General features: G+C 39.2%; 6 protein-coding genes across 6 annotated transcripts; 2 read left to right on the top strand and 4 right to left on the bottom strand.

Annotated features, from left to right (window-relative positions):
* Positions 1 to 9,220: 9,220 nt before the first annotated feature.
* On the top strand, positions 9,221 to 13,606 carry crhbp (corticotropin releasing hormone binding protein). Its single transcript, XM_034096296.1, has 7 exons — positions 9,221 to 9,332; positions 9,434 to 9,527; positions 9,876 to 10,033; positions 11,194 to 11,404; positions 11,865 to 12,010; positions 12,778 to 12,895; positions 12,975 to 13,606. The coding sequence occupies exons 1-7, from the start codon at positions 9,243 to 9,245 to the stop codon at positions 13,127 to 13,129; spliced, it is 972 nt and encodes a 323-aa protein (XP_033952187.1). The 5' UTR covers positions 9,221 to 9,242; the 3' UTR covers positions 13,130 to 13,606.
* Positions 13,607 to 20,298: 6,692 nt separating this feature from the next.
* On the bottom strand, positions 20,299 to 27,297 carry s100z (S100 calcium binding protein Z). Its single transcript, XM_034096274.2, has 6 exons — positions 27,213 to 27,297; positions 26,461 to 26,536; positions 25,911 to 26,016; positions 24,438 to 24,597; positions 24,193 to 24,342; positions 20,299 to 20,773 (listed from the first exon to the last, which is right to left on the bottom strand). The coding sequence occupies exons 5-6, from the start codon at positions 24,331 to 24,333 to the stop codon at positions 20,618 to 20,620; spliced, it is 297 nt and encodes a 98-aa protein (XP_033952165.1). The 5' UTR covers positions 24,334 to 24,342; positions 24,438 to 24,597; positions 25,911 to 26,016; positions 26,461 to 26,536; positions 27,213 to 27,297; the 3' UTR covers positions 20,299 to 20,617.
* A 4,153-nt stretch (positions 27,298 to 31,450) lies between these two features.
* Positions 31,451 to 32,353, top strand: ch25hl2 (cholesterol 25-hydroxylase like 2). Its single transcript, XM_034096521.1, has one exon. It carries the CDS (start codon positions 31,451 to 31,453, stop codon positions 32,351 to 32,353), a length of 903 nt encoding a protein of 300 aa, XP_033952412.1.
* Positions 32,354 to 38,160: 5,807 nt separating this feature from the next.
* On the bottom strand, positions 38,161 to 40,910 carry f2rl1.2 (coagulation factor II (thrombin) receptor-like 1, tandem duplicate 2). Its single transcript, XM_034096134.1, has 2 exons — positions 40,759 to 40,910; positions 38,161 to 40,013 (listed from the first exon to the last, which is right to left on the bottom strand). The coding sequence occupies exons 1-2, from the start codon at positions 40,823 to 40,825 to the stop codon at positions 38,923 to 38,925; spliced, it is 1,158 nt and encodes a 385-aa protein (XP_033952025.1). The 5' UTR covers positions 40,826 to 40,910; the 3' UTR covers positions 38,161 to 38,922.
* Positions 40,911 to 42,380: 1,470 nt separating this feature from the next.
* On the bottom strand, positions 42,381 to 49,462 carry f2rl1.1 (coagulation factor II (thrombin) receptor-like 1, tandem duplicate 1). The gene is made up of 2 exons (XM_034096237.1): positions 49,251 to 49,462; positions 42,381 to 44,280 (listed from the first exon to the last, which is right to left on the bottom strand). Exons 1-2 carry the CDS (start codon positions 49,333 to 49,335, stop codon positions 43,217 to 43,219), a joined length of 1,149 nt encoding a protein of 382 aa, XP_033952128.1. The 5' UTR covers positions 49,336 to 49,462; the 3' UTR covers positions 42,381 to 43,216.
* A 960-nt stretch (positions 49,463 to 50,422) lies between these two features.
* LOC117456307 (proteinase-activated receptor 1-like) lies at positions 50,423 to 53,958 on the bottom strand. Its single transcript, XM_034096140.2, has 2 exons — positions 53,756 to 53,958; positions 50,423 to 52,537 (listed from the first exon to the last, which is right to left on the bottom strand). Exons 1-2 carry the CDS (start codon positions 53,829 to 53,831, stop codon positions 51,279 to 51,281), a joined length of 1,335 nt encoding a protein of 444 aa, XP_033952031.1. The 5' UTR covers positions 53,832 to 53,958; the 3' UTR covers positions 50,423 to 51,278.
* Positions 53,959 to 57,982: the final 4,024 nt, after the last annotated feature.

Raw genomic sequence — 57,982 nt, 5'->3', positions numbered from 1 at the left:
TGGAACTGGGGCAGAAGCATGGGTTGACTTCAGACGGAACCCACCGAGGCGTATGGTACCAGGTTGGGAATTGGGAGACAGGGAGCTAGCATGCCTGGGGCTAGCAGGCCGGGAATCACACACCGGGAGGATCTTTGAAATCCAGCCAGGTAAGAACTTCACCAAACCTGGTTTCTCTCTAGCCATCTGGCGCGCCTCCGACAACACAGCCTCTCGCTGCTGAACTCCAGGTGCTCTCTTCCATCGATCCGAGCAGTTAGCCAAAAAAAAGGAAAAATTCAATAATTCCAGCTCGAACAGATCTGCTGGGCCCATTTCTTGGTTGGTGCTTTCTGAGTGAAGCAGGTAGAACCCAAACGCAGATAACACTTGATAATACCTTTATTGCAAGGGCTCTTATCTAATATATAACTTGAACAAACAAAACACTCTACGGTGAACTAGGTCACAAACAAAAGAAGCACCAACACTGAACATAGGAGTAGACAAGACTAAATACAGGGAGGGGTAATCACAAGACGAGAAATAGCCGGGCAGGGGAGGAGAAACACAAGGGCCACAGGTGAACACAATCAGACAACTAGACACACCAGGGAAACTAACGACGGGAGGAAAACACAGGGAGAAGGACCAGACAATAACCCAGGAGGAAAACATGATAGCAAACACCCAAACATACAAAACTACAAGCGTGACATAAACCTAGGAGTGTGACAATATTGAGGCTTATATTTGTATTTAGTGCGTCTATACGTCTCCATGCGTTAATGTTTAAAAAGCTCTTTATTTTTCTCATACTGCCTGTGCTGCAGCAGCTCTTTTCACCCTCTGTCTGAAACTAGAGCCCAGTCTGCTCTGATTGGTTAGCTGGCCGGCTCTGTTGTGATTGGTCCACCGCTTGGAGATGTCCTGCCCCTCAGCCTATCATGTGGAATGCGTTGGAGGGCTAGGCAAAAGAAGGACAAGTGTTACATGTCACTATGTTACGGAACGGGGGGAATTGTGTTGGAGAGAAACTCAGGGATTTTAGCCTTTGCAGACCATTTACATGCACACAATCCTATATAACACACTACAGGAAAGGTCAATATGGAGTCAACAACAAGGACATTTAAAATAGAGAAGTTGATGCAATTATTTCATAAATGCATGTTCAAATGTTTCAAAAAAGATGGCTCTGGGCATATGTGAGTAAAACCTGACTTAATTTACCCAATTACAGCTCAATTTACATGTCCTTGAATGTAGCACTGCTTTGTCAAAAGAGGTGTACGCTGTCTTACCAGACGATATTTGATTTAGTATTCTTCCTGTTTTTATGTGACGTAGGACATGAAAAACTAACTTTGTGACTTTGGTCCTGAACAAATATCCAATAACCTTTTCTAATCCACTGGAGCAGCTGGATGTCAGGTGAAAGACATTTCGTGTAGGCCTCTGACGTCTTGCACGTCAGCACTGATGTTAGGTGACGGCACCAGAGTTTAGCAGTAAACTCAAAATTATATGATCAAACCCACCTTTATATTAGTGTTAGCATCAAAAAGTATCAACAAGAGACAATCAACATGTGTGACAGTTAATCCTGTCATAATAAAGGCAGTTTTCTTATTGCATATAGGCAGCATAGGAGATGTATACTTTCATTAGCATGCTCTGCTGAAAGTGAGGGCTGTTTATTACATTACATTACATTACATTACATTTAGCTGACGCTTTTATCCAAAGCGACTTACAATAAGTACGTTCGACCAACAAAATACAAACTTGAAGAAAACAGAATCATATAAGTACATCAGGTTTCATAGAGCAAAAACATTTCAAGTGCTACTCAACTGGCTTTAGGTAAGCCAGTCCTTTATTAGTATATAAGTGCTTTGTTAATAGTTCTATCGCTCGAAGTGGAGTCGAAAGAGATGAGTTTTCAATCTGCGCCGGAAGGTGTGTAAGCTATCTGCTGTCCTGATGTCAATGGGGAGCTCATTCCACCATTTTGGAGCCAGGATAGCAAACCCACGTGTTTTTGCTGATGGGAACTTGGGTCCCCTTCGCAGCGAGGGTGCAGCGAGTCGTTTGGCTGATGCAGAGCGGAGTGCACGTGCTGGGGTGTACGGTTTAACCATGTCCTGGATGTAGGAAGGGCCAGATCCATTCGCAGCATGGTACGCAAGTACCAGTGTCTTGAAGTGGATTCTAGCAGTTACAGGAAGCCAGTGAAGGGAGCGGCGTGGTGTGGGAGAATTTAGGAAGGTTGAAGACCAGATGAGCCGCTGCATTCTGGATGAGCTGCAGAGGTCGGATGGCACATGCAGTTAGACCAGCCAGGAGGGAGTTGTAGTAGTCTAGGCGTGAGATGACGAGAGCCTGGACCAGAACCTGCGTGGCTTTCTGGGTCAGCTGGGGACGCATCCTCCTGATGTTGTAAAGTGTGTATCTGCAGCAGCGGGTTGTAGCGGCGATGTTTGCAATGAAGGACAGGTTGTTATCCAGGATCACACCCAGATTCCTTGCAGTCTGAGTCGGGGAAACAACAGAGGTGCCGATGTTGATTGTTAGGTCAAGAGTGGGACAATCTTTTCCCGGAAGGAAAAGCAGTTCAGTCTTGTCAAGGTTGAGCTTGAGGTGATGAGCAGACATCCACTGAGAGATGTCAGCTAGACAAGCAGAGATGCGTGCGACGACCTGGGTCTCTAAGCGGGGAAAGGACAGGATTAATTGGGTGTCGTCAGCGTAGCAGTGGTATGAAAAACCATGCGGGCTAATGACAGATCCGAGCGAGTTTGTGTACAGGGAGAAGAGGAGGGGACCAAGAACAGAGCCCTGAGGGACCCCTGTAGTTAATTGACAAGGGTCGGACTCCAACCCTCTCCAAGTTACCCTGTAGGTGCGGTCTTTGAGGTATGAGGTGAGGAGGGAAAGTACAGAGCCTGAAACTCCAAGTTCTTGGAGAGTGTGAAGGAGGATCTGATGGTTCACCGTGTCGAATGCAGCAGACAGGTCCAACAGGATGAGGACAGAGGAGAGGGAGGCTGCTTTAGCCATGCGCAGTTCCTCAATGACAGCAAGGAGGGCAGTTTCTGTGGAGTGACCTGCCTTGAAACCAGACTGGTGCGGATCCAGAAGGTTGTTCTGATGGAGATAACAGGAGAGTTGTTTAAAGATAGCACGTTCAAGTGTTTTAGACAGGAACGGAAGGAGAGAGACAGGCCTGTAGTTTATCAAATCTGACAGGTTGAGAGTGGGTTCCTTTAGGAGAGGGTTTACTCTTGCCTCCTTGAGACTGTTTGGAAAGTGACCAGAAGTTAGAGAAGTGTTGATGAAATGGGTGAGAAACGGTAGAATATCAGGAGCGATAGTCTGAAGGAAGTTTGAAGGGATAGGGTCCAGAGGACAGGTGGTAGGACGGGCAGAGGTAATGAGGGTAAGAACCTCACTTGGAGAGAGAGGGGAAAAGGAGGTCAGTGTGTGGGTGAAAGGAGGGTCTGGTGACCCAGTGGTGAGTAGAGGTGAGTCAGAAAAAGAAGAGCGAATATCATCAACCTTTTTTTCAAAGTGGTTAACAAAGTCGCTTGACAGAAGGGAGGAGGTGGGAGGGGCTTTGGGGGGGGCCCAGGAGGGAGGAGAAGATGGAAAATAGTTTTTTAGGATTGGAATAGGAAGATTGGATCTTATCTTGAAAGAAAGTGCTTTTTGCCTGAGAGATCGAAGCAGAGAAAGAGGAGAGGAGAGGAGAGCCTGATAGGTTAGGAGGTCGTCATGGTGTTTATCAGTGTCAGAGGGAAGCAGATACAAGTGCAGCTCTCAGTGGAGTCACAGCATCTCACTCACTGTGTTTGGCTCACGCTCTGCGAGGAAGGATGAGTGTATATCAGCATGTGTGGGTCTGCTGTCTGCTTTTATCAGTTTCAATTTTTAATAAAAAACTCTTGGCAAATAAAGCCTTATCGTCTGAAAAGTTACATTTTGTCTTATAGATACATTTATTCGGTTTTAGTCTCAGTCAGCGGCACAAAGATTACATCAATCTTTGTGCCGCTGACCTTTAATTAAAGATGTATGGGTTAGATATAATGACAACAGGTGGAGGCTGATCAAGGAGTGAGACTTTGATTTGCTTTAACTGATGAATCAATATTACCCCAATGTTTTTCTTTTCTTTTTCTCACACATTGTACGTGATAGGCTAAGGGGGTTGACCCATCACAACGGAGCAGACTGGGCTCTGGTTTCAGACAGAGGGTGAAAAGAGGTGCTGCAGCACAGGCAGTATGAGAAAACAAAGATCTTTTTGAACATTAAAGCATCGAGACATGTCAAGAAAGGCACAAAATACAAAGATGAACCTGGAAATGAGCATAACAATATTATAACAATAATCTGAAGCCACATCATTGATGAAACAACTGAGCATTAGGGGCACTCGTGCTGTTTGGAGACAGACATTATTGTTAAATGCTGAAACTCGTGCAGATGTGAGTCCTTCCTCCAGCATATTTGAAAGGACTAATTTGCTATTCATGTCCGAATCCACTCCACTAAAAGATATTGTACATAACTTCCAGAGAGGATACAATGGGGAGCAACAGATTGGATGGAGCCATAATGAAACTTCACAGTACTCAATTGCTTCTTCTGTTCAACCAGACCTGTCAAGGCTAAATAAAAAGCTTATATTCCTCAAGTGGACAGCATCTCTGCAAATTCACCCACAAACCAAATGCAACTCCCTGTGTACATCACTTCTAAGGGTCAGCATTTGTTTTAATGAGTGTGTGAATGGGAAAGTCCGAATGCAAATGTTCTATATTTGCTGTAATGAAAAACGCTTTGGCTTTGTAAGATAAGAAGTTCATGCTAAAGTCATCAGGTTGAAAGGGCATATGGAATATGACATGTTTATCAAAATAATCAAAAAACGATTAAAGCATGCACAGAGCAATAGTAGGGTTACTGTATCTATCTAACGCCTGTAACACCCCTAATCTGGTGATACAATTGATGGATGTATACAGTGTAAGTGCACGCATATAAAGGATGCACCAATGATTGAATGAAATGGAACCTGGGGGACGTAATATGGTTAATTTTTTAAGAATATATGTAATTATGAAGGTCACAGACTACTACAAACAGTTAGAGCGCAACTGTGTGTCTCTCTGAGAGGGCTGCTAACAAGTCATCACTTCCATTACTGATCCTTCAATTTAAGAGCTACTTCTGTAATAAGTTTCATTTATTCATTGAATTCTAATCATCTTAAAAAAATTCAATCCAATGCAGTTATAGATGACCCTTTAATCAATGGCCCAGCAGGACAGAAAACCTTAGTACCGTGTTTCAAAGCCAGACAAATAATCCACTATCAGGACGATAAAATAGTGGCTTTATGCCAAAAAACATTGACTTTATTTTAATTGAATATCTTATTTTATTAAAACTGAAATCGTTAATGATACACTGATTTACTTCAATTATTCAGCATCAATATCAGGAAGAAACTTCAAAAGTAGATATACATTTTTACTTGATACTTTGAGTGACAAAAGAGTGAAAAGTCAAAGTAAAAGTTTCTCTGGAGATCCCAAACTTTGTTCATCCATTATTCATCTCGGGACACAAACATGTTGTTTCCTAAAAACTGAACACTAAGAGGTCGGATTACACCGAGGCCCAATTTCTGCATTTGGAGGGGGACAGGACAGATGGAGGACCAGCACTCTGTGTCCTCCACACTCAAGTCTGTGAAGGCAACCAATAACTTTTCAACAACCAGAATAACAATACTTTGATTGTAAGTTACTTTACTTCACAATGTATGTGTTTTCAGGCTCATAATTAGTAACATATGCCTTACAGCTGTCCAATATTTGAGCCAGATGTGTAGAAAACACAATACTATTTCCGTTCATGCATAATGACAACAATTCTTGTGAATGTTTTCCAGTTCATAATCAAGGACTGGGATACAAAATGATAGGATTATGTTTCAGAAACAGCATGTTTTATCACTCTCCTCGAAATGAGCCAGACTACAGCGCTGATGGCTCTCGGGTGTGTGAGGACCGCGTCACACACAGCAGGCGTGAAAGCAGCTTAGTGAATGTGAAGTGAGTGCTGCAGAAAGCACAGCAGGTGGTCACATGGACAAGATGTTGCTGTCAAATTGTACAATCAGTCAGTAAACGATATCAATTAATCTCACATAATTTCTACCCTCCTCTATTTCACTTTAATATATATTCTGTTTCGATGCAGTCATGTTTCTCTATAAAGACTGAAGACACATTGGAAACTCTACAACCTGTAGTTGTGAGTGTGTTTGTTTCAGCTCCATGCAGGGCTGGACTCAAGTCCAACTTAATCGAGTTCAAGGCAAGGTCCAGTCCTGTCCTAGATAAGACCAAGTCTAAATAAAGTAAATGTAGACCAAATAATATAAATATAAGTAATAAAAAAAAACACTCCACAATAGCCGTATTGTTACTTCAGGCACTTTATCTGCTCTTTGCACTTTCTGGTTGGATGAAAACTGCATTTCGTTGTACTCTGTCCAATGTGTCTAATCTGAATTATATCATACTTCATTTGCATCACACCTGTCCTACGGGTGAATGCAAGTCAATGTGTGACTTATTAAAAGTCAGTACGAATGTAACCATTGCATGTACTGATAGAGACATGACACATGTACAATAGCAGATATACAATATGATGCAATGTAGATATTGTGCATGATAAGAAAGCAATCGACCAATCTTTCAACTGAAGATGTGTTGCTCCACTGGATTCAACACATACTATGTTCAGTTTTACCTGCAAGGCAGACAAGTGTCAGGTTATAATCCGAATAAAGTGAGGTGACATTTACATAATTTGGCCTCATTGTAGTTTTATAATCAGCACTGTAGACGGATTTGAGCTACCTGATTTATGTTGGTTTAAACTCCCCCCTCACTCAATTCTTCAACTGAAATAGCTTTATTAGCATGAACAAAAACAGGTTGCCAAAGAGGATTACAGGAGAATCTAATCTCAAATACATGTGTCACTTTAAAAAAAAAAAAATATTATACTGATGCAGTCTTTTCTACACAATACAATTTGATATAGTCCCTACAATTAAATGCAGCACTTAATATTATAGAAATCCCTTGTTTCAAATTGCTGCTTTTACATTAATTTAACACAGGGGTCTCCAACACGTCGATCGCGAGCTACCGGTAGCTCGCGGGCAGCTTTTCAGTAGCTCGCCGCTCGATTATCGATTATAGCGTAGTAAGGTTGCTTCTTGATTTTTCGGCCGTGGCCGGACAATAAAGTTTTTTTATTTTAGAATTGTTTCTGTCACACGAATATAAAATTTGTCCGTGACGCAGAGATCAAGGAGCAGATGTGACAGCGGCACAGCGACACCACACATGGACCAGTCTGCTTTCTCCAGCAGCACCAGTCAGAACCAACCAGAATGACCCGCTCTGAATCAGGCCGCGTCGCTGCGGCTCAGAGACACAGAGGGAGGGATTTGTGTTTTTGAAAAACACTCGTTATCGTCATGTCAGGTTTTTGGTGGATTTAATCAAGTCTTGGATTGCAGAGTATGAATGTCCTCATTGCTATTTTCAGTTAAATACGCGTGTAAAGTTTGTGAAGGCAGGAGGAAAGCTTCCGCGATCACCGTCTCCTCTCTGTTCCTCCAAGCCCCGCCCCCTCCTGAAAATAACTACTAATAAGAGTGACAGGCTGATAGTGACCTGATAGAAACTTTATTATTCACTTAATCACTGAGATATAATGAAGATAACTTAATCTCATACATTCATGGGATTCATGTAACGGTAAAACAGAGAATGTAAGTGTGCACCCACATGCACTATTTTTGTTTTTATAATGCTGTTGTAAATACTCCTGTTGTCTGCTTTGTTCAGACTCAGGTCATGTGTGTGTGATGCCTCATTCAAGACATTCAGTGTCCTTTTTTTAACAGAAGACCGTTGCTTGAAGCTGCAGCTAGACTGCAGAAGTATTTGTTTTTGAGGATGGAAAAATGTCACACACAGATATAGGGAGGCTAGACCTATACAATTGATTTATTATGGCTTATAATTTCATGTCAACACGAAGAAGAAGAAAAGATGGCTGCACTGTTCAGTGTCAATCCTGTGGAGATGGAGATGAAGGTTATAAATCTCCAAAATCATGTTCAGCTTAAGTCTCAGCAAAACTCACAACATTTCTGGAGCCTTGTACGCCCAGAAAACTATAAGAACATCACCAAGCAGCACTGAACCTGTCTGCTTTATGTGGCTCTAATTGCCTTTGTGAAGCAGCCTTTTCTGGCATGAATGAAATGTAAATACAGAACAAGACCGACTGATGAACATGTAAATGACTCTATTAGAGTGAACCTAAGTGGGTCCAGCATACACCTGTATGGTGACTCCATGCAGCGCCAGTCATCTCACTAACTGTAAAAAAGAGTGAATGCACTTATTTTACACACGTGCCATAAGATGCTTGCAAGGTGGTGATTAAGGCGATGTATTTACTATGTGGGCCATAAGAAGAAGTGAAAACATTGTAATTTGCTCTTGGACATTTATGTGAATCTTCAGTGAAGTACTTACTATGTTGTCCATATTAATACGTGAGAAATTGTCGTTTTCTTGCACCTTGATGTGAAGTTAAGATTTTAGATAAGCTTTAGGTATTGATTTCACACAAAAGTAGCTTAATTCAACTGATGAGTGCTATGTGAATAAATGTAAGCGATGCGATGCAAGTAGCTCTTGGCCACTTTCATTTTTTCAAAGTAGCTCTCAGGTGGAGAAAGGTTGGAGACCCCTGATTTAATATAATGGTACTTCCAAAGCACTGTGCAATTACAACAGACATCTATAGTATAGATTATATACATACTATAGATATATTATTCTAAAAATGTTAAAAAAAACTTCAACCAAACAACTAATGTGAGTTTTCTTTAAGTTACTTGGCAAGTCAATGTAACACCTCGTAATATGACAGTGCTTGAAATCCTTAATTGCATACTCTCTCTCTTTGGCTCAACACATGCTTGTCCATCCCTGTCACGACCACGCATCTGGTTGTGCGGTGGGGGGGGGGGGGGGGGGGGGTGCACGGTGTCTGTGAGTCGGTGGCAGCCTCGCCTGACCTATAAAAGCCTCTCCGGTCGCAGAGCGGCTCAGATCCTCCGCTCAGGTGCGCCTTGCAGACAGACAGAGATGCGGGTTATGGAGCGCACCTTCCGAGAGCAGCTCTTCTTCCTGGTGTTGAGCCTGTCTGTCCTCAAGGGAGACACCAGATACATCGAGGTAAGCACTTTAAACTTGTGGGTAATTTCACTTCTGTACAGATTCACATTGAGGATATCGTTTCACTTTGTGTGAACACTTTCCCCCCTCCCCCTATGCAGAACAACGAGATTTCAAAAGATGAATTATTTTCATTTTTCAACTCGGAGCTCAAGAGAGAAACACCTGAGGAATTCATTTACCGTCGACCCTTAAGTAAGTCAATTTAAATCTATGTTTTTTGTTGTGCCTATATCTGAGGGTTATAGACTTAATGTGTGCAGTATGAGCAAGATATAATCACATGCTTGCATTTTTCATATCTTAAATGTAATGTCTTTATAATTGTTTTAATTGACAGTTTTGAACAGAACAGACTACTCCCTTTTCTTTCAAGTTTAGTTTTCAGTTTGTTTTATAGGTAGGAAGGACATAAATAAATAATTAAAATTAAATGCAATCTCTTGATATACTTAAAAACATTTTCTACCTGCTGTTTTCTAGTGGTTCTGTCAGTGACATGCACATGTATTTTAATATTGCAAACTGATGTCTCCGTGTCAGGGTGTCTGGACATGGTGGCAGTGGAGGGTCAGTTCACCTTCACAGCAGAGCGTCCTCAGCTCAGCTGCGCTGTTTTCTTCATGGCTGAGCCCAACGAAGTGATCAGTGTGGATTATGACAATGTTGACATCGACTGCAGGGCAGGGGACTTCATCACGGTAAACCAACAACTTCGCACAAATAATCCAATTACCCAAATCCTCTTATTTGTTAAAAAACAATCCAATCATGTGTAAAACAGCATAGTTCTTGGAAATGGAGCTAAAATAGCAAATTAAATCCAAAAAGATATGCAACATTTCCTTACATCTATCTATAATGATGTTTATATTCAGTCATCACTGGTAAGGTTAGCTTTTTTTATACGGCACATCAGGCGAAATAGGGAATATAACAAATGCAACAAAAACAAGGATAGCTAGTTAAAAATCAACACTTGAAATAAGATTCTGCCAGAAATGCAGAGCTATAATATTATTGTATCTTTAAATGACCTTGGGAATATCAGTGATAAACATGAATGTTAATGTTAGTTGTCATGCTTCCAGACGGGGGTCAGTGAACCTGCTTGACTAAGCTTAGAAACACTTCCAAAGACCTTTAGCATAAGGCAATTGTACATAACCTGCTTACTCACAAAGCACGCTGATACTCTCTGCATGCCAAAGTTGTCATGATAGTCCAGTGAGTGAAAACAATGATTGCATTAGAATGTGACTCGGGGTGTCCGCGGGGTCTTAAAAAGTATTAAAAGTTGATAAATCAATTTAGCGAAAATTAAGGCTATTAAAAAATATTAAACGGCGTTTTCCAAGGTATTACATTTTGTAGCTTGTTTTCAATAAGTACATAAATGGTCCAAAGAGGTTGTATTCTACAGTCTGCCTGAATGTAATCATGGCGTAGGTGTGTAGTGTGATTCTGTGTAGTTTATTTATGGCATCCCGTTGGATTTGACGTCATCTGAACAGGACGCTCACTGCTCGATAGCGCGAAGGTCCGTTTACGCCGGTTGCTAAGCAACATCGTTATGGGGAAATGCAAGTCTGCGTTCAAATGGTTGGAAGATAAGGAGGAAGGACAATCAATACTGTATATAGTCAATGTGAGGTCAAGTGTGTCGCCAAGGTAACCGGTTAAAACTCCAAGTGGCGATGAGGTCTTAAAATGTATGGAAAGGGTCTTAAAAAAGGTCTTGAAAGGTTTTACATTTGACTTCAGGATTCCTGCAGATACCCTGATAAATGATACAAAACCCTGCTGACACCACCTGTGACTGTATCTGAATACTCTCCTCTTGTTCATGTGTCCCATGAAGGTGTTTGACGGCTGGGTGATGAAGGGAGAGAAGTTCCCCAGCTCCCAGGATCACCCTCTGCCTCTGTACGAGCGCTATGTGGATTACTGTGACTCTGGATCTCTGAGGAAAAGCGTGCGCTCCTCACAGAACGTGGCCATGGTCTTCTTCCGCATTCACAACGCCGGCAGCAGCTTCACCCTAACAGTCAGGAAACACATCAATCCTTTCCGTAAGTAGTCGCATGCATAAGCAAAATGCATAGAAAAGACATACAAAAGTGCTTTCAGTCATCAATTGAACCAACACGGGATAGTTTGCCATCAATACCTTTCTGGATTAGGAACACGATCACATGGCAAATACAGGGACATATGTACCTCCAAATGTGTTGATTTCTCTATCAAACTAAAAGCACTTACCCATGCTTTCATGATAGATATATCTTGAAGCTGCAGCTTTATATTTAGTGTTACCAACCAATGTCAATACTTAGAAATACAGTTTGTAAATATGAGTTTTTTCTTCTACCAGAAAGGTTGCTCATTACCAAAACCTTTCCCTTTTGCCAATATTGCCATTTATTTGAAATGAACTGTGTGCATTTCTTTGTATGTTGTACCCGCTTCACATCGGGAATCAGGACATCCTTGTAACGCCCTTCCCTTTGCCACTTCTTCTTCTCCCTGCAGCGTGTAATGTCATCTCCCAGTCACCAGAGGGCAGTTACACTATGGTGATCCCGCAGCAGCACAGGAACTGCAGCTTCTCCATCATTTATCCTGTGGCCATCGACGTCTCCGAGTTCAGCCTGGGGCACTACAACAACTTTCCTAAGGTAAAAAAACACATCAAACATTGATTTATGAACAACATCCACTTTAAGATTTATTTTGATTATTTTCCTTTACCTTATTTTTCCCAACGTGTTGGCACTCCTCCAGCACCTTCAAAAGAGCTGACTTAAAATGTGTTCAGGATGTTCAAAGCAGCCACAACAGCACTCTGTCCGTCCCGAAACAAAGCCTCTCTTGCTTAGTATTACTCATTTTCAGTAGAAGGTTTAAGTCATTCATTGGCATACAGTAAGAGGACACAAACAGTTGTTTCCAGTTGCAAATGCACATGCTTTGTAAACCCAGCCATCAATCTGCTCTCTTACACTTCTTACGAAGGACATTCACCTTCTTTTTATTTTTCTCCTAAATATAAAACACGTGTTTTCAAGTCTTTTGACGAAGTTACTGTTCATGTTGTTGAGAAAGTACAAATATTGGATCGAGGAGGGATTTAATAAGTAAAAACAACACCATATCTTACATCATAAAAACATAAACACTGCTCAGCTGCAGGAAAGTTGCAACTGAGACGAGACACACCGACTCAAGTACGCCGAGAAATACAAAGAGCGTTAAATTGCTGCAATCACCTTAATAGAAATTGTTGAAACTCTTCTCACAAGAGCTCGACCTTGTTCCTTTATGGATACAAGTGCTCCAGCTGTATCTCATTGGAATATGGCTTTAAAGCAGTCTTATACATGTTATTAATTGAATGGGAATGGTGTTGGCCACTTACATTAAAACCCTGTATTGGTTTCCACAGAGGGCCTTGCCTGGGTGTGCAGAATCAGGGGATTTCGTGCAGCTGCTGGGAGGAAGTGGCATCGACACATCGAAGCTGCTGCCCATCACGGACCTCTGCATCTCCTTCACTGGACCCAGTGAGTACACCCTGATCTCCTCTCATGATACCAAACTGGTTGAACTGAGGCTAAAGTAATCTGTTGCTGTGCCCTGCAGCCCACATGAAGATCGGCTGTGATAACACCGTGGTGAGGATGGTGTCCAGCGGGAACTACGTCAGCAGAGTGTCCTTCAGCTACAGAGTACTGGGCAGCCAGGAGCTGCAGACCATCAAACTCAACAACGTGGAGGATTTCTGTTTCAACAACTGATCCCAGCAGGACCACAAAGTGACAAATGTATCATTTGACCGCAAACATTTTATCCCAATTATTTGATCAATAAAACAAGACATCCACCTCAGTCAGTCCCTCTGATTGGACTACATTGCCTGAATCCAGAGATATAACCAGAAAAGTGAATAATAATATAAACAGACACAGTAATATAGACTACCACATTTACTGGACTTCAGTTTTTGTTTTTTTGCTTTCATTGTTGCTTTTTGTACAATTGTGTGTATTTATCATGTTTTATTGTTATGTATTGTTGTAATGTTACACATGGTCAACATTCTTGTAAAGGAGTGATTCTGAAATGAATGTCACATTTGTTCATTTTTCTGTATCATTTTGTCACATCCTGCCACTGATGATGCAGAGGGCGTTTCAATGTTCACTATAATAAATACAAGTGTCCATTGCCATTGTAAAGTTACATTTGTATAAAATCTTTTTGTAATAAAATTATACTGCATGACAAAGCAATCAAATATGTTTCCTGTCCTAAAGTGTGCCGCAGTGAAAAACAAAGCAATGCACAACTTACAACATCTAAAGTATTACGACATAGAGCAAGAACGGAATTTATATTAATATATTGTTAAAAAAGTATAATTCTCCTTTATGTTTGTGTAATTGAGATGGGTTTCATAATATAATTTCTAAAGACGGAACAGACAGCAAATACAACTTCAAAATCATTTTACGATCGCATCCATTTACCACATTTTTGGATATATATTATATTCACTTATATTTAGATACAGGACAATCACCCTCTTCTGGCTGGTGGTGTTCTATTTTTTCTGATAATTGCGCAATGAAATTACTTTCAATAAAGTAGTTTTTAGTGGAGAACCCTCGGTGTTCATTTCTCCACCTGTCAAGTTAGGACTGCTTCTGTTCTGTTCAGGATTGCACCAAAAATTACATGAACTTTAAAGGCACCTTTTTTGGTATTTTTGAAACATCTAAGTTAAAAAGACAAGGTTTTAACAAAGATGTCAGTTTGGGTTATAAGTCCATCTGGGCCTTCTAACCATTTCTGCTACTGACAACCAAAACATGGCTGTGAATTGGAGCTCTATGCACTCATTACAACATTGATGGTAATGGTGTGGCTTTAGGAAACACATTGTTGGTTGGTTGGTCCATCATTGTGGTCCACACCCACATATCTTATCTATTGGATGGATTGTCATAAAGTTTTGTACAGATATTCATGGTTCCCAGAGGATGAATCCTAGTGACTTTGGTGATTCTTCGACTTCTTTTCTATTATCACCTGCAGTTTAAACTTGCGCAATATTTATTTTCTCTACCAAATACAAGCAAAACTATTGACATTCCAACCAGCCCTGGCTCTACTTTGTGTAAACGTGCTAATTAACAAATGTTGGCATGCTAAAAAGCTAAAGAGAGAATGGAAACATGGTAACCATTACAAATACAAAGAAATACAACAATTTCCCAAATTGGGATCAATAAAGTTATATCTTATCTCTTATCTTAAAACCGCTAAATAGCATTGTGTGCTGTTGTAGCATTTAGCTCAAAGCACTGATATGCAAAAATGACTGTGAACTCTTTTACTTGTGAGTTAGGGGGAGGATGTAAAGATGTAAAAAATAGTCAATGACCAGCTGTCTTAATACTCACTCAGTTATTTGCAATAATATACAAATAAACATCCATTCACTATTAATGCACATTCCATATATTTCACAATTTTCTCATGTCTCAAACAACCAAGATACCTTTCAGGTTATCATGGAGCACGTGCCACCCCCCCCCTCCCCCCTCCCTCCTCCCTCCTTCACGTCTTTTATGACTATTTATGGTATAAGCGCCCCTCAATGTCACCACAGAGAAAGCAGCAGGCGATATCTCTGAAATGATGGCTTGAATGGAACAAACCAATGGGGCAAGCAGTGATTAAAGGCCTGCAGGTGTATTATCATTGACACACACCTGCAGCCACAGCTGGTGATGAACGGGTGTGTGATGACGTCCGACTGCGGAAATCCACGTGTGTATCCACATACGGTAAGGATAAGCACCTCGAGTGAGCTTTCACTCATCATAGTTGAGCTTTTCATTACATCCCATAAAAAGCAACAACAATGTGTTTGTCCGTCTCTCTCATTATGTCCAAGCCCATTCACTACCACCAAGAAATTGAACAGCAGCATGTCCTACAAATAAAAAGACAAAATAACATTTTCTGAATTGATTTTCAGCAGGACATCATCATTTGTCTGTTCACATGTTCAGTTTTTTTATGTGAAAATGCTTTGGTAAAGGCCAAGGAAAATACAAAATGGAAGATATACCAGGCTTTGGATATACTTCAATAACTGTTAGTAGGATCATTTCAGTGGTGTTTTTAGTCTTTCACTTTGATTTTTTTGACAATTAGAAACATATAATATCACAATCCTTATCCTCTAAAATATTCTTCATGTTTATATAGTTCTATATTTCATACATTTCAATCTTTGTACATTTTATTTATTTGAATGTACATTAAAATAATGGGCTAATATAGTGGAATATCTGTTGTTCCACGTCACTCAGGCAGCTCCACGACGAACAAGCCTGCTGAATACACCAATGAATAAGTTAAAAAAACATGATCTCTAGGATATAATTCATTTTAAAAAATATTTTATATAGATAATTAATATGTTTTTCTTTACATTATAAGTAGAGGCCGGTTCCCACGCTGTACATCAGTCACTTTTATGTCATATACTACAAAACTGTTGAAATGTATCCGCATGTTTTCGACTGACAGGCTTACTGTGATGATGACGGTTTGATTGAAAACCTTTCCTGCTCCACAGATTGAGAAAATCAAGCGTGACATTTGAGTCTGACCTTTCAAAAAGGCTTAATTATCAATACTTTGTCAATCGCTCAGCAGGGGCTTAAAGCGGATGCAGACACTCGATATTTTGAGAGCCGTGCCTGTCATAACATCATACCTTCATACTAATGACTCATAAATTCTTCAGCAGAACTTAAATCGGTGCATATTTAAGAAAAGTTATTCTAATAATGTTTGTCTAGGGTTTTTTTGTTTTGTTTAGAATGTTTCTTTTCCATTATTAACTTACTGATTAGTGGCTGGCATTGCTGATTTTTTAAAGAACCTTTATTTTTGGTGATTCTTGTTCTTCTTGTTTCTATTTAATGGATTACAATGGATCTTGTTTGTGTTGCCTATGGGATCAACGTTATTGGCTTTTCCTCTTGCGTCACCATGACGTTCACACTTTTTTGGCTGTCCCCCACAAGATGAAATGTAATATCTTCGGTGATCCCTGATAAGATAAGATAAGATGGTACTTTATTGATCCCAATTTGGGAAATTGTTTTTGTTGCAGCAGCATAAAAGACAAGGCATTTTACAATAAAACAAAACTAGAAATAAACAAGAATAGAAAGAAAAGAAAATAGAAAATATACATGTTGAAATAGAAAATATACATGTAGATATTATACAAATATATATATATATATATACATAATATGACATATGGAATATAAAATGTAAAATATTGAACAGATTATATATGTGTAAAATCTACAAAATGGTTTTATTACAAGAGAAACTATGGAGCAGAGTTCTCTTCCAGCCAGAGGTGATTTATTGTACAGTGTTATTGCAGTGGGCAGGAATATGTTCCTGTATCGGCCCTTGTGACAGCGGAGCTACTTTCATCGGGTGAAAAATAATCAATTTGTCTTTGGTTCAAGTACATAACTCATGAGTGATCATGGAAGTATACTCTGTGAAAGTATACTCTGTAGTATAGAAAGCTTGTGTCTCACATTATGCTCACTAAATGTCAATAAATTATGCACACCATGTCAACATGGTGTGCAGCTGTGTAACTCTTGTTCTGATAAAATGCTTTAATCCACAAGGACCATACCACATTCGATATCATCACACGCACGCCCGCACGCACACACGCACCTGCACGCACCTGCACGCACGCACACACGCACCTGCGTGCACGCATGCGCGCGCACACACACACACACACACACACACACACACACACACACACAGGTCAGTCTTAATGAGGGCGATGACGCACAAAGTGACGAACAGTATGGACAGAATGTGGGAGATGATAGCTTGAGGCATATTTTTGAAGACAGCAGCCTGATTTGGATGATTGACACTTGGATAGGGAAACAACTGTGCTATGCCTGACAGACATTATACATGTTGATATATATACTGAAATTAATTAAGGAAATCTCCATATTTCTTCATCGTGTCCCTGCTTTCTACTCGACATTTCCTTTTTATTCACTTCATGAAGTTATAAAACTAAATAGTGCTCTTACAGGCATTATGCTTTATGTTTGTCGCATGTTTAACAGACACAATTATTTATTTATTTATTTTGCCTTTTTCTGTCCTTTCCAGTTGATCCTTTGTCTAATTGTGCGTTTCCCATCATCCTCCTTCTTTCTGAGGGGTCAATGAAACTTTCCTTATTTGTTTTTTTTAGTTGAAGTATTTATCTTCCCTTTTCTGTATGGCTACTCAACGTTGATTTCTTGGAGTCATGAAGCAGACACTGGGAATACACATTTCTCAGTAAATAACAGACCAGTTAATGTATTTATTGTCTGATATAAAAATCCGCCAAATGTTTGCATGAAACACAAATTATCCCTATTTATTCCAAATGACGTTGATCTGTAGATATTTCAAATGACTCATGCTGGAAACAGTTGTATGTGGACTCAGGTGTTAGCTCTTTTGTCTTAAGCCTTTTTTAAATGCCAGTAATTCCCCCCTCCCACACTTAGCAGACGTCATGATTATACTGATTTCAATTACCACCAGAGATGCTCACGACATATGACTCAAACTATACGATGGGTGGGAAAGGTCTCCTCTGCTGGAGACCAGTTCCTGAACATGACGTTTGGTAATAGGAAATGAGGAGACAGTTATTTTTGAAGAGTCTGTGTGAAAGTAGAGGGTGAGATTATAAATAATCACATTTTAAAATAATCAAATGACACTTGTAATTGATTGCAACCTTTTAAAAATGGAACAAAAAATACATAATTACTGCATGGCATCTTCCCAAGGGAGATATGCTGATTATCCTGCTCGATTACAGCCAATCAAAGACACATGGCATTGTAACAGTGAGGGTGCACCATCTGCGCACATGAAAGCATCACACTTGCCACTGCACATGCTTTCAGTAATCCCCCCCCCCCCCCCATGTCACAGCTAAGAATGTCATCGTCGCAAACTGCCTGCTTGGGTATTCTGGGAAAAGGCACGTACAGAGGAAACTCCTCAGTAACAGCAGCTTGAGCGAACACTTGTGTCCACCCCGAGGTGACAATATCAGCATTACTGCCGGAGGGTAAGACATGTCCGAGTGATTGGCAGACGCTCCTGGACCCAGGTGGTCCGAGCGTACAGGGACCGCCATGTGTCATTAAAACTGTTAAATGTCCAGTGAGTGAAAGCCTAATAGCAGCACACGCCCTCGCACACTCTCATAATGCACTCCAGTGGAGTACTGCATGTTATACTGGTTTACTTCCACTCTATCACATTTCAGAGACTTGATGTACGGTTTCTCTACTTTAGTTAATATTCGTACTTTAGGAATACGATTTTAACATGAAAACGATGAGCATAAAAATAAAAAAATTCTTGTTTTTGGCTACAAACCCCTTGCAAGAAAGACACAATACCCCACCCAAATCAGATGCTTTTATCAGTTTTGTTTTACCAGAACATCCTGTTTTAGGAGATGTCCCATCAGTTGATCTTGAGTCTTATGAAAGTACATTTATTCAAGTACTGAGCTTGAATACACATTTGAGAAACTTGTACTCTACCCAAGTATTCATTTTATACTACTTTGTGCATGTGCATGTGTGAATATATAACTGTGTGTATTTGTATCTGTATGTGCATGTGTGCACACAAAACACAACTGTGTGTGCATGTACCATATTATAAGAAGCATGTGCATGTATACAAAACAACTTAGTGGAAAACTGAATTTCCCCTCGGGGGATCAATAAAGGTCCATCTTTACTTTAAACTAGTTTAGACAATTTTGTACTTTTACTGCACTTTTAAAGATGTATTTACTAGTTGCTTTATAAACTCAGATTTTGACACACAATGCTTTGGAAAAACGTATAAAATATGACTATTTTTTATCTTGATCAAACCATCCAACATTATATCAAAGTAACTAAAACCACGAGTCGGTTAACTAATAATTTATTGGCAGCAAGAAGTTTTTTGTTGAAACATATTTCACATTTCTATCTTCTTAAATGTGAAGACATGCTGCTTTAGAATATTTTAAAAGTTTTTTCTGCAATTGGTATTTTTACACACGTTCATTTTCCTAATCGTACTTAAATACTTTTACCATTCTCGATGCAGTACTTTTAATTGAAATTGAGTATTTTTACAGTGTGGTATTAGCACTTCTACTCAAGTAAAGATTTTATTATAATACATTATTTTGTCACACACTGTAAGTTGTTATTTGGAAAGACTGACTCAGAACTTTAAAGTTTTCCAAAGAAATCTTCTAAAATATCAGTATATCTAAGGAAAGAACTAACAAAACACCATTTTGAAGCTATAAACATTACAGACTGAACATCTGAAAACGTAAACACAACAGTTGGCCTATCCACCGAGATGCTGTGCATGTTTTAATGACCTAACATGAGGGAAAGCGTGTCCCTCCTCAGGGAACTCAGACTGACAGCAAGACGGACAAGGGACACAAATATCTCCTCTTAAATGCACCATCTGGCTGTGAAAACGCCTCCAAGGACAAGTGTGGAGTATTTAACTTTTGACATTTATATTAGAACAGGGACGAATAAAAAATGATGACAAAGGTTTAAAGACACATTTTATAGATGACAAAGATGACTTTTAAAGGTTAATGCCATTCAATGAATCGTCAGTAATGACCTGGACGTTCTTTTACCGTCAAGACAAAACTAGGAGAGACGACAATTATTTTAAAAATACAATGACACCATATTCATTTTCCTTTTTTATTTCCAAGTAACAAAGATAACGCTAATATAAACACTACTTTAATTTTGATCAGAAGAAGCTCTGCATTGAGACCAGTGATTCTTGAGACATGGGATAATACACATCCTGCATTTATTGCAGCTTTTAGGTTTTAAAATGCACATATTTCCCATCTAAGATCTATACATCTATCCCATCTAAGTCGTTATTTAACAGCTCCAGGCTGAATTTGGTACCAACATTGTGACTTTGGGGTAGAGTGTCTATTTCCTAAGCATTACATTCACAATGCTACATGCTTGGGGTATCCTAATAGAACTTATTCAACTGACGGGACATTTACTGTTCTGTTTTTAATTGCACGACATTGACAAGATTTACAGGTAGCGGATTCTTTCTGTAGACGTCTACTTCTTTTTCTTCTGCTGCTCTTGGAAGAAGTCGTTGCAGGCAACAGTCAGAGCGGCCACCAACACCACAAACTCATTGAAATCCACCTCGTTGTCTTTGTTAGAGTCCAGGTCATTCATGATTTTCTCCACCAGCATCGGATCCTTCTGAGACTGGAGAATAGAAAATTAAAAGAAAATATTAGCCCAACCAAAGAATCGGTTTTGTGGCTCGTAGTGTTTCTATTATTCCCCTGTAAAATAGGACTTGTCACTAATCGTATTAACACTTCAGATCACTGTTCTAGCCATTTTGGGTCATAATATAGGAAGTATCAGTATTTCCATGTTAAGTTACACCCCTGTAGTTATTGGATAGTTATTGGAGCGTCATGTTGCCTGGAGGCAGAAGCGTCCATGCGTGTCCAGCAGAGAGCAGAGTGATGTCGCTGCTAACTGAGCCCTGAGCTGCCGCTCATCACACTCCACGAAATGTATTGCTTTTGCTCATTTCCTCCAGGATTGAGAAACAAGACATGGCTTTCCTCTTACACCCTCTAAACCTCCAAGGCACTGGTGATCTTTACGCCGTTTAACTCACTTAAGTAACATGTTGTGGCAAAGGTTCAAATTAAAATACAGTCTACACTAAGGGCAAACCCTCATGGGAGTTATTTATTTCATTTCTAACAGTCACAAATACTCAAAGATCAATTAGAAAGCTGTTTGAGTTAAGGTGAAATGAGAAAAAAATGCTAAACAATATTCTACACTTCTTATCAAAAGATTCCTATCAGGAATTCATAACAAAATCTATATTTTTCAGTTATTTACTTTTTTTTAAAAGTTGAATTTCATGCTTTCTCCTTAAGTAAAATAATAAATATAAAAATAAAAATAGCCTAGATCAAAACACATTTTGGACAACTATAAGAAGATTGACTGTTTCAGATTGTTATATATATATATATATATATATATATATAATGTGTATACTTATACAGTATATTCCAATATATATAGAATACAAAATTAATTAAATTTCATCTATGTTGCTCTGTCGAAAATATCTCATTTCCATTTAGCCTTGTGGACATTTTTCAACAAAATGGTAAAAAAACATGTTTATTATCATCTTTTAAGAGAGACACTTGATAAATAAAAGAAAGTTGGACAAATTCTTTAATATTAAATATTTGAATGAATACAAACAATAGTTGTACAATTTAATGAAATGATATTAAAGATACCAGTCCTGAACCGAGAGCCAACTTGATCTAAACTCAAATTGAAATAATGATAACAAATTATTGAAAAAGTCAAATAGCCTGCCATGGGAGCATCTTTTTAAAGACACCCAGTCATTTCTAAACTAATAAATATACAGTGATGCATCCAGCCTTGGTGTGGGAGTGTCAGTGTTTTCTGTCGGAGGAAACTGAGTTCAAATGTTTGGCTGCACTCAGGGGGGAATGCAGCCCGAGGGGATGTGGTGGTGACGTCACGGCGGTGTCTATATTTGGAGGCGATACGAGCCACTGATGTTGATGTGTGAGCACCTGAGGCTCCCCAACCGCATGAGGGAGGAACAGAAGTGGAAATAAAAAAATCTATCTGAAGACATCGGCGGTTTGACTCTCAGGCCTCGTCCGCTTTGTGTTGGTCTCAATCATGTGAAATCTGGTACAGGCGGCTATCACACGGACCCAGGGGCCGGGGCTTATCTGAAATGACCTCATCTATCTCCCGCTGCACATCCTTTATTTCGCACGCTGCTATGACGTGAGAGCCAGCAGCAGTGTTACTCTGACAGCAGGATAGCAATCAATGAGAAAACAATTTCCTGAGACAAGGTCACAATGCTCCTCTGTAAACCTCACAAAACATGGTTATTTCATTTAACTTTAAAGCGAGTCAGCAACAGCCAAGCATCGTCCATTGGTCACTACACAACAGATCCACGGAGGAAATTAAGGAGATGTAAAGGCCCCACTTTGGTGATCCAACACACTTCCAATGAGATGACGTTCCTGGGGATAGGCTAAATGTCTGAATGAATCTGGAGTCACGTGTCCTTTAACACTGCAATACATGCTGTATAAATCATGTTACGGAAACAGAGGGGTTTAGGCTGTTGCCGGTCTTATTATATGGTTGGTTTTGTGGCACATTTGTAAGGCTGTGCCAATCCTGCAATTTCCCCACAGGAGAAAGAGTTGACATGCTGAAAACCCAACCCCTGCAGCCCCGCGGGTCTGGGGGGATTGTCCCCCAGGAGATCTTTTGAAATACTAACATAAAATACACATTCTGGTACTCTCTTGAGAAGAAAAATAAATAAATCTATTACTACACAACATATTTTAAAAAATGAATGCCATTTTAGTTTTCTGTTACTTTGTTCTGAAAGCTGAACCTGCTGCTCCTCACTGAGAGAAGAGGGAAGAGGCTGTGAATTACTTTACATTGTGGATAAGGGTTGATAGCCCCCATTGTTCTGTGTGTCAAAATGAAAGACAGCCCACACACCTATCAATCATCAAACCGAGGGGTCTTATTTCATTACGTGTTGATTTCTATCAACACGTAATGTTGTATCGATGTATAGAGATGTACTACAGCAAAAGTATTCTCCGTCGGGACTTCCTGCAACAACACCACGCCGTTATCTTGATTCTGATTGGCCAGAAGACATTATCAAAGATGTTCTATTGAGAAGACGATCACTACCTGACAAAAGTTTTCAAAACCGTTTCTCGTCTTCGGTATTTCCAGACAAGTGACTGCTGAAATCAATCTTACTAACTGCTGTCTGTACAATTAACTCCACGCGAGTTGGCGGGCTTTATTTTGCTTACTTTAACATCATTTTTCATGGTGGGGCTAAGCCATTTCTTGGTACGGCTGTAGCCTACCCCAGCCATACCCTGGTGCCGCCACTGAACATAATAATAAAATAATTAAAATGTTGTATTCAGCCCTGATTTAAACAGTGGGGCCCGCCCATGACGTTGGGTCTGCTCTGACTGAAGCTTTATGCTAAAACTTTGTTATGTTTCTCTTTAGTTCCAATACGACTATGGCATTGTATGTGAGAGTAACTTACAGCAAGTATTTGTCAAGAAAGCACTCCCACACTAAAAAAAAGGTATCATCATGATTAACCCTACTATTTAAACATGCACAAGGAATTAATGTGCTTATTTTTTGGAAAAATCAACATAATTAAAGTCACCAAGTTGCTAATTAGAATAAATATATTAGCAAACATGAGCAAAATGCTTAACGCAGTATTATTCAAATAATTCAGCCAGTTTAAATAACAGCTAATAACTGCATTTTTGTTGTCATCTGACATGTAATGAAGCTCTTTTACTTCCCTTGTTTCATTTTTGTAAAGCAAAAAAGATAATGACATGGGCAGAGCAAAAGGCCTACAACTAACTTCTACCATTATTTATTTTTTAAAGGATCCTCCCAAGCTATTATTTAGTACTTGTAGGTTATAAGCGTATCCCTTTTTTAAACTAATTGTATTTAAATAAACAATAAATGAAATCAACTTCCTTATAGATGTTGAAATGTCCACTAACCGTGAGGAAGTCGGTGAGCTCGCAGTTGAGGAGCTCCTTCAACTCTCCCTTGTTGAGCTTATATCTGTCTCCATCGTTTCCGGAGTAGTTGTAGAAAACCGTTATCAGTGCATCCATTGCACCCTCCAGCTGGCTCGGCATTGCAGCTTCCTGACAATGAAAATGTCATCGATTTTAAATAATATAATAAACTAATACTTCAATAGAGTAAGAAACAAAAATGTCCATGTGAGAGGTGTCCTTACCTGGTTAGAGTCCTGAACAGATGAGATGAGAGACGTTGCAGCGGAGCTTGTTTATGAGGAAATGAGCCGAAGCTTAGAGAGCCTTCCCCTATCTTTGCACCGATAATTAATTCCACAGGTGAGACGCCCATGGTAACTGTGTTTTTTTCCAGGTATAAATCTGTTAAGTGAAAAACAAAGCCTGTACCAGTGTAACCCTGAAACCCCGTGGGAGTTCATCGGCAATGCAACGGCTTTCACACCTGTCTGCATCCCTTACATCCCTGAAGTCACTCCAGCAGTACTTCCTCAAAGGAGGATGTGTTAAGAGATCTACGTATATTCATCCTTAAGGAAGATTGTTTTATGTGTTCGTAACAATGCTAGAAGCACATTTACACACATCTTTTAATGATTCCATGCCTGGCCTGATATGTGTCATCTTCAGGAATGGTTAATGGGAACCAACACTGGGGAAATATATGAATTGAAATAAATGTAAATTAGGAATTTAAATCAGTCATCCAATAGCCTTATCTACAGTGTGGGAAAGTAGCTTGAATTAAAATGCATTTTATTTGATATTGCAGTGATAAATCAGTACAACGATGTGAAGAGTCACACTGAGATATGGGGATATTTTAGTGTACTATAAATGTCAACACAATGCATTTTTACTATTTCCGCTTTAGGGAATAGTAAAGACAAATAAGGAAGGGAATTGTTAGCATCCCTTGCCCAACTATTTATTTTTTATAAAAGGTGGTGGTCTGGCCGATGGTTGTCGTAAAACATCAAGGACCTTGATGCCAAAGAGTGTGTGATAAGGTGTATGCAACAAATAAACTTGGTTTGGGAAATAATGTTATTTCAGGTAAATCTCTTATTATACGTACATTTGGAAACGCATTGTTTCTCATGCATCAAATCTCTTTTTTTTGTATTTTAACCAGACTGCAAAAAATGTAAACATTACTACACAAAATGACCAAAAGGAAAGGACCAAAGATAACAACCGTTGAACTCAATAAGGAAAAATCTACGCCAGATAAGCAATCAGCTACTGTGTTTTCTAAGTGAAAATAAAATCTGTTGTCACTAGACATCATGTTCCTCAAAAATTATTTGTGTTTCTCATAAAACTTATTGCACATGATGCAAATTAGTTACAAAAGTTCATTTCTAGAAGACATGTTTCCTAATGGCCACATCTATAGTCCATTGATTTTGAGTTGTGTGTACTTTACCCGACAAAGAGTCTTTTGTGTTTTCTTCTTAGGCAGACTTGGTTTCACTTCATATCAGTAAAATAAATATAACTCGTAGTGACTTGCATTGCTTGCCAGCAAGCCACCATTCTCTCATTCCCATTGTACGACTCAAACTCCTCATGTTTCCATTGTACGGATTATTTTTAGCAACGGCATCCTTGGTCGTTCTGTGTCCTACGGTCGCTCTCACACACATAGTCCCTCCTCCATCACTGAGTCATACCTGCCAGTGGAAAATAACACTCCGATCAGCCCTCAGCCCCCGAAGACTACTCCTGAGGGACATTAGTTATCAGGTGTCACCAAAGCTTTTCTTCCACTTGCAGCCACTGCAAAGGAAAAGATAGGTTTCCATTTATTAAGATGATGAAACATTTTCCCATCACAGCAGCTAATAGTGACTGTTGGAAGGAAAGTCATCCATTAAAACACCACATCCAACACTGAAAGGCTTTCAAATCATTTTAAAACAATAATTCCCAACTAAGACAATAGCAAAAAATGTGCAATTCACCAGCAGTTTATAGTTTCTAAACAAATATTATCGCAGGTGAGTCTCAGTTAAATGAAAGACATGTTTATAATATTAATCTGAGTATGTCTACCCTCAAACGGTATACATAAAACACAAGACTCCTTTCTACATTCATTTCATTTCAATATTTTGAGAGAAAACTAATTTGTTTTGCATGTGGGAGCCTGTGTCTTTTGAAAAATATGCATTGTAAAGCCGTCCTAGAGATCTTCAAGGTGACGAAACGCTTGCCTCCTACCTTGAAAGATGATCATGGAGCATAATTTCCTGTCCCCTCGTGGACCCTCAGGTCCTCTGCAGCATCTTCAATGTCACTGCAAAAACAATAGACCATATTTATTTAGTTTGCACCTAAGCCTTTTCCTGCTGCAATAAGACAAGCAACACATTTATAATGAATACATTTGTATTCAGTAATAGCTAACTACATTTTAGAATTTTTAACGAAGATTGTAAAAGTTAATCAAATGACTAAACTGTTAACTTTCTGCACTTCTGTCTTTGCCTTTTAGGCCACCATTCTTACATACTTGTTAGTACAATAGGTGACCCTTTTAGTTTTAAGTGACATTTTTGCACTTTGTTTCTATATCTCAACAGTTACTACATAATTTAATATGGACGTTCATTAGGCCTATATATAATTCACTTTGGTGATGATCTAACTTTTAATAACCTGTTCAAAAGTTGTACTTTTCCTATAGGCTACTGGTTTATTAGCTTATCACCAAGTACCTGAAACTAATAATGCCATGCCAAATAGCAATATCTCCACTTTTTGTTTACTGCTAATTAGCCAATGCTAGCATGCTAACACACCAAAATAAGATGGTGAGCATGGTAAACATTCCACCTATTAAACATTAGCATATTAGCGTGCTACTGTTAGCATTTAGCTCAAAGCTACAAACGTCCTGAGTACTGCCTGTTAAAACAAAACAAATGTATCCCATGAAAGGTGTAGAACGGGAAGAAGAGTGAGTATCAAACCTAAAACTGGAGATGTGGAGCCCAGTAGAGAGACAACAGCAGGTGGCTGATATTTAAAAGCTTGGTGAAGGCCAGCAGTGCCAGGTGCCACCACATCAGGTGCACACACCCCCTGCAGGAGAGGACAGGGGAGACACTTTTTTTCACTGTGTGAGATCAAACCTGCAGCAGGTCTCAGACTGACTCTCTATTCTCAGGTTCTCATACACTCCTCTGCTGTGCTGACTGCAGGCTCTGTGTTGACCTGCACCGGTTCCTGTTCCTTTCATACCTAAAGTGATGTTCACACATGCTGTCACACAGCTTCAAATAGCCTTATAACAGAAGTATACTGAAATAATTGAGGCAGAGCCATTTCCACAACTCTGTTTCTCTGTCCATGGCTCCATATCCATCTCTTGCACAATAGTTAAACAACTAGATAATGCAATTCCTGAAGATATTGCTAGTGGGAATGCTTTATGCTGAAAAGCTGATGCTGAACTGCTATGCTGAAATGTAATGTGTAAGAAGAAAGTGAAGAATTTAGATTGAAATGATACATGAACACTGGGGGCTTGAATGTGTGATAAGAGAAGAAAAGAAAGTAAAAAAGCTTGGAAAAGCAGCAGAATATTTGAACTGCAAACTATTGAACTAACTTGATGGCGCCATGGCAACGGTATTTGATGATGACACCCCATAATATGCTTAGATATGTTGATGGCTGCATCGTTACCAAACCTGTGAAGTTTTGGGCTGTTTGGAGCATTTTCACAGAAGTTATGAGAAAACCGTGTTTCATGGCGAGCATTGTGTTGCCATGGCAACAGCATTTGAAGAAATCTAAAAACTGTCCCGTAGATGTCTTCACGGCTGGACTGTTAGCACACATGTGAAGTTTTTGCACTTTTTGACCATTTTCTTATCAGTTACGACAACATCGTGTTTCATGGCGAGGGATGGAATGCCGTTTCCATGGAAACGGCATATGATGACACCCCATAATTGACATAGAGCTGTTGAGGGCCAGACCATTAACCATCATCTGAAGTCTGGTGCTGTTTTAGATTATTTGCATAGGTATCACGACAACATCGTGTTTTAAGGCGAGGGATGCGTTTCCATGGAAACGGCATATGGTTAGATCTCAGATTTGGCATAGAGCCGTTGAGGCCTGGACCGGTGATATACAAGTGAAGAGTGGGGGACGATTGGACCGTGCGTCCATTGGAGTTACAGCGACATCGTGTTTTATGGCGAGGGATGCGTTGCCATGGTAACACCACATTACGTAACATCAGATTTGATGTAGAGCTGTTCAGGGCCACAGTGTTAACCATCATGTGATGTTTTCTGGCGTCAGTTGGAGTTATGACATCAACGTGTTCCATCACACAAGATGTGTAACATTTTAAAGTTGGAATGAGGTTTCTGAGTGAAAGTATGAAGGAACAGTTAGCAGTTGAAGAAGGAGCAGTTAGGAGTTGAAGTCGCATGAAGATTGTTGAAGTCTGAAGAGTTTCTCCATTGACTTCCATGTTAAAAATGTGATGAATTATGGGATATATCTCTGGAATTATGAAAGTTATGAATGAGAAAAGTAATAGCCATTGATTCCCGATCGAGCTGAATGTTTTGATGTTTGAACGGAGTTTCTGCGATGTGGAATGTGGGAGCAGAAGAGGCGCAAAAAACCCGGCGGAATAATAATAATAAAGAATGTGTGCGTAGAAGAACAGATAGTTGGAATGCTGTATCAGCATTCCCACTAAATAATGCAGGTAAAAGACACTTAAGGTATGATTGTTGTTGTCATGGAGTTGAATCAAGCTCTATAAGTAAAATAACTTTATTATTTAGTTTTTTTACTCGGTTTATGAACAATTAATATATATATTTAAATGTTAACTTACTGTGACTCCCACCCTGTCATGATCAGTATAAACAGCTGCAGGAAGTGTTCTCACTGTCTGAACCAGTTTGACTTATCTTTTTTAAATAAATATGAATATTGTGTGATAAAGGCCTTTTTTCTTTTTTATAATAGTTGGATGTGTTGTATTAGGATCCGTGTCTTTTTCATTTTATGTTTAATGTATTGCTTTCATGTTTGTAAAAACAAAAAGGGCAATATACACTGAATGTGATTACTCTTCAGTACAGAGCATTGTGTTTTTAATAACAAACCATACAAGCCAGTCAAGCAAGCAGCCAGAAAGTGAGGTGATATTTGTAGATGGTGGTAGCAGGTCTCCGGATGTGTGTTCTCCCTCGGGATCGAATGGAGGACGCTCTCACACATTGTCATTGTCCCCTCAGACACCAAGTACTACATGTTAGTGATGTGAGAGTTCCACTTCTCATTTTCTCTACCAACAACTGTCTGGTAGGTGGTAACACAAAACCAAAAGTAGCTTTGTGATCGTCTTTATCGACTCAAACAGGCATAAAAGCAACTTCTTCTTATTGTTTTTGACAATGTGCAAACAGCCGTACTCGGTTTTAAAAATGGTCAATACTTTTGTATCTTAGGAGTCAATAAGTCAGTGGCCAGTTTTTATACATGATTTTGGACTGTGACTTTGACAGTTTGTCCTCTGGGTTTAATTTGACTTTGAGCCTGAAGCAGATCTCACTATGTTGTCAATTAATCAGTGACCTCTGTAATCTCATAGGCCTTTTGCATTTTGACTCTTCAAATATGTTATTGATTGGTTACATATTGTAACCAGCATAGTGGCTGTGAAAAAGAGGAAGAAATGTCCTCAGTGAACAGAATGTTGGGTTCTATACCTTGTCTTTAGAGTAAGACTGGTAAAACTATTTTCAAATCCAGTTGCATTTCTTCTCATGTGTCATGTGTCGCTGTGTCTTTGGTGAAGAATGGATTTGTACTGCCCTCTATTGGCTGATCAGTGGCATCAGAAAGTGTGCTGGTCATACAGTTTGTGTTCCCACACTGTTGTAACTGCACACACTACTTTTGTATCCTGTCTCTAAAATACCTTTCAGTTATAAGTCTGTGACTAATGTCCACACAGACTTTGAATGCTCCTCTCTGTGAACAACGTATATTGCAACAAGCAGGCAATGATGCAATTGTATTTATCATGATTAAATGTAGTTCTCAACTTTTGTGTCTGTTTTGTATTCATGGCATTATGGACAAATGGACATTTACCTTTCCTATAAAGCAAATCTCAATCTGCTGATGAAATTAGCTTATTATCACTGCCAGCTCCAGAATAGCTTTAAAATGCCCTATTGTGGTGAAATTGTTTTCTGAAATGTTTTATTGTATTTTATTGTTTTCTGAGAACCGTTTGAAAATCTTTCAATATTTTGCATCATTGCACTAATTAAACTGTACAATAAAAAGATTCATTATTTTAGTATACTAGTCATAAGTTCAATTTCTGTTTATTCATAAGTGTTGGAAAAAGCACTCACATTGTTATGTATACTGTCCATTATGTAAAAGTAGCAATGCTACAGTGTATGAGAACAATTAATATGACTCATTATACAGAATGGCCCATTTTAGAATACAAATGACGAATGTCTAAATAAGAAGCAGATGGCTATCAGCTCTCTTAAAATGATTGTGTCACACCATAGAAACAGAAGCCAGTTTAGTTATTATTTCTGTAAACAAACTCAAACTGAGCAGTCAGCCAATCACCATACACCACCAGAAACAAAGTGCTTTTGAATTCATGTCTCCTTTGACAGCTTAATGATTAATTACTCTTTTGGGCACATGTTCTGACTCTAAGTGTATGCATGTACGTGCGTGAGCGTGCGTGTGTTTTTAATATGAGGATGATAGAGACATAAACATTAACAGGCTGCTTTTCTACATGCAGCTGAGACTATGTAACTTAGTGTTTAATGTGTGATGTATTAATTTAGTTCATTATAACATCTCATCAAATACACAACTCCGATACTTCTACGTGACCAAGCCATCATAATCAACATCACAAGTAAACGGAAGCCCTCTCTCCAGGATCTGGGACAGAAATGAGAGCTGCTGTGGCCCCGCTCCTGAGTCCTGGCTGGGGTCTTTGTGCCCATGAAAAAGGGTCTTTAAAGAGCGCCTTCTTTTAAGAAACGGGGAGTTTGGGGGGAGCGGAGGTTGGGCTTGAACATATAAGAGGCTAAGAAAGTCCGCAAGTCCCATTTGGCACAGCTAAACTATCCGAGGAAGCTGATTGGATCATTCTTTTATTTTGGAATTGAAAGACGGGTTAGTGATGAGCACAGGTAGGTTACTCAGAACCTTATCCTGTGTGTCAGATGAGGACAACGGGACAAGCTGGCAGTCCAATGGTGTGTTCCTGCAGCCTGCGTGGGACTACCTCCAACAGAACCACTGCGATCTCCTGGCCAGCCCTCTGTTCCCCGTGGTCCTCTCCATCACCACTTACTTCCTGGTGGTTAGCCTTTACACCATGCTTGACCTGCTGGCCCCCACCTGGCCATGCATCAACCGCTACAGGCTCCACCCGGACACCCCGGTCACCTGGCCTGACATCTGGACAACTCTGGGTGTCACCATCTACAACCATCTGCTCTACATCTTCCCCGCTGCTGTTGCCCAGTGGCTGTGGAGACCCCCCGTCCCGTTGCCCTGCGAGGCCCCCACTCTCTGCAGCTTCTTCCTGGGCATCTTTGCCTGCATGATTGTCTTTGACTCCCAGTATTACCTGTGGCACCTCCTGCACCACCGGGTTCCATGGTTGTACCACATGTTCCACGCCGTGCACCACCGCTACCACCAGCCCTTCAGCCTCGTCACACAGTACATGTCCGGCTGGGAGCTGTTCAGCGTGGGGTTTTGGACCACAATTGACCCCCTCCTGCTGCAGTGCCACTGCCTCACAACATGGGGCTTCATGGTCCTCAACATCTACATCTCCACCGAGGACCACTGCGGCTACGACTTCCCCTGGTCCATGAATAACGTGGTGCCCTTTGGCCTCTGGGGCGGCGCACCCAAGCATGATGCTCACCACCGGCGGCCCAGCACTCACTTCGCCCCGTTCTTCTCTCACTGGGACTGGCTGGGAGGCACCGACACCCCTCCAACTCCCCCCATCCGCTCCAGGGGAGCAAGTCGAGATGAAAGGGAGATAAAACTAAAGCGCTTCAAGTAATCTCTCAATGACTCTGAGCTTTTTCACTGCCTCTCTTGTACCTTATCTTACTTCACAGTTGATTTTTCAAACCAGTTTACCTCTTTACCTGTTTTCCTTTCCTGTCTTTTTGATATCATCATATTGACTCACTGTATTTTTCCACTGAACTAGGATAATTTTTCTCAGTTTAGAATCTTTTATCAGGTCAATATTTGACTCTATGGTAAACTGTTGGTAAGGATTATCTTTTATATCTGTTTTGTCTATACTGTTGCACATGTATCTCTCATTCATAGTGATGTCCCATTTATGTTAATGTGTTGTAATATTATGGCATTCTCAGGTCAGTTTCCAGACATGACTAACATGTGTTGAGCCCTTATCTAGGATTCGCTGATGTTAGATAGTGTGATCCGTCTGAATGATTAAACACGTTAGCTCGTACCCTGTCCCCCTCCTCTGCACTGACCCTCTCACTCACATGAATGAATAGCAGCCTTTTAGCTATGATGTGTGAATGCAATGCTAATCCGTGACTGTCTTTGATACAAAACTGGAAGAGTTCAAATAAGAAATCCCCCCAAAAGACAATAGCTTTGTGATACAACAATGACCAATAAAGTTGCAATAATGCCTTTGTGTCCGATGCAGTTTTTCTTTTATATACTGTATCTTACTGAATTGGATCAATCGAAGTTTATATGAGAATAAAGAGATGTTTAAGTTGATTTCAGATGTTTGATTAAATATAAATGCAAAAGGATTGTGGCTAAGAAAATAATTGTAAACTAACTGACTACTTTACCTTTGTAGAAAAGTGTGGTTTGGTTTTAGTTTATCTTTATCCACCCGGTTTTTAAATGTTTAAACATTATTTTATTTATTAGTCTTACTAAATAATTAAATATCCTGATTTATTTTCTAAGCTTTGCAGATGAAATGTGCGAGAAAAAGGTTCCATATAGATGTGGTATGACTTGCATTCCCACAAACAAACCAGCAGAGGTCCCATTTCCTCCCCACATGAATCAGCCCCAATCAGGCAAACACAGCAGCAACACCTGTTTTGACAGATTCATCTGTATTTGAACAACAGTTACACATGTTTATCTTGGGGCAGAAACATATCGAATGATAACACACAGGAAATGTGGTGTGTGGTTCCTATCTCTGTTGTGATGACCTATTCCCACACTGACTCTTTTCTCTTTGTTTCCAGTCACCCAAAGTCACAACACTTGCAGACAGAACTGGTTTGACGTGTTTCTGGTTTACAAGGATCTGTCACAACAGGGGCCTGTACTACGAAGCTGGTTCAACCTAACCTGGATATGTTTTGAGTTAGCCGGTTGACTTAATCCAAAACATACGCGCTCTCGCTAAACGGTCCGACGCGGGTTATCAAGTGGATCGCCCAAGCCAGCTGTGTCCTATCTGGTTAGGTGCGCGTTCACATGAAAGGGGTGGTATTTGGAGCATTCGACCAATCACAAACATGGAGAAGCGTACTGACAGCGCAGCATCATACTTCCTGAATGAAAAGTCAACGATAATATTAGACATATGAAGAAGTTTAAACATCCATGACTTAAACACTTTATCCAGGATAAAAGCCACATAGTTGCACCTGCAAGGTGAATACAGCTGGTAAAAGAACAAGTGTTTGAATGCATACATTAACAGTTTTATGATATCACTGCCCCGTCCAAGACACGAGTGGATCTGACTTTAATTACATTTGACTCGAGTGTTTCGTCAACTTAATGTGTTGCTTAAAATAATACTTCTGCATACAGTAGGCCTATGTGACACTGTGAGTGTTGCACAGCCAGATACGGCTCTGCTGACTCAGATAAGGACATATATGATACAGGGCTGAACGATTAATCGATTTTAAATTGAAATCGCGATTCGAGATGATGAGATTATCAAATCGGAAAGCCTGCGATTTCTTTTAACTTTTTTTTTTTTTACACTTTTTTTTTTTTCTTCTTCTTGTGTGTCAGTCATCCACACCAATCAGAAGTGCTGTGCTCCACATGTACCAGCCATTGTTAATCAATCAGAAATGGCCCATGATAGAAGGTGATAGACAGATTGATCCAATCACCTGCCAAGTGCTTTTGAAAGTGCCTGCCCTTTCCAAATGGCTTCCAATGGAGCTTTCCTAGATAGTTTGGTGAAACAAACCATCTGAGTCAGGTTAGTAATGCTCCATCACATGTTCTACATCTAAAAGGGTGAATCTTTAACTGAAGCTTGACTTTAAAGCAACCCAACGGAAGTTTCATGTAAGTTTAGTTCTTTCACTCGTAGCTCGGGATGCGGGGGTGCTAGAGACGGGAGTATGTTGATACGACCTTCCTAGCCGGAGTTATGGCTGCATTTTACAATAAACTTCCGTTGGGTCTCTTAAAAATAAATATCGCAATTCGAATCGCAATCGCAATATTTGTCAGAAAAATCGCAATTAGATTTTTTCCCAAAACCGTGCAGCCCTTATGATGCATGTTGTAGTGGCCAATTGTCCAAAGAAAATCCATGTTCAAAGGCCACTTAGTCTAGGAGGCGAGCTCGAGTAGCCTATTGACTCGCATATATTCAAAAAATCAGATACCTTGCTCGTTCCATTCAGGTACTTTATTGAGAGGTTCAATAGATCAGCTGGCGGCCCACTGCCGACGTGCAACATTTGCACGGTATTTACACAAATAAACAAACAAGATCCATTGGTCATACGGATGTGTGCGGTCAACAACTTTTTTCCAACTGCCTCTCTCGACTTCCTGCTGTGTCATGCTGGCAGCGTCATTTATACCTGAGCACGCCCCTACTATTGCTTTGTATAAATAATAACAAAACATAAACTAGAGCTGTCCATAAGCAAGATGACACGTTACAAAAACAGTATAATAATAATAATGCATAGTTATTCAGCTCATTTAAGTTAAATTAAAGAATATTCAATTGGCTCACAAAACCATAATTCATTACCATAAAATAATGTGCCTAAATGGCTCTTACACATGTGATATGATGTGATATGAATGATAATGGGACACATCGACGTCTGCACTCACAGTGCCGCGGACTGTAGGCTACGTAATGTTACTTTGATCTGGTTACTTATGTTGTGGCAGATATTTAATTAAGCTTTCTTAATATAATAGTATAATGATAGTTATAATAGTCCGATTGCTCTGAACATGGGAGGTGATATTCTATTCATTTTCACGTTCACACAGTCGGTGATTTTGGCCGGCCGTCTTTCCTGCAACGGCAGTTTAAACTGTATTTCCTCCGCACACTGAGCTCTGATTGGTCAGCAGGCGTGGTGCTTTCGCTGAGTTGATCTCTTATCCTGGAACATAGCCTGCTTCGGAGCACAGACTAGGTTCCAGGATAAGTCACCATGGAGATCTAGCCCGCTAAAAAGTGAACCAGCTTCGTAGGACCGGAAAGCCCAGAAGTTATCTTGCTAAACGAAATTCCTGCTTCGTAGTATACCCCCCAGGTTAGCCACTAAGCATAAGTTACCATGGAGATCTAGCCTGCTAAAAAGAGAACCAGCTTCGTAGGACCGGAAAGCCGGAGTTTTCCCTGAATTTAGCCGGCTAAGCGAAAATCCTGCTTCGTAGGTCCTGCTTATTTTAGGAAAATGCATTCAGACCTGTCTGTGTCCTAATTTGAATCACTGGGATTTTATGTATGAATAAATAAACCTTATCCCCATGCTTTGACATGCATGACAAGGACCTGTAAAGGGGTTGAATTATTGTCTGATGTTTTTTAAAATGTTTGGAGATCACCAGAGACTTTTTAAACATTGGGATTTGTTCTGCAATCTACCAGAAGACTAAATAAGAAATCTTATCAGACTTATCAGACAAAAAAGTACTCATACTCATATTCTACTATCAATCCTGTGGTTACAGAGTTGTTGCAATTTACGACAACCTTAAAGCATACCATACATGTTGCATCGTGGAAATATGCAACACACCGCCACATACGTGTGTGTGTGGGGTGTGTGTGTGTGTGTGTGTGTGTGTGTGTGTGTGTGTGTGTGTGTGTGTGTGTGTGTGTGTGTGTGTGTGTGTGTGTGTGTGTGTGTGTGTGTGTGTGTGTGTGTGTGGGTGTGTGTGGGTGTGTATGAGTAGGCATCTGCAGTTGCTCAACTAGAACTTTGGCTGTTAGTTCCTTCTTTTTTAACCATAAAAGTTCTCAACTATGAGAAATATAAATACACAAGGAGATTTTAAATAACTATGTAATTAAATTGTTTGTTTGGTGAATCTATGCACAACTGCTTTTTGGAGTTAGACTAGAAGATGATCTCACCTCTGTATGCTGTAGCAGCAGCAGGTAAGCCTAGTTTAGCTTAAAACAGGTGGAGACAATGAGCCTGCCTCTGCAGTAAACACAATCTACATACCAACATCTCTTAACATATTAAGACGATCAGGTATAATTACAACACGTTGTCTTTAACACTTTAGTTTTTGTAAGGATTAAACCAAAATTGTATAGCATTGGGCACTGAGTTTATGCTTCGAGCGGAGTGCAACCATTGTAAATGTGCTTGTGCATGTGAACATAATATAGCCCTTAAAAACGGAAGACTTTTCTTTCTTGCCACACCTGCCTCTCATGGCTCTTATAGATAAGCTGTGCAAAGGCTTCAATTTTGCAAGAAATGTTAGTACATGTTAGTGCATGTGTTAGTTCATACAGAAAAAAATATTTATTTTGGTATGTTTTGTACTTGCATCACGTTCACCATGAAATCATCTGCCTTCCAATCCAACATGATCATGCATTCCGGCTGAAAAAAGCACACCCTGTATACTTCATAACGAGTCCATAAAATAAATGATTTCCCAACTTCTATGAATTACTGACGTTTAAAACCTTTTTTAACAGCCCTTAAATAAGTATTTGTCCTTTCTATGTTTCATAAAACTGTCAGATATGTAATCGATTAATCTGAATGATTATTCTCCTGGCTATATTTTATAATCACTTATCCTTTCATCAGAAACCATCAAACATGATTAATTAACGTTTCTATTTGTCGCGGTCACATGGTGTAGCTGTATAGATGAAACACGGCCAGGGAGTGGCTCAGTTCCACTCAGTGCTGACAAAGGGTAAACTGACACTCATACAACAATCATTGACCTGGCCCTGACAACCAGTCATTAAACAGGAAGCTTTGCATACCTGGGGGAGGGGGATGACTCTTAAAGGTGGGGCTGGAGCTGGAAACGTCAGTTCACCTACTTCTTATCTACAGATAAAAGCCCTGAGGTGTTTGCTTTGCTTCACAATACTCCTTTGTTGACAGCATAGTGTCTTCAAGAAGAGCACCTTTGATGTAATCAACCTTTGGGTTTAGGAAAGGCATTGTGAGTGTGGCTAATACTGTTGGATAGGAGTGATGTTTCTGTGATTCACATACAGCTTACACTGAAACTTGTGGGAGGATAACCCGTTTCGTTCACCCTCACAACATGTTTCATCACGCCCTAAAACATTCATAAACCCTCCATCTTCATTCAATTTTGGGGGTTTTCCATCAGAACACATTGTGAATACAACTTGGTAAACAACAAAATATGTGTTTTAAAGAACTGGCCTGCACTCTTTTCTAAACTAAAGACCACAACAACACATTCCATGAATTCCTGAAATGTTAACAAGGCTTAAAGAGGGATCCATGATAATGAGTCCCATCTGCATCCCTCCTCGGCTGCGTGACGAAACGAAGACGCGTGACTCACTCCACACAGGAATTTAAATCGGTGACGTAATGTTAAAGGAGTTTCACAGAAACTGCATCCTGTTGTTTTATTATTTATTTAAGAAACTATGTAACAATAACACCAAACATTAAATCAACACTTCAAATACATTAAAAATGCTGGCTGCATGGTGGCTGTTAATAACAGTAATTCATATTAAATAAGAAACGCTTAACTTGATATTGTCTATTGATCTATTCTTCTGAACATATTCAGTCAATTTGGTTCTTTTACTAAAGATGTTGCTTTGTTTTAAAAATACATTTCCTACTTTTCTTTGTTTTATATGATATTAAACTGATATTGAAAGATATCATATTTGACTTTGAGAAAATGGAATAGAAATGTTTCGCTATTTGATTAATCAAGATCAATCCTTAATGAAAATAATCTTTAAAATAGTCTTCAGTGCATGGTCATTCAAAAATCCTGGCAAATATTTTGTGCGGCCAAGAGAACTTAATATCAGTCTTTAACAGGCTTCCATTAATATGTATAAAAATGAAAATATACATGCATGTTTCACATTTGAACACGAAACAACAGTTCATAATTACGTATTTGACATCTTTAAAAGTCCTCCGCTCTCGTCCCAGCACAGTCATCTTCACATTTATAGTTCATCTTTGGTTATGTGATGTGTTGAGGTAACGTGGTTATGACTAACCAGCACCAATCACACCTTTTTGCATCCCATGTCTGTGGGGCACCATGTTTCCAGTGAATAAACACAGCCTTGATACCCTTTTAGTCTTTCCATCGTTTCCTTCATCCATCATACCTCTAGCAGGAGCTGCTCTGGGTGTTCCCACTCTCCGAAATGTACGACTTGCTCTTCCTGGAGTATTTCATGGAGCTGAATGAAACCCTCATCCTCTCCACGGTCCGGCTGCTCCTGCAGAGGAGAGTGTTCTTCACGTGGTTCCTGAAGTCCTCGGACACAAAGTAGTAGATAAACGGGTCCAGGCAGCTGTTGAGGCTGGCCAGGCATAATGTGGAGATGTAGAAGCTGTAACCGTTATTAATCACTCCATCCTTCAGGAGAGAGTAGTGCACCACCAGCATGATGTTACTGGGGATGAAGCACACCAGAAAAGTAAACAGCACGGTCACGATCAGCACCACGGCTCTGTGGCGGTTCTTTGCTGCCGTGCTGGCCTCCATGCTGTTCCCCAGTGCTCGGAGAAGCAGAACATACGCCACCACGATCACTATACAAGGGACCAGGAACACCACCAATCCCATGAAGATGAAGTAGTAGTAAGGCAGCTGCACAGAGGGGAACGGGTTGAGAGGGTCCTCGATGATGTTGACATCGTGGCAGGTGGTGATGTTGGGGTCTTTGAGTTGTGCGGTGTGGTCGTACAGGTACAGAGGCGTGCTGGTGATCCAGATGAAAGCCCAGATGGCCACGCAAACACCGACCGCCACTTTGTTGTTCTTCCTTTGATGGGACAGAGGGTGAGCCACCACCCAGTACCTCTGCACACTGAGGCAGGTGATGAAAAGCACGGAGCAGTACATGTTCCCATAGAAGAAGCTCACAAAGACTTTGCACAGCGCCTCCCCGTAGATCCAGTTGTTGCCGTTAAAATGGTATTGGATTTTTAGAGGTGCCCAAATGACAAAGAGCAAGTCAGCCAGAGCTAAGTTGGCCATGTAGATGGAGGACGGGTGCTTCTTCTTCATCCTAAAGAGGAACACCCAGATGGCCATGCCATTGGCAGGAAGTCCCACCGCAAACACAATGATGTAGAGGATAGGTATGAAGACTGTGGTGAGATTACTCTTCAGTGTGTCAATTGTTTGCTGGTCCACAACAACTTGATTTGAGTTGACCGCATCCTTAATCCCAATGAATCCCCGGCCTCGATCTACAAACAAAAAAATTGACAAAATTATGATATTCGATTAATTATTTTTGAAACAAAAATATACTGAACTTTGTATATTCCTAAAAGTTAAGATGCGTCGTCGTTTTATATCCTATGTCAAGGAATATTGTTTGACCAAAATAAATAAATAATTGTTCTATGGTTAATTTTTCGAAACATTTTAGGCAAAAGGTTAAAAGATAAATAACTGGTGCATGAATCTTTAATAAAATAAGTATTTCTAACTGCCTTTAACTTTCTTTACAATATCTACAAGTACTGTAGCTTGAGCAATGTAATGTATAATAAAATACAGCTATATTTGTAAAGCCCTTCGAAACCACAGAAAAAAAGTGCTGTACAGAGAAATAAATGAATAAACAAAATACAAAATGACAAATGAAGTACTCCACAATAGCGGTTAATAATACAAATACTAATAATGCAGTTTTTCCTTAATATCAAGAGGTATATTATGGCAATTACGATACATATTAAATGAATGCCTATTTCCCGTCACTCCTGTCTGTTTGGGAGCTGACCACCACCCAAAGTAAAACATAACAATTTCCAAAGATTCCCTCTAATTATTACAACACCGTTTTTAACACTTTTAGTTTAAAATAATACAAAAATGACTACAGTAAGTGTATCTTAATTTAGAGATGAGTCTGGTAATGTCTCGCGAGCCCGGTATGTAAAGTGGGCTCCTCGACACAATAAAGAGAGAAACTTCCGGTCTTACCTGCTGCACATGAGGCCGAAAAGCAGCAGAAAATCAAAAGTAGCGACAGTAACCGAGTTAAATCCATGTCTGTGTGTTTACACGCTCTCAGCTTTGCTCTTCTTTAATATATTCGCCCTCTAACAACTCCTTAAATGTCGCACTACCTTCAACCTGAGACACACCCCGAGAATACCTTATGTAGAGCGGCTGTACGTCATCTCTGACCCGCCTACGTGCTGTTTCCCCAATGAGGGTTTCTGCGGAGTCAACCAGGGAGGAGATCCAAAATAATAAATATATATATAAAAGATGAGATATTAATACGTTTAACTAAACAAATAAAACACACTAGCACTAGATATTTTAGCTTCATTCAGGCAGTTTGACAGTCTTAGTGGGTTACTATGGAAACATTGAATAAGTAACTGTTTCCAACGGTTGTTTATGTTACTTATTTTCTCACACCATCTACATATTAATATAGCCTAAATGTATATATTTTTTTAAACCGCAAACACATTCATTGAATTTGGATGACACCCATATTTAAAAAAAAAAGGTTTAAAAACGTTTAGGATCTGTTAAATCTTTTAGTAACAGAAATACATATAATATGCAGCACAATCATCTGCATAGAGTCTACTCTAGACTATGTAAAAAAAACAAGTATGTTGTGGGAGTGTTAACGTTAGACTGTTGACTTCTGTGGTTTAGAAAAGTTTTTTCTGTGTTCTCTATTTTTAATGGGTATGTACAGTCGACTCTAGTGATGTTTTTATTGGCTTGGCATTGTTAACAGGATATTTTCTTTAATTAATTTGTACATTTTGTGAACATTCTACGTCATTTGAATCTTGAATCACAGCAGATATTGATTTTTTACAACTGAGACATGTGACAATTTTTTTCTTAAGTTAATGATATTAAAACATACAAAATATTCAAAAAATATCTGTCACAATGGGATCTGAAACAGTCATTCATCCGACCAAAAGTCCAAAAGGTTGTATTCCCTCTTTGAGGGAAAGCAACACATCAAATTGTAACCATCAAAATCATAAAATAAAATAATTATAAGAACGTGTTTCATGAAGATATTTTAGATATAATGGACACATTTATGAATGTTGTTACACTAAATAGCCTCTGTTTTGGACTCTTTACAGACCACCATTGTCATGTGATGTGACTGTTGTCTATAACCTTCGTTATATATTATAAACTACACTGAATCTAACAAGAAACCATGTAAAAATATGTAACTGTGGCAAGTTAACTCCTTTAACAATCTGAACAGCTGCATTCTGTAAAGGCCGGGGTTGAACACAGAGATGCATACATGTTTACAAGAAACTATTTCAACACAACATTTTAAAATCGGATAAATTTATAAAAGGTATGATTCACCTCTCAGAAACCTTTGTGCACCATTCTCCTACATGTGAGGGCTTGATAAAATACCTTTTTCCAGTTTAGAACACCTAAACATCGAATTATTTGTTTCACAATTTAATAAACCTATCCTATTATTGGGCAGAGTGAGACATTTTGCTAGTGACTGACAACATCATGAGCTATGAATTTCTAATTAATTTATACTCTCACAATATATTAGGACTTTTAGAAGACTGTGACAATAAACAGTGAGTTTACAGCAAAAGGTTAAATTCAAACATTGTTTTGAAAAAAGGAACATGTAGCTTAACCTTTACAGTTGCCTGCCTGACAATAAAGGCAGAGGAAATGTAACCAAGTACAAATTGTACAAAGGACAAAACTGCCTCTTGCAAAACATCCACTGTCATAACAACACTACCTTTAAGTTAGAGGTACTCACATCTCCTGACAGACTGGAACTGGATACAAAAACATGCCGTCACTAACATTATAATGTAACTCTGGCAGGCAAAGAAAAATACTTCAAGATATTTGTAAATAAAATGTCATACTTTTTTTCTTTAATACCTTCTAAAAGTTCAGAAATACCCGTTCAAGACTTTTCAGGGTCTACAGAAAGTACTAATGAAAGACACCTTTTTAAAAACTTTTATTGACAAACTTTAACAATTAAACAACTTGTAATGGATACTTTAAAAACACATATAGATGAATACATGTTTCAGGCTTGTATCATACAAGATGCAAAATGTAAGGTCTCTGCCAAAGACAGCAAATGCATTTCAATTAACAGCCTGGTCTAAAATATCACACACATTTACAACAAAATACCAAAGTTTAATGTTGTAAGTCCCATTGAAATCAAATAAAACTGCAGATGAATACATCAGGAAAGTGCTAAGATATAAAAACATTTAAATATATTTACAAAATTAGAAATAACCGAAGCAGTAACTTAGACAGCTCAGAGCTTCTAGGATTTCTTTGACACAGATGACTCCAAAGTTTTTTCCCAAAGAAATCCATGTTAGTTTATACCTGAGGAAAGTTAATAATGAAGAATTTGAAAAACAATTCACTAGCACTCGGTGCTCTGAGTCGGATTGTTCCCTGAACTAGACGTGTAAGTGTTGTTCTTCTTGGAGTATTTGAGGGCACTGAAGGAGACCCTCATCCTCTCCACTGTCCTCTCACTCCTGCAGAGGAACGTGTTCTTCACATGGTCCCTGAAGTCCTCTGAGATGAAGTAATAAATAAAAGGGTCGAAGCAGCTGTTGAGACTCGCCAAGCACAGCGTGGTGATGTAAAACCCGTACAGGTTGTTGTTAGCCTCTCCCAACAGGAGAATGTAGTGCACCAGCAGCATGATGTTACTGGGGGTGAAGCATACTAAAAACATCACCAGCACCGTGACGATCAACACCACAGCCTTCCTGCGCTTCTTGGCGATGGCAGGGTCTGCCATGCTGTTCCTCAAAGCCCTGAGAATCAGGACGTAGGATATGATGATCACGATGGTGGGAGCGACAAATCCAAGAGTTCCCATTGTCAGGAAGTAGCCTGCAGCGATTTTCTTCTGACTGGGCCTGATGACGTCATGGCAGGTGTAGATATCGAGGTTGGTGACACGCACCTCTTGGTCGTACAGGTACAGAGGGATGGTGATGAGCCACACCAACAACCAGATGGTGACGGAGATGCCGATGGCTAGACGGTTGTCCTTCTGGCGCTGGGACAGCGGGTGGACCACGGCCCAGTAACGCTGAACACTGATACAGGCGATGAAGGTGATGGAGCAGTACATGTTGCCGTAGAAAAAGGCCACCATCACTTTGCACAACCCTTCTCCGTAGATCCAGTTGTTGCTGTTGAAGTGGTACGCTATCTTTAGGGGGACCCAGATAATGAAGAGCAGGTCAGACACAGCCAGGTTGGCCATGTAGATGGAGGACGGGTGCTTTGTCTTGGTCCGGAAGAGGAACACCCAAATTGCCAAGGCGTTGGTGGGCAGCCCCACAGCAAACACGATGATGTAGATGATGGGGAGGAAGACCGTGGTGAGGTTGCTGCTCAAGGCTTTTCGGGCTTGGGGGCTGACCCACACCCCGTCGTTGGTCTCTGTACCAGTGAAGCTTCTTTCGTCTGAGTCACAACATCATATGAAAACAGATAAAGACAGAAGTAAAACCGGTTAACAATACCTGAAGAAACATACTATGAATTTAACTACATGTAAACTGGAAGAAGTATTCAAATCCTTTAGTTAAAAATGACACGAGGGTACCACAAGCACACTTCGAAAATGCTCCACTAAAAGTAAAGGTTCTGCATTTAAAACTTTACTTGATTAAAAGTTTGTAAGTAGTTTCTGCAACAACAACAAGAAAAAAATAGATCACTTCCAGTTTTATTAGGTTGCATATCCATTTTTACTGAATTAGATGTTGAAGGTTGTGCTTCCTTTAAACTCCTATGTATAATGTTGTGTAGTTTAAAACAATGTATCAAATTGCGTAAGATATTCATATATTTGTAGCTTCGCTGTCATGTGACAACCCTGTCTCCTAAAATTTACGTTCCCACAGAACTAAACTGCATTCTCAATTACGTTTAGCTACGTATTTACTCCCACGTTACGTTTGTTATGAACGTATCTCAAATACGTTTATTTTCTACATATCTTCTAAAAACATGTTTTCTCCCAGGTTACGTTCCTTATGAACGTATCTGAAATACGTTTATTTTCTACATATCTTTGCCATTTATTGTCTTGCTTATAATAATGATAATAGTCATTTATAAATATCATTTTAGAGCACACCTTTGAAATCGACAATCGGGCTCGATATATGGTTAAATTAAAATCAGTAGGCGAGGCTGTAATTTCGCCAGCTGTTACTCTCTCATGTGCGAGGCAGAACATAATAGTTTTAACATGCCAAAAAGCTGCTGTGTCGTTCATTGCACCTCAAACATTAAAACAAATCCAGAGTTACGTGTTTCTGTACTTCCTCTAAGAAGAAAGGACAGTAACAGAAGAGCTCTGTGGCTTCAGGCTTGATCGCCGTTCAAATGACAGCGTTGGTTTCCCCAAAAGTGGGCGGGGCTGTAAAGTGAAGTAGATTTTACTGTCATCTATTATTCAAAACCATTCTATTTATTCTAACGTATTACATGCCAGTGTTTTATCTTTTTATTTATTTGTTTTTATTTTAAATCGTATAATGTCGGACTTTTTTTGTCGTCTTTGAGGAAAAGAAATGGGGTTTAGAGATTCAAAATACTGAAATCTGTATTTTTTAAAATCTCTTCCTTCTAATTTGTTATTCTTTTCTAAATAACACACTGTTATTTACTCAACAATAGCACACAATTATCCTTGTTTTTATTTATTCGTTTAATTCTATAATCTTGGGCATTTTAGCATGCTTTTTAGCCGTAAATAAAGTCACCAGAGACAGACGGGACATTTCGAGATTTAGGATGGCCCAAGACACTACACTACCCATAATCCCCAGCTATCGTTTGGGACTACAGTCCCGTTGACAAACCCCGTGATGTTGCGCCAAGGTTACGCCGAGCGTCAAGCTCTTTGAAATGGAACGAAACCACGGCAGACTATTCAAAACTGGACTCGAACGCCCCACCAGAACTACACATGCTGGCTATTGTGTTTCGCAACATGTTCTCTATGGCACGTCTCTACTGGGAATTGTAGTTTTAAAAGACGTTTTTCCCAAATGTAGAAGTTGACAGTATTAAACTGTGTACAGCTCTGGAGGTTTAGGCGATAGGAAACACATTGGTGTGTACACATTTAAAACATGTAATTACTAAATGGGTGAAAATCGCTTGTATCCATAATGGGCAGCATTAATATATACCCACACGACAGCTCATTGTTACTTTGTTATTCTACTCCACTACAATTCAGAGGTTAACCTGGTATTTTTACTCCACTACATTTAGTTTAGTTACTTTGCAGATTCTGATTAATGATGTGGAATATAAACAACCCTTAAAGCAGACTTTAGTTACACCTGAATACAATTCAGGGAAGGTGATTGTCAAGTGCCAACAATCAGGAGAGATATTTGATAGTTGGTGCTTGAGAAGACTAAACATTTATCTGCAGATCTTTATAAAGTATATTCATTACTCGTTATTCTCTACTAATAGTTAATTAAAAATGGCTATTTTGCATATCCCTTTCAAGATTTCAAGGTTTTCTAAGGTGTATTGATCTTATACACAACTTGGGTCGCAGGTTCCTCAACAGACATCTATCAATATGTGTGTACTGTATACCTCCACCATTAAACTGTCATATTCTGCACATTTCTTATTCTATCTACATACATAAGAGTATAATTAATGTGTATAATATCATTTAAAATAAGTGTTTCAACATAGTTAACATTGCAGGAAAGCAATATGTTAGACGTTAAGTACTTTGTCAGGCTTAATATTCATCTGTAGATAGATACCCCCAGAGCTTTTTTCTTGTTTAAAAGAAGATCTTAACCTAAAGTATTTTTTAATGTGTTAATAAAGGTTCATTCGTTTTTCTGTTTGCACATCCTCCTATTAATATCTTTGTACATCCAGCACTAAACTGTTTTATTGTAGAGATCACTTAGTATCTTCTTGACTTTTTATATTCTATATTTCTATCATTGACCTTCTACTTTCCCCCTATGAAAGTATGTACTCTTAATATTGTTTTGATCAAATAAGATTATTCAACAAAAATAATTCAATAACATGCTTTAACCACTAGGCGGTGCACACAAGGTACACACAGCATACTAATAATAACTTTGTATTATTAGTGTAGACACTTATGTATAACATCTGAAGATGTGTAGTTTTATTCATGTTTTTACATAATTTTACAGGATATTGCTATACTATTTCTCTTGTTTTACTTCTACACATTAATATCTGATTTGTAAAACATCACAGACAGAAAGGCATAGGCTATCCGTCATTTAATAGTAAGCTATTGAAATTGTGATTCCATAGATGTGTCTCCCATCACCAAAATCCCCTGACTATTCTCTCAACTCAGTATTTAGATTCTTATATTCAAAGAAAATCAGTAATATCTTTAAAAACTACAAGTCCTTTTTTATCAGCTGTGCACCGTTATGGTGTAAATATAACCAATATACCAAATGGATCAAATATAAAAGTCAGCCGAATTACTATTGATACTGCAAGGAGACGTATTGTGTGAAAAGAAATTGAAGATGTTGTTTAATTGTTGATATATTTATGATCCACGTCAAGTATTCAGTTTTGGCAGCAGTTCTCCTGTTTGTCTCTCTCTATAAATAAAGAATTACGGCAGATGTGTAATATTTAATGCAGCTGAACCGTGTATTACAATGCCGTTATGTGATGACTTCCAAAGAGAAAAGCAAGCACACTCTGAATTAGGTATTATTTTATTTTTCGTTGTCGGATATCATATCTCCATATCATATCAACACCATATCCCAGCGTGCATTGCGGCTAAAACATCCAATCAAAAAGCTTCAAGCTGAGGATCTTGGGTAATCAGTTTAGTGGGTTTGTGGTGTGTATCGCTCAAAATGTCCCGTCTGTTTCCGGTGACTTTATTTACGGCTAAAAAGCCCAAGATTATAGAATTAAATGAATAAATAAAAACAAGGATAATTGTGTGTTATTGTTGAGTAAATAACAGTGTGTTATTTAGAAAAGAATAATAAATTAGAAGGAAAAGATTTAAAAAAATACAGATTTCAGTATTTTGAGGCTCTGAGCCCCATTTCTTTTCCTCACAGACGGAAAAAAAGTCAGACATTATACGATTTAAAATAAAAACAAATAAATAAAAGATAAAACACTGGCATGTAATTTACGTTAGAATAAATAGAATGGTTTTGAATAATAGAGAGTAAATCTACTTCACTTTACAGCCCCGCCCACTTTTGGGGAAACCAGCGCTGTCATTTGAACGGCGATCAAGCCTGAAGTCACAGAGCTCTTCTGATACTGTCCTTTCTTCTTAGAGGAAGTACAGAAACACGTAACTCTGGATTTGTTTTAATGTTTGAGGTGCAATAAACGACACAGCAGCTTTTTGGCATGTTAAAACTATTATGTTCTGCCTCGCTCATGAGAGTAACAGCTGGCGAAATTACAGCCTCGCCTACTGATTTTAATTTAACCATATATCGAGCCCGATTGTCGATTTCAAAGGTGTGCTCTAAAATGATATTTATAAATAACTAATTATCATTATTATAAGCAAGACAATAAATGGCAAAGATATGTAGAAAATAAACGTATTTAAGTTACATTCATAACTAACGTAACGTGGGAGAAAATACGTTTCTAGAAGATATGTAGAAAATAAACGTATTTGAGATACGTTCATAACTAACGTAACGTGGGAGAAAATACGTTTCTAGCTAAACGTAATTGAGAATGCAGTTTAGTTCTGTGGGAACGTAATTTTTAGGAGACAGGGTTGCATGTGAGCCCTGTAAAGTCCGCTTTTAATGAGGCCAGACAGGCAGCCATGTTTTTAGCTTTGTGATGATAATTCAAGTTTAAGAAGATGCTCAAAATGGTTATTAAAAAATAAATGGTTATACTTAGATTAATTAAGAAGTTGGGAAGTGTTTCTAAAACTTTTAAAAAAGGAACACTAAATCCTTTAGTGTACAATAAACATTAAGAAATCCCAAAGTTTCACTGGACAGAAAAATAATAAAGAAACTAGTTACAAAATGAAGTGAAGTATAAAGCAATATTTAATGTAACTTAAAAAAGGACTTGAGTATATGTATTTATTTTACAACGAGACTCAGTTTCTTTCAGCTGTTTGGTCGATTCTCTACATTACAATTTGGGTTTCCAGCACGAGTCATCCGGTTTAACAACGTTCTACTTTGCATATACTTTTGTTATAGAGTAATATCAGACTGGTTTTGAATGCCTAACCAAGCCTAAGGTCAATCAGGGCCTGTTGCCGACAAATGCAGGTTAGTAAAACACTTTCTGATCGCTAATCTTATCGGAGTTAATTGTTTGAATATAATAAAAACAACAGAGATGGAAATAAACGGATGGATTTTTACCTGGCTCTGAAAGGCAGGTCTGCAGGCAGCACAAAAGGAGGAACAGGTGAAACCATTGCGTGCTAACAGCCATGACTGCACACATAGAAGGGAGTAGTGTCCGCAGGTGTGGCTCTGTATGTCGATGTCTTTACTGCCATCCCTTCTTCATACCTGTTTTGACACCTGCGTGATGTCACTCAGTCACGTGATTTCACGTAGCGTATCGTGATCGTGACACGGAACAGAGATAGGGCGGGCGGAAGTAGAGTGATGCCGGTTTATCAGGTCATGTGCCACACACACTATAATAATATCTAGTATGGTGTTAAAATAACTTTGATATTAAGCAGCTCATTGTACCTTTATTTAATGCATCTGGTTAGGTGTTATTTATGAACATTTGGTGCTTATTGCCCTCCTATCAAGACCCTGATTAGATATGTGCAATATTACAATATTCTAATATAATAGAGAGTGGTTGCATTTTATTAATTACATTTACTAAACTGCTGTACTCAGGTACAATGTTGAGCACTTGAAGACTTGCAATGTTATGCTACTTTCAACTCCTTCCAATATTGTACTTTGTTCAACTATTATTGAGTAATGTAATATACAAGTCTGAAATTGGACATTCTGCAAAACAGGAATTTTGCTATTAGTACTTTGACTATATTTTTGTATTTACTTTGGATGTTTTACTTGAGTATGGCTTTGAATGCAGTATTTCTACGTGTTTTACAAGTATTTTTACATTGAGCATTTTTACTTTTACTCAATAATGTTAGCATCACCTTTGAAACGCAAAGATGATTCATCTCCTAAAGTATGATATAATTAATGTCTTATTCAGACCTACTTCTGTGTTCTACTGCTTTACATGTGAACATAATGAAGAATGCAGAACAGAACTTGCGGTACATGTACAAATACACACATGGGTACGTGTGTTTTGCTATGCTTTTGTTTGAACTGCTGGCTGTCCCCTAGTTTCTTTCTTTATTAGACTAGTCTGTCAATTCATTCCTTCATATTGAATAAGCAGTAATTTAACCTCAGGTCCCATTGAGATTAAATCATCATTTTCAAGGGTGTCCTGGCCAAGATAGATAGCTGCACAGGATACAAACTTATACTTGTACTTATTTAAAAATGTAAAATAGTTAAATATAACATCCCAACAGAAAAAGTGGTGTTTTAGCTTGTATTGAAATATTCAAGAAGTTTTATTCAGTCAGTATTCCTTTACACTATCACAGGACTGTGCTAAAACAGATACACAGTGAAAAGGTTATCCTTCAGGTTACATTTTATTAACAGTGTAGTAGCGCTGCCTGCTGGAGAAGAATGACAATGATGTGAAATGACTGCTTTACATATAAACTACTCAAATGTTTGACCCGCAGAGAGCATGCCTAATACTGTTGGATTTCTTTAAAACACATGATGATATAACATATTCATTCAGAGACCAAAAGTGGTACACAAAAAGTTGTAAATATATTTATATTTAAAAGAAAGACATGATTACGAAAGCTTTTTCGTGCTTGAAAACAAGCTTTTCACTAGACAAAAAAAGAATAGTTGTTTCCTTCCATTATTAACAATGTTTGCAGCTTATACACTCATAAGCTCTTACACATACAGTGCAAAAGTAAAAACATTTCATAGTATTAAATGTTCAGCAGAGTTATCTTATTCCAACTTCCTTCCTTTTTTAAGGCTATACTTCATAGTATCAACTGTTCAGCAGAATAGTTTTTATCTAGTCGGAACTTCCTTCCTTTTCTGAGGCTACTGAATTCAAAAGGCGCATAGAATGTCATTGCACATTTGTTGTTATGAAACCAAGACTTTAAGTCATTTCTGTTGGCTTGAGGTTCAGTTCTCTTCCCTTTATAATAATAATAAGAATACATACAGTAAACCCCACAGACTAACTTGTGCTTGCTGTTTGCCAATACATGGACTTCATAGTCAAATACTGTTTTAAACAGGTAGGAGTCAGTTAAGTCACTTCAATGAAGTCTGCTCAATGTGAGTCCATCAGACGAGCAGCTTCTTGTATTGGCTGTGGAGGTTCGCTTGGAAAGAGTCCATTTTGGTGCTCTGAGTGCTTATTTTAGAGCTGTCTGCACTGCTGGATTTGAGAATTGTCCTGGAGCTGGATCTGCATGAATTGGATGAAGACTGACTGCTGCTGCTGCCCTCTGTGATCTTCTGACACCTTAGCGCGCTGGAAAGTTGTCGCTGGCATTGGGATGATCCAAAGTAGTAGACCATAGGATCCAGGAGGCAGTTGAGACTCCCGAGACACATAAACACCAGATAGACTGCGTAGGAGCCATCGGGGGCCTCCTGGCTTTGATCGACACCCTCGTTAAACTGCAGGTAGTGCGCCAACAGAAGACAGTTTGTGGGGGTGAAGCACAGCACAAACATCACCAGCACGGTTAAAGCCATCACCACTGCTCTTGATCTTCTGCGTGAGCGTCCTGGAGCCCCACGCGGGACTCTGCTCAGCGCCCAGATCACCCGAGCATAGGACACCACGGTGATGAGCAGAGGCAGGAAGAAGAGGACGCAGCAGAGGGTGATGAAGTAGATCTTGTAGTGCCCGATGAGCTCATCGACGAGTTGGACATCATGGCAGGTGATGATGTCCAACTCTCTGAGGTGATAGGTCTGGTCGGAGAGGACGAGTGGCACAGATCCAGCCAGGGACAGTATCCACATGCAGACACAGGCATAGTTTGCATTCCTCGGCCTTCTCCAAGACAGGGAGTCAATGGGATAGACGACAGCGACCAGCCGGTCCACGCTGATGCAAGCTATGAGGAGAACAGAGCAATACATGTTCCAGTAAAACGCTGCAGTGACCACACGGCACATGAGCCCGCCGAATATCCAGTTGTTGCCACCGAAGTGGTAGGAGATCTTGAAGGGGAGCAGCACGGCGAAGAGCAGGTCAGCACAGGCCAGGTTCAGCATGTAGATGGCTGCCGGTTTCTTAGGGCGGATCCTCCGAGCGAAGGCCAGCACCGCACAGATGTTGATGGGAACGCTGATGAGGCAGACCAGCGTGTAGAAGGACGGGATGAGGATGGTGGACACGGGGCCCGTTAGAAACAGCCGCGCCTCCTCTGAGATCCTCCTGGAGACATTGATATTAGGAATCCAAACTTTTCTAGAGCCATTGAGTTGGACATCACCACCTTCACCATCGTCATCCATCTGTATCGGTTCATCTGTGGCTAAAGGGTTGAAGACGGAAAAGGTCCTCAAATGGTCGTCCATTAAATGATCTGGAGAAAGAAAGAAATGCTGGTTTATTATGGGTATAAACTGGACGTATTTATGGAGCTAGTGCTACATACTTACATACTACATTTATAACATTTAGTTTATTAATCACAGAAAAACAATTGTAATAGACATCCATTGTATTACTCAATTATTGTTATAAGCACTTTTCTAATAAAAAAAAATGCCGATAATTAACTGGTTCCTGATATGGCAATATTGTTTTTTTTCTTCTTTTGATATATTAAAATGAATATATTATCTGAATATCACAAAACAATCAATTTGAGTATTTCAACTGGGCCCTGGGAAATGATGGTGAATTGTAGACAATATTATCAATGTAGGAGTATGATCAGCAGCTTTATTGATGATTGAAATAATAGATATTGTAGTTTCAGCCGTAAATCAATTAGCCATTTGTTAGAGAAATGTATTTAAAAAAGAATAATGAAAAAATATTATTTAGATTAATGGTTTCAGTAATATTTTAAAGATTTATTTATTTTATTTAATCGTTTATTTGGCAGGGACAATGCACAGTGATGAACACTTAAAACATTCAAATGTATCAAGCGTAACAGTGTCAGATTTAGCTTTGAGCTAATTTCCACCCCCAGTCCCTCACTAAGATCAAATCTGAATATATGTTGGGTTGTGTGGAGTTTGGTTGACAAACAACAACATTTGAAGGCAACACCTTGGGCTCTGGGAAGAATTGTTGGCATTTCCCCCACACTTATTTAGACCTTTCATATACGTCGACAAATCAATCGAAACTTAACATTGTTTTTATTTTATTTACTCGTTATTTCCGCCCTGTTTTATACAGGACTACAATTCAAAGTTATTTTAATTCCCAAAGTTCAAGGTGACGTCATTAAATGCCTTGTTTTGTTTGACCAAATGTACAAAACCCAAAGATGTTCAATTTTAAATTATGTTTTGAAAAGCAAAGCAACAAAACCTCATATTTGATTAATTGAGAAGTTGGAACCAAAGACAGGTTAATACTGGATACCACCAAAAATAATTACTGAAACATTAACGTTAACAGCTGATTTAGTACACTATTCTTTAAACACTACCTTATTATACAGTAAATCATACACTTTATACCAAGATGTATTGTTGTACAAAGTATATAGCCCACATCATTCAATCTGTCCTATTAAATACGCTGCTTTAAATGAATCAAAAGTGAATGAAAGTCCTCTTACCGCTCTTGGCTGCAGCCGAGGCAGCACAGGCTCCGACCAGAAGCAACAGCAACGTTTTTGGACACATTGAAAACATGTTGCTGCTGAGAAAATGAAGCCTCAAAAACAGGAGATAAAATATTGAATGTCGGTAATCTGCGTTTAGGTGTTTCTCTTGCCTCCTCCGGTGTGTTTCTGCGGCTCCTCAGCACCAGAGAGTGACACGAGCTGCGACCCGCCCACAGTCCGCAGGGTCTTCAGCAGAGACATTCCTCTGCTATGAGGTCAGCTTCCCACACAGCAGCAGACACATCCACAAGGCAATTATCCAAATGAGTTGACCCATAACAAAGACCAACCATTTGCTTTGAATTGGGAACCTTTTTGCCTTTATCTTTTGTGTTTTAATGCCATGGAAACCAGTGTGGCTGCAGAAAATAACAACACAATGGATTCTTGAGAATTCATCCAGTCACTCTTCATTTATGTAATCCGATGTTGCCACAAAAAGATAATTAATTACGGTTATAATGAGGTATTTACTATTAAATTGCATTTTTCAAAACGTTAAAGTGGATAAGTGCTTCACAATAAGAGCATCATATAAGCAGCATAACTAACTACAAAAAGAAAACATCAACAACAACAAAAAGGCAACGAAGTGAATTTTTTTTTTGATTTTATTCCAACAAATTCTCTGTCTTCATCTTAAATCACAATCACAATCAAGTGTATTGCTTTACAGGGGATTTGCTTTGGTGTCTGGCGGGGAACAAGCCCTGATCTGAGAACATCCAATGCAAATCCAAACCATGCTTAACAAAATAAAGACTTACAATTAAACACTTTAATTCCAAAATATACTGTTAACTAGTTAGTACATTTTGGGTAAAAAGACAATCTAATGCAATGTTCCTGTAGATTTACATGTATGTGTGTCTATACTTAGCAGAGGTGTTAGTAGTGTTGTTGGGGGCATCAGTGACTCTCCACCTGTGTGAGTACGTTTTCTTAGTTGAATTACACTTTACTGTTTTATGTAAAGTTTAGAAAGTGTTTTGCATTAAAACTCAGGTTTACTACACATAAAAAGACATCTATTAGAAAATAGTAAGCTAGCAGGAACTGAATTGGGCTCACACCAGGATAAAAGTATGTAGCTATTGTATCGATATGATTTCCATGGTGTTGTTTCTGAGTATCAGAATACAGAGCTGAAGTAATTTGTTAAAATCTGTGTGAGATCCAAACATCCACCCACACACTTTCAAGGGACGAAGGATGACAGCATGTCTGAGGAGAATCCCTGGAGATGCTAAAGAAGGCCTACTTCCTGTTCGCAGCCATACTTCAAATTAGATAAACAGTACGTCACAGAAAAAGCCATTTTTAGAGCACATACTATTTGTGGATGATGAGCACAGTTTGTTCGATCCTTTGTGATTATTTTTCTTACAACAAAACATTCCTTTAGAATGTATGTATCACAGTGATCACCACTTTGAACAGAAACCAGCTGTGGCGTTTTTTCCGTTGTTAGACTTAAACTATTTGTTTACTTGCTTATGTAAATGTTCAGTCTCGAATGGCCTCTTCTCCAGCAAAACACACATGGGAACTATTTACATGTTAGCAAATGGCAAGATAGTTCCCACTGCTTCTGGTACAGATGAAACAAGCTGAAGTCATGCAAGCATACCTTCAGAGAAATGTGGGACAGAGAAAGTGTGTATTGAAACTTTACATCAGTAAAGTGGAACTTCTGTGTGAACTATTCATATCTTAAACCTCACTGTAACTTTTTATTCATGTACTTTTTATTACCTGATCATTGATTCTCAACCTGGTGTCGAGTGATATTTCACCGACACAGGAGAGAACGTCAATACAGGCACCGTTTTGGTTTCAAACCCCTGGTTCGCGGAAAGGATACCAAAAAAGTCCTAGAAAGACACAGGTAAACTTAGCTAAAGTACTTTTAAATGGTTGTGTGTCAAACTAGAGGCCTTGGAGAAAATAGTTTGTGGGTCAAACTAGAAGCCAGTTTTAATAGTTTCGGGAAAAACTAAAGGATCTTATAGTTCGAGGGTGGACTATAGGGTACATTTTCTTAGTTTTACTAAAACTATTGTGAGCTTTATAGTAGGATACAAGGTACGACTATTTTATAGTGGGTTACTAGGTACGACAATGGGTATTTTCTTAGTTTTGGGGAACACTTTGACAGTCTTTTAATGTTTCTTTTATTATCTTTTCTTTTTAATGACTGTTTTTAAATGCCTTTGTCTGAATGTCTTTCATTTTTGTAGAGCACCTTGAATTGCCTTGTGTTGAAAGGTGCTATATAAATAAACGTTCCTTGCCTATTAGAAATGAAGAGAAATGTGCTGGGTACTTTCTCTGAGAGGCCAATGACGGGGCAGGATGGGGTGGGATTCGTCTGACTCACTCATCCTGAGCTTTGTATCCACCGGGACTTGATATCTGAGCTCACAGACAAACAGACTAAACCCATTTCCTCCCAAAAATATTTGTCACAATGATCTGTTCTCATTTTTTCAAACAGCTTCTGTAAAGCACAGACGGCACAGTTAACTCCAATTGAGGTATCAGATTATTTTATGCTTGTCTAACTATACGTTTTCTTTTAATGCTTGTTTATATGGAGTTTAGTTCTCCAGTTTTGGACATGAGCTTATTCACTTACTAAGAGATGAGGAGATGGTTACCATTGTTGTGTCTGTTATATGTGAAGCTCGGGCCAAGAGCTGATTAACTTAACTTCTCATCTGTAAATATGGAGGAACTGTCAGCCTTTCAAGCCCAAAAATAGAAAACATATACCAGCACCTCTAAAGAACACTGATTAGCACGCTATATCCTTCCTGTCGTCCGTCCAAGAGTTTGCAAGGCCTATACGTCAAGACACGATCAAGCCACCGATCCAAGCCTTTGACTGCAGGAAATAGTCTGACGTACTGTATATAAGTCCCATAACCAGTAACTTGCTGTTGTTATTCTCTCCTTTTTGTGCAGATTAGTGACCTTTGAAGGTCCTGGTATAGATGTTGTTGTATAGACCGGTTAGCTGTTGTCAGTCTAAATGCTAAACTAAGTTAAGCAAACTAAGTGCTTGCTGTAGCTTCATGAGATAAAAGATTCATGTACACAAACTGTTATCAATCTTCTTATTTACACATCAAGCACTTATTGAGCAAAACCATTTATTTAGAGACATATTTGTGTCCATCTAACAAATATAACTGTTTTAGCTCTGCTGTTGGACTCATCCGAGAAAGATATTATACTTTACAGCTGCTACATATTCCATTATTTCTCTTTAAATGTAATAATAATGTGTTTCTTATGCACTAGTACTTAATGATTGTTTTAACAAAGCACTTTGAGTTGCTTTTTTGTTGAAATATGCCATATAAATAAACTTGCCTCGCCCCGCCTATATTTGACCAGCTGGTAGCTAAACTGTTTTCAGGAGTTTGAAGCTGGGCAGGAAGTGTACCGTGCTTATCTGAGTTTGTTCTTAAAGCCTTAGATAGCCATAAACAACGCTATGGGAGCTGTGGGAGTAAACCAAAACAGTAGAGCAATACAAAACCAAAACAATTAGACCTCCGTAGAGCAGAGGGCATGCTGGCTGATAAGATCTAAATGCATCACCCTAAACAACCCTGTTTGTATAGAAATATTCATGATAGCCATTTTGTATTATTTCATGAGAGAGTGCAGCTGGACATGGTGTCCACTTTGGAGGATATGTGTTGTTCGTGCAGCCTGCTGCGTCTGGGCCGGTCTAAACTAACATGAGAGCATTCCGGCTCAGAGGAGGAGGCAGGATACAGGCTGTGGGAGATTAGGTCCAAAGTGAAGTCAGTGGCAAAGCTCCAGGCTTGTGTGATTCCTGTTGTTTACTGTCTTCTCTTTGGCACACTGTATTGCTCTCTGGGCATCGTCCAGTCCAAACGGGCTCTGACTTCAACAATAGGGTGGTACAGTGCTGGGGAAAAGGACATACAAAAACACAGAGGTGAACAATGAGGCAAGCACAGAGGATGTTATGCCAAGGCAAAGTTGAACCTCTCAGTGGGTCAACAGGAATCCTTAAATCCACAAAATCTATGGCTGACGTAAATGTTATTTTTCTTTAATACATTCCTTAGAAGAAATGAAAACACAAAGACATTCAGCAGACAGGGAGAGTGAGAGAAAGAGAGCGAGGTATTCTGACTT

The sequence above is a fragment of the Pseudochaenichthys georgianus genome, chromosome 12, assembly GCF_902827115.2.
Source record: "Pseudochaenichthys georgianus chromosome 12, fPseGeo1.2, whole genome shotgun sequence".
Classification (NCBI taxonomy): domain Eukaryota; kingdom Metazoa; phylum Chordata; class Actinopteri; order Perciformes; family Channichthyidae; genus Pseudochaenichthys; species Pseudochaenichthys georgianus.
Note: the sequence above shows the minus strand (reverse complement) of the source record. Positions and strands in the feature narration are given on the sequence as shown.

Coding starts and splice junctions, on each gene's coding strand:
- crhbp (XM_034096296.1), top strand. CDS start 9,243: ATGCGGGTTATGGAGCGCACCTTCCGAGAGCAGCTCTTCTTCCTGGTG. Junction 9,333..9,433: donor GAGACACCAGATACATCGAG/GTAAGCACTTTA, acceptor CCCCCTATGCAG/AACAACGAGATTTCAAAAGA. Junction 12,896..12,974: donor CATCTCCTTCACTGGACCCA/GTGAGTACACCC, acceptor TGTGCCCTGCAG/CCCACATGAAGATCGGCTGT.
- s100z (XM_034096274.2), bottom strand. CDS start 24,333: ATGCCGAGCCAGCTGGAGGGTGCAATGGATGCACTGATAACGGTTTTC. Junction 20,774..24,192: donor AGCTCACCGACTTCCTCACG/GTTAGTGGACAT, acceptor TCTATTCTCCAG/TCTCAGAAGGATCCGATGCT.
- ch25hl2 (XM_034096521.1), top strand. CDS start 31,451: ATGAGCACAGGTAGGTTACTCAGAACCTTATCCTGTGTGTCAGATGAG.
- f2rl1.2 (XM_034096134.1), bottom strand. CDS start 40,825: ATGGATTTAACTCGGTTACTGTCGCTACTTTTGATTTTCTGCTGCTTT. Junction 40,014..40,758: donor TTCGGCCTCATGTGCAGCAG/GTAAGACCGGAA, acceptor TTTTGTTTGTAG/ATCGAGGCCGGGGATTCATT.
- f2rl1.1 (XM_034096237.1), bottom strand. CDS start 49,335: ATGTGTGCAGTCATGGCTGTTAGCACGCAATGGTTTCACCTGTTCCTC. Junction 44,281..49,250: donor GACCTGCCTTTCAGAGCCAG/GTAAAAATCCAT, acceptor GTTGTGACTCAG/ACGAAAGAAGCTTCACTGGT.
- LOC117456307 (XM_034096140.2), bottom strand. CDS start 53,831: ATGTTTTCAATGTGTCCAAAAACGTTGCTGTTGCTTCTGGTCGGAGCC. Junction 52,538..53,755: donor CTCGGCTGCAGCCAAGAGCG/GTAAGAGGACTT, acceptor TTCTTTCTCCAG/ATCATTTAATGGACGACCAT.